This window comes from Sardina pilchardus, chromosome 18, assembly GCF_963854185.1.
Source record: "Sardina pilchardus chromosome 18, fSarPil1.1, whole genome shotgun sequence".
NCBI classification, from domain to species: Eukaryota; Metazoa; Chordata; class Actinopteri; order Clupeiformes; family Clupeidae; genus Sardina; species Sardina pilchardus.
Genome location: NC_085011.1, coordinates 26,024,975 through 26,093,045, shown reverse-complemented (window position 1 = coordinate 26,093,045; position 68,071 = coordinate 26,024,975). Strand labels below are relative to the sequence as shown.

Here is a 68,071-nt window from a genome sequence, read left to right as displayed (position 1 = left end):
TTCGCTGCTTGGCCCCCAATAATAGTTTATAATAATAATAAGAAAACTAACAAACACAATGGGGTCCTCGCAGCTTCGCTGCTTGGCCCCCAATAATAAGAAAAGATAGAAACACAATGGGTGCCTTCGCAGCTTCGCTGCTTGGCCCCCAATAATAATAAGAAAACTAACAAACACAATGGGGTCCTCGCAGCTTCGCTGCTTGGCCCCCAATAATAATAATAAGAAGAAGAACAAATAGAAAAACAATGGGTGCCTTCGCAGCTTGGCTGCTTGGCCCCCAATAATAGTTTATTATAATAATAATAAGAAGAAAACTAACAAACACAATGGGGTCCTCGCAGCTTCGCTGCTTGGCCCCCAATGAAAACACTGTCCATATCACCGCCAACTTTTAATTTTTTGCTGCTGACCCAGCTGTGCCTGTCGCTCAGTGTCAAGTGTCTGAAGCAAAATCCGAGACGTGGGTTGACACCCTGCTTCTGAAGTCTACAGCTCTTGTCCAATCGCACAACCCAGCAGATTAATCCAGGTAGGACACTTTCATACTAATTCATAAAGTCACGATAGTCCGTTTGTTTATTTGCATATGAATCAGCATGTTGTGGCCATAGACGACGGTGTTTATCTTACTTTTGATCCAATTTGATTGATTTGAGCGTGGCTATTTTAAGTAAGTAGCCTAGTCTAGTGGGTTACTGTATTCCGGAATGGTTATCACAACGGTTTCGTTTGCTACAGACTTTTCATAGATACTTGGATCATTCAATCAAATTACACATATTAGCCTACTAGACCAGGAGCCCAGAGGGGTCAGCCTAGTTGGGAAGGTTACCAATTTTTATTGATACTACGATGTCTGGCATGGTCCCCAGATAGAGGACCGGCACGTCTGCCAGGTTCCCTCTGGTGGGTGTGGCCAGGGGGGGTGTAAAACTAGCACCCCGAAAATGGGCTAGATTAGTTGGTGAGGTTACCACTTGAAACCTGTTGCAAATTGTTTGCCATGGTCCCCTGACTGAGGAATGGCCACTGCCAGATGTTTTTAGTGGTGGGCGGGGCTTGCCAGACATCATTAAGTGAGGGGTGGAAAATGGGCTAGATCAGTTGGTGAGGTTACCACTTGAAACCTGTTACAAATTGTTCATCATAGTCCCCTGATAGAGAAATGACCACTGCCAGACATTTTTAGTGGTGGGTTACCCCCGGCAGACGCCCCCGAATGATGACACCCCCAAAAATGGGCTAGATCAGTTGGTGAGGTTACCACTTGAAACCTGTTACAAATTGTTCATCATAGTCCCCTGATAGAGAAATGACCACTGCCAGACATTTTTAGTGGTGGGTTACCCCCGGCAGACGCCCCCGAATGATGACACCCCCAAAAATGGGCTAGATCAGTTGGTGAGGTTACCACTTGAAACCTGTTGTAAATTGTTCATCATAGTCCCCTGATAGAGAAATGACCATTGCCAGACATTTTTTGTGGTGGGTTACCCCCGGCAGACACCCCAATATGATGACACCCCCAAAAATGGGCTGGATCAGTTGGTGAGGTTACCTATTCAAACCTGTTTAAAAAAATGTCAATGGTCCTCTGACAGAAAAATTACCACAGCCAGACATTTTTGTTGGTGGGTTACACCAGCAGATGCCCCTGTATGATGGCACCTCAAAAATGGACTAGATCAGCTGGTGAGGCTACCAATTGTTAAACGCCTGCAACTGCCAGAGTTAGGCCTATTTCAGACCAGAATGGGGAATTGGGACGAGATGAAAGCGATTTTTACCGGCGGTGGCGAAAATGGAAACAGAACTTTGCTTTTATTTTTATTTTATTTCAAGTTATTTTATTTTACATCATGTTTATCTTACTTTACTGTACAGCACATTGAATTGCATTTATGTATGAAATGCACTATACAAATAAAATTGCCTTGCCTTGCCTTCCACACCAACACGATGGTAGACAGGCGGCAGCGGCGCGGGAGCTGCTCTGCATTTGGAAAATAGAGCTTGAGCAGAATTTTGACGGCAGTGGCAGGTAGTGTCCTGTTGAAATGAATGGCAAAGTAGCAAACTAGCATTGTATATGGGGAGATTTTGAACAGGACTGGCTGTGCTCGCCAACACTGTCGGTGCGAAAGGCCGAGTAGAACACACCGCCTGATACCCGGCTGTCTTCTTGCTGCTGACACGCCACGCTCTTGTGTGTATCTGGCCCTATATCCCAAAAACGGGCCACAAAGCTTGCCCAAAAACTTTGGCTTGCCACACAAAGCGACTTCATGTATTATAGAGTACAAACTCACAAGATTTATAGCAAAAAAGGTTGACCATCTAGACAGTGAAGGTCTCAAGGACTGGTGAAAATTCGAGCACTTCTTTAAATTTAATGAGCAAAACATAAAGTCGCCTGTATTAAAAGTCGGTCATTGTAGAAGCCTTGGCCTCCGAAATCAAATCTTTTTATGTACCAATTATAGACCATTAGCACACAAAATTTGGTGCAAATCTGTCCACTCTTTCAAAAGGTAAAGCATTTACACAAAATACCTTTCTGAGTGGCCAGCAAAAAATAATAATTTCAATCAAAAAGATCCATGTCACTTTTTTTCTAACACACTGTACGGGATAAAGGAGCTGATCCTTGCCACGTGTACAGTAATATCCCATCATCTGAAGGCCTCAGATCACCACTTCAGATTTTTTTTTTTTCAAATCTAAAGAGGTCAATTGATGGGATTGGACTGTCATTTGGATCGAGCAGTAGACTGCTGAAGGTTGGTTCAAACATTTTCTATTATCATTTAATATAATTTTATATCATTATATATAGTTTTTATTCATAAAGTTTATAATGTTGGCAAATGTGAAATAGTGTGGTGTATCGAACTGTAGCTCATGAATAGTGATTCAAACCGAATCGTGAGTTGAGTGTATCGTTACACTTCTAGTGTGTACATATCTCTGTATATCAGAAGGTTACAAAATCACTGCCTGAAAACCCATTCTTGATGATGATGATAAGATAATGATCAAATGACCAACAGAATTCATTGTAGGAGGCTATAGACTTACATAATTCTTAGGCCTATCAATTAAATATTCAGGCCTATCAATTCAAATACTTAGTCTCTTAGATCCTAAGCCATCTGGAAGAATGGGTTTTCAGGCAGTGATTTTGTAACCTTCTGATATACAGAGATATGTACACACTAGAAGTGTAACGATACACTCAACTCACGATTCGGTTTGAATCACTATTCATGAGCTACAGTTCGATACACCACACTATTTCACATTTGCCAACATTATAAACTTTATGAATAAAAACTATGATAGTTTATAGGTAGAACAGGTTACAAGAGGCTACTGTTACTTTTTAAAAGTTTCTATATAATAATGATTGTTTGGAAGCACTATCACTTCATATCATGTAGTTTTCTGGCCTGATCGGTATCAAAACGTTAAAAGGGCGTATCATGATACTGCCTCCTTGTATCGCGATACAGTATTGTGAATCTGTGTATCACAATTTCTCGGTTCGATACAATATCATTACGGCCCTAGTACACACGTACATACATACATGTATACATACATACATACATACATACATACATAAATGTAGAGCTCAACAATAAGGGGCAAAGCAAGATAGGACTATATAATGATATAAAATTATATTAAATGATAATAGAAAATGTTTGAACCAACCTTCAGCAGTCTTCTGCTCGATCCAAATGACAGTCCAATCCCATCTATTGACCTCTTTAGATTTGAAAAAAAAAAATCTGGAGTGGTGATCTGAGGCCTTCAGATGATGGGATATTACTGTACACGTGGCAAGGATCAGCTCCTTTATCCCGTACAGTGTGTTAGAAAAAAAGTGACATGGATCTTTTTGATTGAAATTATTATTTTTTGCTGGCCACTCAGAAAGGTATTTTGTGTAAATGCTTTACCTTTTGAAAGAGTGGACAGATTTGCACCAAATTTTGTGTGCTAATGGTCTATAATTGGTACATAAAAAGATTTGATTTCGGAGGCCAAGGCTTCTACAATGACCGACTTTTAATACAGGCGACTTTATGTTTTGCTCATTAAATTTAAAGAAGTGCTCGAATTTTCACCAGTCCTTGAGACCTTCACTGTCTAGATGGTCAACCTTTTTTGCTATAAATCTTGTGAGTTTGTACTCTATAATACATGAAGTCGCTTTGTGTGGCAAGCCAAAGTTTTTGGGCAAGCTTTGTGGCCCGTTTTTGGGATATAGGGCCAGATACACACAAGAGCGTGGCGTGTCAGCAGCGAGAAGACAGCCGGGTATCAGGCGGTGTGTTCTACTCGGCCTTTCGCACCGACAGTGTTGGCGAGCACAGCCAGTCCTGTTCAAAATCTCCCCATATACAATGCTAGTTTGCTACTTTGCCATTCATTTCAACAGGACACTACCTGCCACTGCCGTCAAAATTCTGCTCAAGCTCTATTTTCCAAATGCAGAGCAGCTCCCGCGCCGCTGCCGCCTGTCTACCATCGTGTTGGTGTGGAAGGCAAGGCAAGGCAATTTTATTTGTATAGTGCATTTCATACATAAATGCAATTCAATGTGCTGTACAGTAAAGTAAGATAAACATGATGTAAAATAAAATAACTTGAAATAAAATAAAAATAAAAGCAAAGTTCTGTTTCCATTTTCGCCACCGCCGGTAAAAATCGCTTTCATCTCGTCCCAATTCCCCATTCTGGTCTGAAATAGGCCTAACTCTGGCAGTTGCAGGCGTTTAACAATTGGTAGCCTCACCAGCTGATCTAGTCCATTTTTGAGGTGCCATCATACAGGGGCATCTGCTGGTGTAACCCACCAACAAAAATGTCTGGCTGTGGTAATTTTTCTGTCAGAGGACCATTGACATTTTTTTAAACAGGTTTGAATAGGTAACCTCACCAACTGATCCAGCCCATTTTTGGGGGTGTCATCATATTGGGGTGTCTGCCGGGGGTAACCCACCACAAAAAATGTCTGGCAATGGTCATTTCTCTATCAGGGGACTATGATGAACAATTTACAACAGGTTTCAAGTGGTAACCTCACCAACTGATCTAGCCCATTTTTGGGGGTGTCATCATTCGGGGGCGTCTGCCGGGGGTAACCCACCACTAAAAATGTCTGGCAGTGGTCATTTCTCTATCAGGGGACTATGATGAACAATTTGTAACAGGTTTCAAGTGGTAACCTCACCAACTGATCTAGCCCATTTTTGGGGGTGTCATCATTCGGGGGCGTCTGCCGGGGGTAACCCACCACTAAAAATGTCTGGCAGTGGTCATTTCTCTATCAGGGGACTATGATGAACAATTTGTAACAGGTTTCAAGTGGTAACCTCACCAACTGATCTAGCCCATTTTCCACCCCTCACTTAATGATGTCTGGCAAGCCCCGCCCACCACTAAAAACATCTGGCAGTGGCCATTCCTCAGTCAGGGGACCATGGCAAACAATTTGCAACAGGTTTCAAGTGGTAACCTCACCAACTAATCTAGCCCATTTTTGGGGTGCTAGTTTTACACCCCCCCTGGCCACACCCACCAGAGGGAACCCGGCAGACGTGCCGGTCCTCTATCTGGGGACCATGCCAGACATCGTAGTATCAATAAAAATTGGTAACCTTCCCAACTAGGCTGACCCCTCTGGGCTCCTGGTCTATACCATTTGTTGAAATATCACAATTTCACGTTTAAGGTTAATTCTGGTGCATTATTGCTAGCCTACTTGAAGCTTATGTTTTCTTGGAAACTAGGTCTTGCTAATGGTTTCCTGTTTTATTTTCAGGTTCCTTGAATGCTCTAAAGAAAACCTGCCCTCAAGTTTGTTGCTTACCTTCATTTGACAGTATCTAATCTAAGTTAAATAGTTTGTTAAACAACAGCCTATACAGTGTTTTTAAGGAAAAAAAAAAAATGGGGGGACTTGCATGCCTGCATGCAAGCAAAAACATGTCAAATGTAAATGATAGGGGCCCATGTAGTCCACTCAAACATTTTTCCAATTGGCTCACTCCCACTTGGAAGGGCATAGGCTACTTATTAAACAAGGGTAACATTTTGATTTAGATATAGCCTGACAGGATGTGATACAGTTAGAGTTTGCTAAGTGGATGTATAGGACTATGAGCATTGGTATGACATAGATCATGATTCATGAGGCCAGAAGGTGCCTGTTTACATGCCGTTGTAATGTTACGGTAGTGCCCTATCGCCGGAAACTTCCTGTTGAATCGTTGAGTGAGGTGGAGAATCCATGGAAAGGCATCACACTAAACCGATGTATTGCCCTGGCCATGATAATTGTGGTGGTCAGCTCAGGTGTTGAGCAAATGCAAGGTAATAACTGTTTTTACTGTTGTTTGGCATGAATTTTGCATTTCCACTGGCCCATGCAATAGATATGTTATTTTTCAGTCTACAGTTTACAGTATTAGTGCACTCCTTACCTCTGTATTATCATCACAATCAGATTAGGATTCAGATTATATTCACCTTTGTTTTCCTATGTATACTGAGGTTTTCCATGTGTGACTGATGATTTGTATTGTTGAGCACATGGTTCTAATGTATCCAGCATCCTGCATTATTTCAGAGGCCATGGATACCTTCCTGGAGGAGGAGGATGGTCTGAGCCTGACTGACAGAATTATTCAGGTACTTAAAGCCACGGACCTTCCTTGGTTCGAGGTCTCTTTGCCTGGGGAGAGTTTGCTTTGGGAGAAATGTACAGACGCTCAGTGGGAGGTGCTGCTTTGATCACATGACTTGCTCCCTCTGTGTCGGTACCAGCCTGGCAGCATGCTGTGGGACACCGTGGCATTCTGGAACTGGGGCCGGGAAGATGACACGCAAAAGAGACGATCGATACGCAAAAAGATCCATAAACGAGACCCGACCGTCAGACTTCTGAGGGAGAAATCTATGTTGGAAGCACTGGATGGAGATGACTGAGGGGATGGGGGCTGAAGAGAGAGGCTCATAGAGAATGTGATAAAAAAAAGAGGGAAGGAAAGAGGAGGGACATGTTGGAAGAGGAGACAATGGTGATAGTGCTGATGAATGAATCATCAGACAGTCGCATCGCTCAATAAGCTCAAAAACTAAGCCAATGACAGGATGTTACTATGACTCATGCCATTAGGGCAGATTTACCTACACCAAGATTTCACACTTTGTTCAGCACTAGCATAACTTAGAGATATTGGAAAAGAGAGAAAGAGAAGCAATATATGCTTTTATAAATCAGTGTTTGTAATACTAGTTTTGTCGCTGTTAATAAATGACATTTCTTGGTTCAAATATTTTGTCCATCTATGTAAATGTCATGTTACTGCTCCCTAAAGCATTTTATTCAGAGGTTGCTTGAGCTAAGTCAATCAATACTTGTATGCACTGTGCAGTCATGATCATGACTCATCAATTTGTATGCAAACTTACAGATCACCCAGACAGCCTTTCACCTTTACATAACTGAAGTGGTTTTAATGATTTCTTCTGAAAAGGCATCTGATCTGTGTATCCCTACGTACATCAAAAAATATATAAGGAATTAAGGAATGTGTCAGTTAAAGCACAGTTGTGGTAATATGTAGATAGGGAAATAAATACAGTTGTGATGTATCTACAGCGTAATAATATAATTACATGATGGTAGTGAGAATGGTAGTGAGAAGAAAAAAAAGCATGCACAAGTCTGTATATTTGTGCACTGTCATGTTAGTGGTCTGTGGTCGGAAACACAAACATCAGTTTGAATGAGTTCAGCGGCAGCCACATTCCTTGGCCACCATATTTGTCTTGGCAGAGACGGTGGTGCCATCCTTGTCCAGCTCTATGACCAGCAGGTCTCCATACTCTATGGGCACGCAGCAGGGGGTGCGGCCAGTCCAACCCCCCTTTTGCACCATGCTGCTAATCAGGATGGCATGATTGTTGCCCTTGGGCAAAGGGAAGCCACACTCGCCCTGACAGTTGTTGATGGTGGCCACAGAAGGCTCCAGAAGGAAGGCCTCGAGGGAGATGGTCAAGCTCTGCAGGCGACAGGGGTTGTGCTTCCCTGGATTCTCCTCACCCCCTCCGCGAGTTGACCTCTGTGATCGCTCAGCCTCCCAGGCCCGCAGGACAGTCTGCAAGGCCTTGAGCAACAGCAGGGCACAGTACTGGACCTCACCGGACTCCCCATCACCTGCAGACACATGCTAATGTCAGGACAATTCTGCCATTGCTGTCAATAGCAATTCCATCCTAATTAATGAAGAGTTGTGAGTTTATGTGTGAGCATGTGTTAAGGTATATTAAGTTGACCAGTAGATTAAGTTGTGGTATGTTTGGATTAAACAGAGACAATAACTGGGATAGACGTCACACATTGATTAGTCTAGTCCCGAACACAATGAGAAACTTCTCTCATCACCTGATTGATCCACCCCTTCAGCTGCCAAGGCGCTAAGATCACTTAGCCTCTGTAGTCTGTCAGTCAAATGCCCAGCTCCCAGCTCATCGCGCCGAAACTGGGCCCACGCGTCATCCAGCCCCTCCCGAAGCATGGACAGCAGCGGTGCCTGGAGAGAGAGCCCCACGCGGTGGCCGAGCAGACCGGAGCTCCACTGGGGGAAGGAGAAGAGGGTAGGCATTGAGGAGTTCAGTAACCCCAGCAGGAGGCCCTCACTGGAGGACTCGCCCAGGGTCAGGGGTGGCATAGAGCTCAGCAAGGCCAGCGGGAGAGTCACGGCACGTCCGTCAGGTGAGGACAGCGCCTGCTTCTTGGGGAGAACGTCACTGAGGAACCTCTGGAGCTCACACAAGAACTGGTATGTTCTGGAAGGTGGCGGCACTGGAGATGGGGCTCTGTTTAAACAAAAAGGAAACAAAATTCAAACATCCATTACTCCAGTCACACCTCAGTGACCATCGATCAAGTCAGTTTCGTTTCCATTGCACACAAATTGATGATCCTCGAAAACATTGCCAAACAACTCACAGATAGAATTACAAGGGAGCGTGAAGATTCTCTATGGAGTCTAAGTCCAGATACATATTCAGAGAGACAAAAAAAATTGATAGACAAAACAAACAAGTCCCACATGAGACATAAAGTTTCACTTAACACATATGACCGTACCTGTGATCAATGGAGGTAATGCCCCCAGGCTTATCCTCATGTGGTGACTTGTTTGGAAGAAAGACCAGCAGAGGTCTCTTCAGGGCATCTTCTTCTTTACCACGTCTCATTAGCACGTTTTGGACTTCAGACAAAGACAGATTTGGCCCTAAAATCATTTCAACCACATAGAGAGAATAAATACCCATTTTCATATTGATCAAACTCCAGAAAATAAGAGATAGGTACTTACCGCTGTTTGGCTGCTTCAACTCAACAGTGATTCGTATGGTCTGCAGTCTAGGACTCACTGTTTCAGGGACTCTTCTGGTCAGCACGATGAATTGAGTTTCCACCGAAAGGCATGCAGTCTGGGAGAAGGGCCAGGTCACTTGGTCAGGCATGGCATGTGGGACAGTATACAGATTCTGCAGCAGGTACTGACATATTCTTTATTCCATGAGACTTTTCACTTGATCATGTTTTTTGCTTGTTTGGGTTGGAGTGGCTGTCATTTAGTTTGAGAATGGAGGACATCTGGGTGGCGTTTGCATCTCTAATGCTGATAGGGGAGATACAGGCCTAGGAATGCAGCGGTGCAGATGCACTCTATTTCTGAGGTGTCTTTTGCAAGTTTTATGCAATTTGCAGACCCGGAAATCAAGAAGTCAATGCTATTTTTTGAAACAGTGTGTTTTTGATGGTAACTAATTGCTATGTTTTAGTTCCTAGAAGTCTAGTGTCATCGACATTTAGTAATTTAATCAACTTTGATTTCTGGTTCAGTGGAAATTTCTCCCTGCATCAGATGCTGAATTCGGTCTTGCTTGGGTAAAACTCAATTGTAAATGTCAGAATGTGATTCAAAAACAGAGCACATATACAAAGTTGCTACACCATGACCAAGAAAACAAACAAACAAGAAGTTCTGAAAGGTTAACCTGTTTGTTGGGAAAGAGCATATCGCTCCTGAAAGTAACTTCAAGGATCTCTGTTCTTTTGGAGGCAACAAAGAACAACAGCATCGTGGGAGCCACTGTGCTGAGGTGTGTCCTCTCTTCAAAGGCCGGAGGAACTTCAAAGGTCAAAGAAACGCTTCCTGTTTCCTCTCCAGGAACCCAGAGTTCTGACATAACACAAACCAAAGTAAGCAATATCAATACTCTTACAGCATTGCAGCTATTCATACCACACAGCTGTTTTGAAAATGCCCTTTCAAAACAGAATGAACAAAGACTGTGTTTAAGGTTTAGAGTTCAACTCTAAAAGCATTCTCCAAAGGTGCACATTGACTTTTTTTTTTCGTGAGATAGCTTTGATAGGACAATTCATTTGATTGACAACTCATTTCTTTTCAACATCCAAGACTAAATCTGAAATAATTCATTTAAAATATATACTGTATAGGCCTATATATTTATTTTTTCAAAGTAGCACGATAACAAATGTACCTTTATCCAGATGTGTTGCCCAAGGGCCCACACTGTCACCATCTCTGTCTGCAAGCAGTGTGGCCAGAGACGAGAGCCCTGCCTCAGCTGAGCCATCACTCCCAGTGCAAATCCCAAACCGAGTCAAGGTGTCTCTACCCAACTCACTCTCCCTGCTCCAGACATCTTGCAGGGCAGACAGGGCTTCTTTCAGTCCATTACCTAAACCTCCAGCAATGGCAGCAAAACATGGAGCTTTCCCAGATTCCCCACTGTGCAGGGAGGGGACGGGCCTTCTGTTGATCACTGGAGGCTGCGTGAACAAGTCCTGTCCCTTTTGAGCATCATCTTGGCTGAGGCTTGATTTCAGGACATCCACCTGACTTCCTTGAAGGCAAAATAATGACCATAATGCATTGAATAAAATGCCAATTAAATGGAAAAAAAAGGACAATATGGAGCTGTTGTGAATCTAGGCCATAACATAAAAAATATGCAAACAATACAAAAAATGTAACCACAAAAATACTTATATGAACATACAGAAATACAATCTTATCTAATCTAGAAATCACAATACATCTACCATACATGGGAAATACAACAACAACAAAATGCAGACACACCTCTACTTCCTCCCTGACCACGGGCATCATCAGCATCTGTTCTCAACATCCCAGCTCCCAAAAGCCCCACATGCTCGCCGAGAGCAGCAGGCATAGCAGACGACTGATCTGGCACGGGGTGCTCCGACCTGGGCTTCTGACCCACTTCCTGTCTGGGAGGCTTTAAGGTGCCGTCTTCGCTTTCTTCCAGGGGAGTGGTGCTAATGGGGGCAAGACCCAGTGGCAGAAGCAGGAGCAGGGACAGCCACATGTCAAAGGTGTTTTGACCTGCTTTCGTAAGTTCCTGTTGTCTGGATGGACCCCGAGAGAAAGACTGGCTTTATATCAGCCGAAGGCTTCTTCGGGTTCCCCAGAGCGGGAGCTGTCAGAGGAGAGGAGCAGCACAGGACAGGACTATGGCCTTGAATGGGTTATGGGAGGTGGAGTTTGGGTGCTGTCTCATGGAGAGGTATGAAACTTGCTGTCCACACGTAGAGATATTGTTTACTACACTGCTCCAGTGTGTGTGTGGTGAGGGCGAGACCTGGAGGCCACACACACACACACACACACACACACCCTCCTGTCTGGCCAATTCTGTTCATATCAGCGGTGATGAGATATGGGAATCACATTTTTGGAGCTTCAAAATGCTCCTTTTGTTAATAGCGTTCATATTCCTCTCCCTCGACATGTGGAGTATTTGAATTAGAGAGGAAGCATGTAATTGTAGAATATGAAGCTCCAGTTGTCAAGAAGACCTACACTTTTGTCCTACACAATAACATCTCTTACCACTACTCAAGTATACTTCACTTTCTCTACACATTTTCCCTTAGCACTAACCGAAGGAGCTTCGCTATGAATACAATTTTAATACGACGGCACATATTTATATATAACTCCGTGAGGGCGTTCAAGAAGTTCTAGATAGGCAACTGTTATGTAATAAATGTGATTGCTGCTCTCAGCTCTCTCCACTCTTTTCCCTCTGTGGACTGAAGTGCATGAGTGGGTATGTGAGGATCGGCTAGAATACAATCTTCAGGGGAAAATGTGTCTCACCTCTGTGTTCCTGACCAGAGGGAAGACAGCTGCTTTTCTGTTGTGCAGAATCTCAAGGTCTCTCCTCTGTTTCCAGTGGGTGCCGGGTGACAACAGATGTCAAGGTCCTTGCTAAAAAAAAAAAATAAACCCCAGGATCCAATGAAATAATAAAAGAGAAATACTACAAAAAATGATGTCCTATTTTGGGGAGGGAGTGTTTTTCTAACTTTGTCTCACACAGTCTTCACAGCATGAACTGGAGGACAATTCATCTTTTCATGAACTAGCCATGATGTTGAAATTGGGTTTCTGATAAAGCCCTCTTATCTTGGAGACTTGAACCCCCTTTGACCAAGATGTTAGCCTACAACTGCCTTCAGATGTACTTAAGTATCTACTCAGATAGGCCTACACATGGAAAAACGGATGCCAATTATCTGGGAAACATTCTCTAAAAGCTTCTCTAAAAGTTTTCATTGTTTGTGTCAAACAAATTGTGAATTCTTTGTAACACTGAAACAGGAGTTGAATTAGGCTATAGGCCTACTCTGTGCTGAAAGTGATGCTCAGAGCTCCACTGGTTTCCTCTGTGCAAACAAAACATTCAGAAAGACGTAGCAGAATTATGTGAACAATTTTAGGGTATGTTTTTCCCCCATTGGTTGTTGCATTAAATCTTACCTAGATAGGCTGGGCAAACCCTGTCTGATCTGCCGGAGATTTGGATTTCGCCCAGCAGCTCAGGCTGAAAACATCTGCACATCTATCTTGCTTCCTGTCCACATCATCTGGGTCCAGTCACAAACTAGCTTATCCAAAAGGTGCACCCATATCGTTGGTCTGATTGGTTGAAGGACTATCCAAAAGCGTAGTCATATGAAATTATGCCCATGCCTCTTATGCAGGGCCGGATTAACAAATCATAGACCCTTGGGCACGAATATCTGATGGAAGTCGATCAGTCTGTGGCACTGAAGGTGTTATGAGAGCCCAGGTTGCTGTATTCATTTGCTTGGACACAGAGCTCTGCGGGAGCCAGGGGGGAGGGGGAAGAGCTGGGGTTGGGGAGCACCAAGGGACACCCAGGAGCAACAGTGGCGAGGAAAAGCTCCCTTGTCCAGGAAGTGTGCATTTCGTAAGACCCCTAATTGTCGGCCGTTTCGTTCGAAAATTCTAAAACAACAATGTTTTTTAATACCTTAAAATAACATTTGCTAAATGAACCTCACATATTTCGGTAGCCATAGGTGTGTATATTAGCACAATATCTGGCTTGGTTCTTACCGGGGCTTTTATCGCCTGAAATATCCAATTTAGTTTACCATGCTCGGGAGTTTAGCGCTGGCCGGGGGGGTTCATTGTCGGCCTTTTCACATTCTACATCAAAGATTCTACAACAGATGTCTTTGATCGGTAGCATGGATCCCTATGACAGACCGTCTGGAGAGTGGACGTGAGACCCTGAAAGTGATACAAAGACACTCCGTTGTTGATTTTTTTTACCTGACGATCGTAGGCACGGACGTTACATCCAACAACACAACAGGTTCGTCCCATGATGTGTGAAAAACAGTGTTAGAAACAGCGAGTTAGCAATGTTTTACGATGTTTACAATGATACAGCATTGGCAGCAGCGTACAAGTGGCCTCACTCTTTATGCATCCCATACGCTACCGCGGCGCAACCGCGAAATGTTCGCCACGTCACATTCCCATTCTGCCGCTCCGATAGGTCCTTTACAACAGTATAAATGCAGCTAAACGGTAAATACTCGACACGCTAAACACATGAAGTAGGCTATTACGATTTCAGAGAACACTTACAACACATTACTTCATGGAAATCATGTTAAAGCAAGTTTAGCTATATTAGCAAACCTACGGCATACCAGTATGAATCAACTATGTAAACTTACTTCTCGTCAATGACTCACAGCTTTCAATATCAAAGACTGGATTAAGACTGAAAGACTGAATATTATTAAAGGCAGGAAAACTATAACTTTCTCGGAGCACACTGCACAGCGAACTTGCACGTCTGCTCGTTACTTGACTATAATACCAACCCGGTCTCCTGGTGGAATTGTAACCCCTCTACAAAATATCGCGGCCGAGAATGTAAGCCTCTTGCATTATTTCAGCCAATCAGGGCCAGCGATGTGAAATATCGTATGTCGTCATGATTTGCCACCACCAGGAGAGAGGTAGGTGTTTTGCTAGTAATTGTTTTACATATTTAAATTACATATGTATTTTTGTTGAAATATCATACGATCCACATAATGTTTTTGCAACTGATCAGGGCATGTAGAAAATTTGACAACCACGTTGCAAAATATTTTCTGAGCTAGTTTATGTCAAGTTAGCAAGCTAATACAGCAATAGATTTGGTTAGAATGGGCAGCTAGGCAAACGTATAAGTCCTTTGCTCTGTTTACAATAGACATTTGGTTTGCTTATAATCAGAAAAGTGCTTCATAAGTCAATAGCAGAAGACTGTTTTAGGAAAGAAGTTATATAAACTAGTAGCCTAATGTTTACTTTATTTTGAAACCTTGCATTGGTGAACCATGAGCTACTTGATTGCTAGCACTCGACAAAGTTATACTGCTAGCATGATTGAAGTAGCCTAATAAGTAAATTAATTATTATCTTTATTACCACAAGTTTGTATGTGGCTTGTAGAAATTGCTGCCTTCAGTTAGCCTAATTAAGGCTTTTTCCAAGTATGAACAGTAGCCTAATAGTCTGGGCTCTGTTTTCTTCTCCCTTACACAAATAGCTGCTACATTTTAAAAATCGAATTATTCAAAAATACAATAGGCTGACATAATACAGTGTCATATACTTTATTCACAATAATCTCCCCCAGACTAATGTTCAATCTTAAAAGATTGAGCTTAGTAGTATGGTGATCAGAGGTGGGCGAAGTACTCAATTTCAGTACTTAATTCAAAGTAGGCCTACAGATACTACTGGTCAAATGTTACTCCGATACAAGTAAAAGTTGCATGTTCAGAATTGTACTTACGTGAAAGTACTGAAGTACTTGCTTTTAAAAATACTTAAGTATTAAAGTACAATTTGAAATGGCATTTATAGGGTTTCCAACTCTTGCATGCCTCTCACAGACAGACAGGGGACAGACTTTCAATATAGGCCTAGAGTAAGGATGGGCATCGTTAAGATATTATCGATATCGATGCCATTATCGAGTCTGCTTATCGATGCGATTCCTTATCGATTCCCATATCGATTCCTGTACCATCTACAGAACATTTACAGTATGGCTTTGAGAGTTGTTGGCTTTGAATGTATTGAATGCTTTTATATTTCTAAAAAGTAAACATTTCTAACACCAAGCTTCGTATTGTAACCTAATCACACTTAGTCGTGTGTTCTAAAAGAGTAGCTTAAACACGTCATGGTTTACATTTTAGGTCAAATTGAGTAAAATTGTACTCATCAAAAACGCTAAAAAATTGGTGGGCTGCAATGCCAGGGCCATTTCTGATCTCAATGATTCAACAGGTGTTTTTAATTAGTCTCTCCATGGGATCATGAAAAGCGTTCATTTGTTGTGTGTAGCCGAATAAGCATTAAGTTGAACCTATGAAAAATACTGATTTTGAAAACAACAAAACCGCAATTGAGTTCCGTGCTGCAGAAAGTTATACCGATTTAATTTAATATGCCGTATAGCCGACGTGGTGCGCCTTATGTCAAATCTTGCATTAGATAAGGCGATTGCAGCAGCAATTTCATCATAGGCTACGGCTACCACAATTTTGTCAATTTTGTCAACTGTAATGTCAATATACAGTGAAACAAAGCCTGTCAAACAATGTGCGTAAAAGTATTATGCCTAATGAATCTTTGAAGTCCAAATGAAAGAAAATGTTGCTGCTGTTGCTAAGATCTGTTACAATAAATCGTGACTTAAAGGGATATTCCGCCATTTTTGGAAATACGCTCATTTTCCACCTCCCCTCGAGCAAAACAATCGATATTTACCTTGCTCCCGTTCATCCAGCCATTCTGTGAGTCTGGCGATACAACTTTTAGCTTCAGCCTAGCATAGATCATTGAATCGGATTAGACCATTAGCTTCTCGCCTGCTAGCTTCATGTTTAAAAGTGACTAAGATTTCTGGTAATTTTCCCATTTAAAACGTGTCTCCTCTCAAGTTAGAAAGTGCAATAAGACCAACTGAAAATGAACCTGGCGTTTTTCTAGGCTGATTTGACATGGAACTACACTCTCATCTGGCGTAATAATCGAGGCAACTTGCAAACGTACCATAGGCGCAGTGATATCGTACGCAGTATATGATCAGGTCATGAGTCAATGTACTAAGTTTGATAATAGGCTCACTTGACATGTCAAGTCGGATGCAGTCAGATGCAGTCGACTGCAAACAAAAACATAATTTGCGTAATATGCAGTGCATGCTGTTTAGACGTGGTGTTTGACTTCAAGAAATGTTGTGATCATGTCACAAAAATGCTATTTTATGCTGTTGGTTAAATAAATGCACACGGAAAACACTTGATATTGAATTAATGTGCTACAATGCAGGGCTGTTAACTGTATGACAACAGTGGTTTATTTAAACTACATCATATCAATTTATTTTGTCAGTCATCAAGCTCATTTTAATGAGTAAGAATGAAAGTTATACTGTATTTAATGCACACAAAATTCCGCAATATCTCCCTCTAGGTCTCACGTGAGTCACGTCAGGCAAACTGCAGACTTGTTCGGGACCAGCTGTGTCTAACTTTCTCTCCTCCCAGTAAGACTCTCAAGCTCACGTTGACATGTGAAGCCAGCCGAAGTCAGCCGCAGCCCATCTCGAATACGCCTATTGATACATGCAAGGATTGCTGACAAATGAGCTCACTTCCTCGCACTCCAGAGGTGAAAAGTCACCAACTTTCTTGGGCATCCTCTCGATGGGGTTATGAGTCCATGTACTAAGTTTGGTTTTGATACGTGCGAGGGTTGATGAGATATGAGCTCACTTCCTGTCTGGCGGCTTCACACCCCAGAGGTCAAAGGTCACCAAATGTATTGGCCGTCCTCCCAATGGGGTCATGAGTCCATATACCAAGTTTGGTTTTAATAGATACAAAGGTTGTTTAAATATGAGCTCACTTCCTGTTTGGCGGCTTCACGCCCCAGAGGTCAAAGGTCACCAAATTTCTTGGGAGTCCTCAGGATCGGGTCACGAGTCCATATACTAAGTTTGGTTTTGATAGATGCAAAGGCTGCTAAGATATAGGCTCACTTCCTGTTTGGCGGCTTCGCTGCCAATTTTGATTGGCTGCGACGAGCAAACGCTTCCGTCAATTTTTACAGAAATCGACACACTAACAAGGCATGGTCTGAAGATGGCCTGTGCCAATTTTGGTGAGGATCGGTTGAAATTTGTGACATAGGGAAATTTCTTAGTGTTTTTGATTAAATCCAATATGGCGGCCGAATCAATTGACCCTTCCAGAAGTCCCGCCCTCCATAGTTACTGTTGCTACGCCTGTCAAACTTTCGCACCTTGCCCGTCTATTACAATGGAGGAGACACAGGGTTTTTTAAACAAATGTAATTTACAAAGACATCGCACCACACTGAAAGCTCATATTTGGTCACTAGCGAGCTACATCTGTCCTCTGTCAACTACAGTTGCATTTTCAGCTCTGAACAAAACCGTTCATGAGTTATTTAAGCAAAAGTCGAAGGTACGCGTTGTTTTCGATGGTTCCTCCAGGCTAGTACGAAATGAAACGGGCGGGGGACAAAACTAGCATAACGTTTTAAGCTATACTTCCATAACGTCAATATTTGACAACATAACATGATTGGTACTTAAAATAGGTATTATTTTAGACAGAATTGCTGACGGGCTATACATACGTCTCGTTGAATGTCTGTTAAGAACTTTTTGCCGCCATCGTGAAACATATCTCGCGGTTATGGAAATATCACGCAATATGCAAAATTTAAAGTTAGAAAAATACGTATTTCAAACTATATCATGTCTTTATAGTTCAACATGTTATTTCACCGTGATTTCACGTGTTTGGGGGCACCACACATCCAAATAAATGCCCGTAATGGCCCACAGGCTATGCAGTCTCCATAGGTTAACATGGCAAAAACTCGAAAGCTTGCCAGGCCTTGCTTGCCTAGTTACGGGTTGCTAAGCCACGATTGGCCTGTGGCGGTTTTAGGGCGTGGCTCTGGAAGGGTCAATTACATTGATGTCATAAGTTGCCATCTGTCCACATGAGGATCTTCCACAGTATTACTAGACATCACTAGTATATTGTAATTCTAAACACAACAGCAGCTATAGGCCAAAAGGCATGTTTCTGAATTACAGCGCCCCCTAGAGGTCAAAGGTCACCAAATTTCTTGAGCGTCCTTCCGATGGGGTCACGAGTCCATGTACTAAGTTTGGTTTTGATGCGTGTAAGGGTTGCTGAAATATGAGCCAACTTCCTGTTTGGCGGCTTCGCCGTGAATTTTGATTCGCTGTTGTGGGCGAACGGTAATACTTCCGGAGACAAAAAGCAATGCATTGGCAAAACACATTCTGTGGATGCTCCGTGTCAAGTTTGGTGTCGGTCGGACAAAATTTGTGAGAGGAGTTAGCTTTCAAGTGTTTTTGATGAAATCCAAAATGGCGGAAAATCCATCATGGCGGAAAATGACATCATAGGGTGCGTTGAACTCGGGCAGGTCCAAGGATTCCAATGATACCTGACTTTTTAAAATCGGATCAACGGGTCAAAAGTTACGTGCATGAAGGCACCTCTAACTTTGACCTGTTGGTGGCGCTAGAGGGTTCGAGGTGCCGACATGAAATTTGGTGACATGAATAATGGGACTGTCCCTAATCAGTGTGCCAAATTTTACAACTTTTCATCAGTCGGTTCTATGGGCTGCCATTGACTCCCATGGCGGATTCATAATAATAACTAGAAAATGTAATTCCATGGAAGGAATTACCATTGCATGTAAATGCAAAAAGGTTGTTAGCTGTGTAAAACATATTAGGCCTATAGTTAAAAAGAAAACTAGGCTAAACTGAAGAATAGATAAATAACAATTAGGCCTACCCAATTACAATTTCAACTTGGAAAGTCACATTTAAAAAGTGATTGATGAAAATGCATCAAAATTGTGGATATATGCTATTTTGGAAAATAACTCTTCATTTATTAGAATGTAAAAGACTGAATGAAGTTGCCAACTTCAAACGAGTTGCAAGAGCTGACTTTACTAGCCTACAGTGAAACGACTGGTAGGATAGCTTACATAGCCTTCATATCTACACTAATGCAGGTTAAAAGTAGGCTATAGACACCATTGGAATACGGAATACAATCTCAAACAACGCCAATCAACGATAATGCAGCAGGTAGGATAGCCTATCTAGCAAATGTAACGTTAGCTTACAGTAGGATATTTTATGTAGGCTACACATATTACAGGATGAGCTGTTCTTCGAAACCGTTTCCAAATGTGTGAGTGTGATTGTCCTAATAGGAATATACAATAAGCGACTGAGAAGAAGGCTTGAACCATGGTGCAACTCGTAGGCCTGTCTATCAGGTTGGACTTCACCTAAAACGCTGGACTGTCGAGATGGCTAAAAGCCCTGTTCGCCTTGCAGCCTACCCCGACGTTAAACGCCTGGAGCAAGTTTGGTTGTCGTTAGCTACAGTGTTTACGTTGACGTTAGGTTAGATTGTCTTTAGCTGTTGATAACGTTACCGAGAGCAAACCGGTTAGGCTACTGTACTGTCACGATAAACAAATCAAGTAAGGAGTAGCCTAACAGGAGACAAGACGATAACGTCCTGGTTTACAGCAGCTGCAGCTGTTACAGCTTAATGAGTAGACGTAACGTAACATTCACGTTTCTATTTCAGTCATTCCAGACCGCCAGAGGCAGTCGAAGACTAGTGGAATTCCCCATGCGCCTGCGCATTGGTCGAGAACGTATAATAATTTTGTCATCACGTGACCATGCCACCGCGAAATACAGTATAAATAGTAAAGACGCGGGCATGACGGTCTTTTTTTCCCATTCTCGCCTGGTCTTGAGATTTCTTGGATTACTGAACTGGATTACTGAGACTTGTGCAGCTATACGGAGTAGCAGTTTTTTGCCCTCATTGGCTGTGTCTCGATTGGATTATATCTCCGGATTGGATTCAAACTCCAACGTGAGTGCTGAGTTGAGTGTCCGTGTTTGATCGGCTCCACTCACTCATTTGTTTATTTTTTGTTACGTTAACTAGCTCCAGTTACGAGGTAACTTGGTATTTTTCTTTGAGTGTCCGTTACCGGCTCCACTCTTGTTATTTTTAGGCACTAGCCTTGTTAGTTAATTAGCTCGGTTACGAGGTAACCTGACATTTGTACCGTATCCACTCTTGTTGCTTTCTAAGAGCTTGTTGTGCGGCTGCTAATTCCACTCTTGTGTGTGAATTTAGCCAACTGTATCGTGAGTGTCCGTGTGCTGACCGGCTCCACTCACAGTTGCCTGAGCACTGAGCAACCGTGATACTACCGGTTCGCTCGTGATTGCTTGTGGCTAGACACCTCTCCCGACAGCGTTGTGTTTGCTCTGCGGGAGCTTGTCTGGATCGCCTGTGTTAGGTTGGCTTCCTTGGATCACGTTTTCCTGCGTTAATTGTTACGGTAAGTAGCCTGCTGGTAACGTTACTACCAAGCTCGCTGAGCGCCCGTGTCTGACCGGCTCCACTCAGTTGGACGAGCATATTGAGCTGCTGCTCGTACTTCAGTGGTGCTATACCTGATAGCTGCTCACTGACTGATCTAATTACCACACCATGGAGTCTGTCTGGTGTGTCCAATGTCATGCCGCCATGAATGTGTTGGATGGCCACGACTGTTGCCCATCGTGTTTGGGTATCGACCACTTGCGTGAGGCACTGGCTAACCCCTGCCCAGCCTGTAGCATGATGCCTTTGGAAGTGCGGCGCCTGCGGCTGGCCGGACTGACTGCAGATTCTGATGCGACTCTCCCCCCCTCGGGGGTGAGTGCTGATGATAGGAAGAGAAAGGCTGCTGAGCCACGCGGTGGCAAAGCTAGGAAGAAAAGCTCATCCCCTGACATGGCTCGCAAATTAGCTGAGCTGTCTTCTACTGTTGAGCAGTTGCAGGCCTTGCTGACTGCCTGTCCGGCTCCTGCTGAAAGGTTGCAGGCCAGTGGGGTGATTGTTTCACCTTCTGCCCTGCCACAACGCAGTGTGGCCTCATTCATTGAGCGTGATGCAGATGCCTTATCGGTTGCTGCTTCTGAGTCCTTGTTCGCTGCTGACTCAGCTAGTGTTTATGGTGAGGAGGAGCTGGCAGCTGGTGGTGAGGAGAGGCGTCCCCCTTCTACTCACTCTCTCAGTGGGAGTGGCTCAGAATCTCAGAGCACTGCTTCAGCGTCAAACGCTTCAGCATTACCCATTCAAAACACGCTTAAGGTTGCCCTGGCCCGCCTTGAGTTGGATATCCCACAAGCTGCACCAGGAAGTTCTAATCTTTTGCGTCGTCCTGCAGGGGCCTCTGATGAGCTCCGCATGCCACATTGTCCTGACTTCACTGGAGTCCTCACTGAGGCATTCGGCACGGCTATGGCTTCCAGGCCTGACCGTACGATTCGTGCATTAGCAGCGATGGTGGAGCCTGACAGTATTGGGCTTGGGCGGATGCCCACTGTAGAGCCCTGCGTTGCTTCTTTGATCATCTCACCAGATGAAGCCCTGCGACAGGTCATCCGCTGCCCAAACCCAGAATGCCGCCGCACAGACGACCTCCTGGGTAGAACTTACAGTGCTACAGCGTCTCTGGGCAGAGTTGGTAACTCTCTAGCTCATCTGTTACTTGCCTTGCATACTTCTCTCGCATCCACTGCTGATACCACAGTGATTGAATTGATGAACGCCTCTCTTCAGGCTCTTGGTGCCATCGCCACTGACTGTGGGCGAGCCTTGGGTCTTTTAGTACAGGCAAGAAGGCAGGTGTGGTTGGCACAATCCCCACTTCCAGAGCCCTGTCGCAACAGCTTGAGGGCTTTGCCCTTACTTCCAGGGCAGATCTTTGGACCTGCGGCTCAAGAAGCCCTTGAGCGCCGTATGCTTGTTTCTGAGACCCGAAATCGTCTCATTGGCCCCCAGCCTGTCTTTAGGCGCCCCACACAGGCTCCTCAACCACGGCGTCGGGACTTCACCACTCGCCAGCAGGCTGCACCTTATCGTGCCCCGCCTCCACGCCCTGCTCAGCCTCGTCCCCCTGCTCCCCGGGGACATGCTCCGGATCTTGGGCAGCCATTCAGTCGACAGGGGCCACAACACTTCAGGCCCCCTGGGGTTCCGTTTCGTCAGCGCCCCCCCAAAGGTGCCAAAACCACTGCCCCACGACGCTGACTCTCCCGGGTCGACGGCGGGACGTTTTGCAGTGGCCCAACTCAGCCGCTGGAGAGACATCACCTCCAATCGCTGGCTCCTGCAAACACTTTCGGAGGGATATCGCCTCCAGTTCCGCCGTCGACCCCCTCTTCATTCCACTGTGAGGCCCACAGTGGTCCGCAACCCCGGTCAGACACATGCTCTTCAACTAGAGATTCTCGAGCTTTTGCGCAAGGGCGCAATAGAACATGTAGATCCTCAGGATTGCCAATCCGGGCTCTACTCAACCTACTTCCTTGTGAAGAAGAAGGATGGCGGGTTCAGGCCCATTCTGGACTTGAGGGCACTGAACCGTCATCTCAAACATCTACCTTTTCGCATGCTGCGCATCAAGGATGTCATCCAGGCAGTTACACCTCACGCATGGTTCACTTCAGTGGACCTCAAGGACGCGTATTTTCATGTGCCCATCGCCCGGGATCACCGGCGCTTCCTCAGGTTCGCCTTTCAAGGGAGGGTGTACCAATATTGCGTCCTTCCATTTGGCCTCTCTCTCGCTCCCCGTGTCTTCACACGGTGTGTGCAGATCGCCCTGGACCCCTTGCAGCGCCAAGGGCTGCTGGTGTTGCCGTATCTCGACGACTGGCTGCTGATTGCACGCTCTCCAATGCAGGTGGCAACCAATACTCGTCAGCTGTTGAGTCATGTGACAGCCTTGGGCTTTACCGTCAATTGGACGAAGAGCTCTCTCACTCCCTCTCAGTCGATCGAGTTTATCGGTATGAACCTAGACTCCAGACGAATGTTAGCCTCTCTCACTTCAACCAGACAGCGCGCCATCAGAGGCACCCTTGCATTGGTCCGCAGGGGCCAGCACTTGCCTCATCTGACACTGCTTCGTCTTGCAGGGCTTCTGGCTGCCGCAACATCAGTCGTGCGGCTTGGTCTCCTGCATCTGCGTCCTTTTCAGCGCTGGCTGCAGTCCAAGCGCCTCTGCCCAGTCCGCCACAGGTACAGCCTTGTGCGCATTTCGTTGGTTTGTGCGAGGGCACTACTACCATGGCAGCAAGGGCATCTGCTGTCAGGCGGTGTGCCTCTAGGGCCCCCGCCAGCACGGCGGGAAGTGGTGACGACAGACGCTTCCTTGACGGGATGGGGGGGCCTCTGGAATCACCAGGGTGTACAGGGCAGCTGGGAACCGGAGCTCCGCTCTCGGCACATAAATCTGTTGGAGCTGCTGGCTGTGTGGCTGACACTACGTCATTTCAAGGACAGCCTGGAGGGGAGGCATGTGTTAATTCGGACCGACAACACTTCGGTGGTGTTCTTTATCAACCATCAGGGGGGAACACGGTCTGGACAGTGCCTAGCCCTGACACAGAAGCTTCTCATCTGGGCGGACAAGCATCTGCTGTCCCTCAGAGCAGCGCACATCCCAGGGATTACAAACTGCACGGCAGACGCCCTCTCTCGGAGAATTCTGCGTGCGGGGGATTGGTGTCTCAACACAGAAGTAGCTCAGATGTTGTGGAGGACGTACGGAACTGCAGAGGTAGACCTGTTCGCTACCCAGCAGTCGTCACAGTGCCCATCTTGGTACTCGGAGATGACCGAGCCAGGGTCCCTGGGCCAAGATGCTCTGGCCCACGATTGGCCCAATTGCCTGCTTTATGCATTCCCCCCTCTGTCCCTCATCTGGATGACTCTGAGCCGCATCCAGGAGACAGACTGTCGGGTCTTGTTGATTGCCCCTCACCAGCCATCCAAACCGTGGTTCCCTCTGCTGCTGTCGCTTCTGGCAGCCCAGCCCTGTCCCCTGCCGGGCAGACGGGATCTCCTGTCCCAAATACAGGGGACGCTCTGGCATCCCCACCCAGAGAGGTTGAATCTGTGGGTATGGCCGCTGGGGCGGGCCGACAGCTTGTGGACTGTTCGCAAGGGGTTCGGAACACTATTATGAATGCCCGTGCTCCGTCAACGCGCAGCTTGTACAGTAACCGGTGGAAACTTTTTTCTGCGTGGTGTTCAGAGAGATCTTTGGTCCCGCAATCATGTCCAGTGCCTCGATTGCTTGACTATCTTCAGAGCTTACTGGACTCTGGTAGGTCCCCGGCCACACTTAAGGTTTATGTAGCTGCTATTGCGGCTCATCATGATCTGATTGGAGGTGTATCTGTGGGTGCGCACAGGCTCGTTACGGCCTTTCTTAAAGGTGCTTTTCGTCTTCGTCCGCCTAGCCGTTTGAAATGTCCACAATGGGATCTGCCCCTTGTCTTGAATGCCCTGTGCGAAGCTCCGTTTGAGCCGCTGGAAACATGTGACGTTAAATGGCTGTCGTATAAAACTGCCTTTTTGTTGGCCATAACGTCTGCGAGACGGGTCTGTGAAATTCATGCCCTGTCTGTTAGCCCTCAGTGCATGCGCTGGGGCCCTGAGGACCGTTCTGTGACCTTGTGGCCTAATCCTGCCTTCCTTCCTAAGGTTATGTTGCCTCAGTTTGTGAATAGGCCTTTTTCTTTAGCTGTTTTCAATCCAGCATCTGAAAGCGCTGGGGCTTTGTGTCCCGTTCGTGCCTTGAAGCGCTATATGTCTGTTACGTCGCCCTGGCGGACGTCTGATCAGCTGTTTGTTTGCTTTGGTGGAAAAAACCGTGGTGCGGCTATTTCCAAGCAAAGGCTTTCTCATTGGGTCACAGAGACCATTTCTGTTTCGTATCAGCGTCAGGGACAGGCTGCTCCTGCGCCCCTTAGAGGGCACTCTACTCGTGCTGTGGCTACATCCTGGGCCGCATTGGGTGGTGCTCCCTTGTCTGACATCTGTTCAGCTGCTACATGGTCTTCTCCTAGTACGTTTACTAGGTTCTATCGTCTGAATGTGGCGTCTCCCCCACTGACGAATGTGGCTGTGCTTCGTGCTGTTTTTCCTCTTTGTGAGGGGTCTCCCTCGTGACAGGTGCGTATACGTCTTCCACTAGTCTTCGACTGCCTCTGGCGGTCTGGAATGACTGAAATAGAACGCTGGTTACGTATGTAACCGTGGTTCTATGAAGGAATGGAAGACCGCCAGAGTCTCTGGTCACTCGGGTAGGCGAGAATGTCCATTGAGACCGTCATGCCCGCGTCTTTACTATTTATACTGTATTTCGCGGTGGCATGGTCACGTGATGACAAAATTATTATACGTTCTCGACCAATGCGCAGGCGCATGGGGAATTCCACTAGTCTTCGACTGCCTCTGGCGGTCTTCCATTCCTTCATAGAACCACGGTTACATACGTAACCAGCGTTATCCTGGTTCAGCGCAGCGGCGGTGGCATGGCTTCGGATCAGAGCTCCTTGATTACTGACAGCTGCGCACTGACGTAACAATTAATCTTTGCCGCCAAAGGGTCTCAATGTAAACTCTATGGGAATTTTAATTTCTTTTATCGTAGATATCTCATAAAGTATAAAGTTCACACATTTAAAAAATACATAGAACAAATCTCCGTTACAAGACCTGTGTAGGAGTATTTGAATGACGTCAAACGGTTCAGTGGTTCTAGAGCCTTTGATCGTTGATTTTGGTCGGAAGACAATAATAAAAAGAAGAAGAACAGTGATAACAGTACATTGCATTGACATGCAATGTAATAAGAAAACAGAGTAACACAATGGGGTCCTCGCAGCTTCGCTGCTTGGCCCCCAATAATAATAATAAGAAGAAGAATACGTACAATCACTATGGGTTGCCTCGCAGCTTCGCTGCTTGGCCCCCAATAATAATAAGAATACGTACAATCACTATGGGTTGCCTCGCAGCTTCGCTGCTTGGCCCCCAATAATTATCTCTCCATTGACTCCCATTCATTTTTTTTCGCGAGTTAGGTCCAATAGCCCGGAAGTAGAGGCGTCACTTAGGTTCAGGGTGGGTCATATTAATCTAGAACAGTTGAGATATTCTCCGCTAAATGAAGCGCATACAAATCTTATACAGGACCTCTACTATAAGGGAATAACGTAGTTTAATATGAAAAAACGGTGAAGTGTTCCTAACATTGGAGCTGCTCTTCAATAGGAATGCAACCGCTTGGGGCGCTGGTTTTCGGAAATGTCGAGAAGTCCCATGGACCGGAAGTAGAATGGTGTGACGTCGGCTCTAGAAGAAGAAGAAGAAAACAAATCTGTCGCGGGAAGCGAAAAGAGAGATGGTTCTGTTGTTCGGTGGATTTGGAAGACAAAATGTTGACATAATTTCAGTAGGCCTAAGATTAAATAATAAGACACTACGACTACGGGCGAATTAGTTTAAGTTACAATGGAAGGTAAGTTATGGTCCGGAGAGAGACCAAGCAAAAAGGCTAATCATTTCGTTAGCTATCATTGATTGGCATTGCATGCATGCTGCATTTCATGCAATGTCCTTACAAAAGACGCTTCGCATCACTGAGTGAGCTAATCGACGATTTGTCCACAGAGGAAAAGGCCTTACCTTTGGAAGATGTGACCTCTACTGTTGTAAACATCAACATCATTGCCAAAGAAGGAAGTATCGTTTCAGCACCCTGTATCAACGGAAATACTATTGGAGGTGGTGTTTCTAATTCGATTGATGGTAGGTTACCTTACCTTCTTTCACACAAACTTACGTCACAGACCACTTGGAGGTGCAAACGGTGCGGATTTTTGCTTGAGTTGATCATCGGTTACTACTACTAATAATAATAATAAGAAGAAGAATTATTATTAATAATAATTCATCTTATTTAAAGCGCCATTCGGGGGTATTGTTATGTAGGGACTTGAATGCCAGGAGCAGGACTATGGAGGTAAATCAGGTGCAAAAGTCTTGTGTATCGTGAAAATTTGTTGTGCACTTGTGTCATAGAATTTGAAGACGCATATTTGTTTTATTTATTTTTTGCCTTGCAAATACAACACAGAGGTTACAAGTTCACAGAGCTCTAATTACAGGTCACAAATACCATGCAACATTTCATAGATTAAAAATGCCCTACTCCCATGGTTCTGCTACCTTCACCACAGTAAATCAGGTGCAAAAGTCTTGTGTACTTGTGAAAATGAGTTGTGCACTTGTGCACAAAAGTCACAAATGTGTGTCAGAATTTGAAGTCAGATTTTTATTTTATTTTTCTGCCTTGCAAATACTAGTGTTCACTTTCATTTTGAGAATTAGGCGCCAGCAATGCTGATTGGCCACAAGGAATGCTTCCCGCATGCTAAATGTTGATTGGCCAGAATTCCTACAGATCCCGCCCAAAGACCTGAGGTGATTCGCTCAACCACACAAATCACTTTTGAAAAAAGAGAATAGTCTACAGTTTCCCCCTTTTTTACGTACAGAAACTTTTCATTTGTGAAGTGTAGCATGGTATTTGTGTACCTGTAATTAGAAATCTGTGAACTTGTAACCTCTGTGTTGTATTTGTAAGGCAGAAAAAAAAAAATCAAATTTTTTCAAATTCAAATTCTATGACACAAGTGCATAACTCATTTCCATGAGTACACAAGACTTTTGCATGTCCCCGGTTTTGGTTGTCCCCGGAAAAATACAGAAAAACTACCCCTGTCCCCGTTTTTTGAAGATAAATCTTGAATGTATTTCAATCAGATTGATAGTTAAACTGAAAATGTCCCTATTTTTTCCTCATTGTTGGGATTATGTCCCCGGTTTCGGTCTCGGACATCTGGTCATCTTAAAGGAGTCCTAGAATTCAAAACCACATTCACCTTGTTCCTGTTGAATTTAGGCTGCGAGCAGTGTCCAAAGGACAACACCAAAGACTTTACCGCGTCCCCCGCCTGCTTTCGTATGCAAATTGGGAAATAGAAACAGCCGTGTTGAAATGCTCCAATCTGAACAGAGCTCAGATAACACGTAATAGGCGCCCATCCCCCTTTAGATACACCCCTCGGCCCCTCTCATTTGCATACCTTCGATTAATAATTCTTGTTAAACTGCTCTTACGATGCTAATATCTAGATATGTGGTCTATGGCAGAGATGTTGTAATGCTAGCGTTATTACAGCTAACTTTGGAGAGTTACTATACTAAGAAATGTACTGATAAAACTTACCAATCTAACACATTCATTCTGTTGGGGAATCTGCTGCACTTCATCTTCGTCAGAACCTTCTTCTGACTCGGTTTATACATGTACGGCTGTATTCCTTATTTAAATCCATTGTTGATAGCTTTATCAAAGACTTTGGCTTTATTTACCAGCAGTAAACGTAGTTTCACTTTGCTCTAGCTTCAGACCGGTGGATTGAGCCAATCAACTTTCAGGACATATCGGCCAATAGACCAATCAGTGCGCATCTCATTTGAATATTCATGAACTTGCTGAGTGGGCGGGAAAAACAAACTGTTTCATTGCAAGGCTTATTTATGACCTTGTATTAGGCGATCTAGAAGTGCTCCTGGGGCATTTTCAGCCCCACAAATTCACATATGACATTATTTAGGCTCAAAGATCAATTTGTAATGGTCAAAAAATGCGTTCTATGACTCCTTTAATTGTGCTTCTTTTCTGTTCAGGTGGAACTTGAGAGGGGTGTCCTCATGAGCAAATACATTCTGTTCAGGCTCTCCAAGGAGCCAAAGAAAAGAATTTTGGAGCTCATGAATGCTCTTTTCACCCGGAGAGAGATGGCCATGTCCTCTCTTACCGGGAGGACGACCAATGCCTTCAGGGACCATGAGGCAAAACCCCAACTTTGCCCAAAGAAGGTGTCGGCAATCTGTTGTAAGTAACCCGTATTGCAATGCTGTTGTTTCACTTGAAATGCTAACATGAATAACTACAAGCCTAATCCTGTAGATCAAATTCATACCAAAGGTGTTTTGTTGGGTTGAGGTCGGGACTCTTTGCTGGCCAGTGAGGTTCATCCACACCAAACTCTGTCATCCATGTCTTTATGGACCTTGCTTTGTGCACTGGTGCAGTCATATTGGAACAGGGATGGGCCATCCTCAAATTGGGCTTGGCCCGTTAGTTCCAGTGAAAGGAACTCTGAATGCTTCAGCATTAAACAAAATATTTTGGACAATTCCATGCTCCCAACTTTGTGGGAACAGTTTGCGGAAAGCCACTTCCTGTTCCAACATGACTGTGCTTGAAGGTCCACAAAGACATGGATGACAGAGTGTGGTGTGGATGAACTTGACTGGCCTACGCAGAGTCCTGACCTTAACCCAATAGAACACCTTTGGGATGAATGACAGCCAGTCTCCTTGTTCAACATCAGTGTGTAACCTGACAAATACGCTTCTGGAAGAATAGTCAAAATCACATAAACACACTCCTAAACCTTGTTGAAAGCCTTCCCAGAAAACTTGAAGCTGTTATAGCTGCAAAGCGTGTATTGACGTCATATTAAACCCTATGAATTAAGAATGGGATGTGCTTGTCAAGCAGGTGGCCCAATACTTTTGGCAATTTTGTGCACATAGCCAAATTCTGTTGCACTTCATACTATTCATCCTGCACATACACTTATTCTTACTACTCTTATGTTACTGTTTTTCTGCACTGAAATGGCACTGTTATCACACTGCATATAGCTGTACATTCTGTACTGCCAATATATCATACCAAATAACTGTATTTTTACTGTTTTGTTATATGATGCACTGCATATCTATAATATTCTTACTACTATAATTATAATATTACTGCTACTGCATTGAACATATCTGTACATGTTGTTCATACATTGTTCATGTTTTATAGCCATATTTATATTCTGATCTCATAGTTCCTCAAAGTTCCTGATAATACACTGCACATATTTATTTTTTATTTTATATACTCTAAACCACCTTCTGTAAATCAACTGCACTACTGTCCACATACACTATATATTTCTTGAACTGTCTATGCATCCCCTGTCTATACTTTGTATATCACATTGCTTTTTTTGCACTTCTGGTTAGACACAAACTGTATTTCATTGTCTTCGCACTTGTGCTCACAATGACAATACAGTTTAATCTAATCTAATCTAACACAAAATAGGAGGAAGATTTACTCTTCGCTAGCACTCTCTCTAATTTCATATTCTCCTCTGTTCTCTTGCAGCCTACATAATAAAAGACACGCCGATGGAAATTAAAGACATCATGTCCATCATGAGATCAAAACTCAACAACGAATCCAAGCTGTTCAAAAAACTTTAATATAACAATAAATGTCCTCTGCATTTCAAACTAACCATTGCTTTTCTTGTACTTTTCTAATTGATGTAAAATAGTAAATATCATTGTTCATGGTAAGATAGAAAACTGTTTTGACACCTTGGTCCTCTAAGTATTTTCACTGTTTTAAATGAGTCTACTGTACATAACTATAGAAAACTTTAGACAACTTTAGAATAGGATTGCACCAAAATACTATAGGATTAAATCCTATAAAAAGATTACTACAGAACTACAGAATACTATAGGAGTCCTATAAGAATACTATAATATTTATCTATAATATTTCTGTAGTTGGCCTATAGTAAAATGTCCCAAATTACTATAATATTCCTATAGGACAACTGTAGGATTTCTATAAGATTACTACATAAAAGTATCATAGGAATCCTATAATAATGTTATAGTATTACTACTGTATAGGATTTTTCCGTAAGGGAGGTAGCTAGTCGGTTACTTGTAGGCCTACTGTACATCAAAACACATTAGTCTTGTTTTGCAATGTGTGGACTATGTTTATTAAGTGTCTGTTTTGCTGTATATTTTAAGGAAATACTACCAGGCCTCAATCTCCTTCAGGCAACCATCTGGTCACTCAAAATGGTGAGACATCTTAATTGTATATTTTCAATGATATGGGTTGAAAAACTCAGTGTCTCAATTCACTTTTAAACTTAGAAATGTTTTCTTTACTTCATAATTCAATATACAGACCAGGCCAACTGGAAACGGTGGAGGTCCTGTTGCCTGGCAAGATGTTGACATAAAGTGTAAGTATTGTATTTGTGCACGTATGCATGATTTTATTAGTATCTCAGCTATCTTTATTAATATGTCTTGTAAGAGTTGTAAGGCAAACATTATTATTTCAAATCTAAAGCTACTAAAACATGTGTGACTAATGATAGCCATGGTCAATCTTTTTGTATATCTTCATAACAGTGAATTGGCCTGGAGACTACCTGACAACTGTGAAAGCGCTGCTGGCTGATGAGATGTGGTCATAGACTCTTTTCAGTGTAAGAGAGATTAGACAGTGATAATTTGACATAGAATATCCAGTGTTTCAACCATTTCTACTTAAGAATTATATGCATCTACTGTTTTGACCACGATGCATTTGCACCTAAGGGAAGCGTTAGAAAGGTTTTGTGTGCATTTTAGGTTGCTAGTTGGTTACTTGTAGGCCTACTGTACATCAAAACTCATTAGTCTTGTTTTGCAATGTGTGGACTATGTTTATTAAGTGTCTGTTTTGCTGTATACTTTAAGGAAATACTACCAGGCCTCAATCTCCTTCAGGCAACCATCTGGTCACTCAAAATGGTGAGACATCTTAATTGTATATTTTCAATGATATGGGTTGAAAAACTCAGTGTCTCAATTCACTTTTAAACTTAGAAATGTTTTCTTTACTTCATAATTCAATATACAGACCAGGCCAACTGGAAACGGTGGAGGTCCTGTTGCCTGGCAAGATGTTGACATAAAGTGTAAGTATTGTATTTGTGCACGTATGCATGATTTTATTAGTATCTCAGCTATCTTTATTAATATGTCTTGTAAGAGTTGTAAGGCAAACATTATTATTTCAAATCTAAAGCTACTAAAACATGTGTGACTAATGATAGACATGGTCAATCTTTTTGTCTATCTTCATAACAGTGAATTGGCCTGGAGACTACCTGACAACTGTGAAAGCGCTGCTGGCTGATGAGTGGTCATAGACTCTTTTCAGTGTAAGAGAGATTAGACAGTGATAATTTGACATAGAATATCCAGTGTTTCAACCATTTCTACTTAAGAAAAAAAATGTGTGACCAACATATATGCATGTATTTCAACCCGCAGTACCATATCCAGACCAGACCATTGGACAGACCATCATCAGGGGCACACTTTCAGTGAACGTAAGTGTATTTTAGATATTCTATGCATTTAGCCTTTTAAAGTAGGTTATGCAAGAATGTTAAGTTAATTTGCCTGCGTCATACTCACTGGGCTCTTCTCAACCCTCTATTTGCATACGGCCTCCCTCATCAAGCCCTCAGTTTGCGCCCCGAAAAGTTCAAAGCCCGACGTCATCGAGGACATCTCATGTGGAGGGTGGAGGGAAGTGGAAGGCCCGATACGCGAGGAAACACGAGAGTATCCTACACGATCATTGCTGCAAGCTGCAAGCTGCCAAGGTAAAAAGTTCCCTCGATCCACGTCTGAACTTTTGGTTTTAAGTTCGTAGGGAATACTTTGCATCAATAAAGTACCAGATAGAAAAAAAGGACCTTTATATTCTGACATTACCATGAACTACCATGCAAACTCTTTTTAAAGTTCATGCCTGTTTTGTTAATGCATTGTATAAGTATTCATTCATGTCTCGAGAACTATCAAACATTACCTCATTATCAGGGTCAATAAGTGGGAAGAGTCCATGCTCATATGACATTTTTAGCATGTCTGTTTATTTTAGTCTAGGTGATGCACTGCATCACCAGTAATTCACGTCTCTTAAGTGATATGTGAATGAGCAGAACATCTCTTACAATATCAGTCAACACAATTCTTATTCTTAAAAATGTCATCATCACTGGTTCCTATCATTTGGCTTGAGAACATGTCCATATGTTGGTGGGAAGATCCCAAATTTGCAGTTTGATAGGTTGAGTATTAGACTATGTGACAATGTAAACATAAGCAAACTAAAGAGTAAACATGCAGTTCGTTGGTATTTAACTAGCTTAAATGCCCTTGACACAATGATAGCCTAACTCTAAACGTGAAACGGCGCACAGCCTAGTGTCACTGTCCGCTATAGCTGTATCTGAGGAAGAACTACAGCTGTGCGCGCTCTCTCTCTCGTGTTGGACAATGCAGCAGTTCTGTAAACTTGAAAAATGTCATTTGTTGCCGTGAGTTTGAAAACGCAAAAGAGTAAATCCGTATGCACCAGCCGAAGTTTCCTATTTAGGGAAAACGCAGGTCCCACGTAGGCTACATGAATGTTTTGGCCAGAGTTAGCTATCGCTATCAAATACTCAAAGCTCGTCTGTGCCATAGGTTTGTGCTTGACTGAATTATCAGATGGATTGATAACGCGAATGGGGTTGAAATCTCCGAGCTCGGTCTGTTATGATCTATACACGTTTGATCCCGTGACCCGTCGTGAGGGAAATTCGGCATGCATTTATCCCATTCGTGAAAATTCAGTAACAACAATCACGTTCGTAAGCTAGACAATAAAAGTGTTGAATTAAGCAGTGTATTAATTTGTTGTTTTTGTCTCTTGCAGGAGAAGAGCTGGTTTTCGGGAACTGTTCAGCCTTTTTAATGTTAACATTCAATAAAATGAAACGAAAATGCCTTTCTTGCTTCTTTCTTGTCTCTTACTAGCCTAGATGTAATTCATTTTTAGTCTATATTGTAAAATGTGACCTTCCACGGCGAAATCAGTCACAATGTCCAAATTTTCAAAATCAAAGTTTACGTTTTCAGGAAGGGGCATAATCAACCTTCAAAACGATACCTATATCTAATGAATTGAACGTCACATTACTGAAATATAAACATTCAAAGGAGTTGAGTTCATCCTGTCATGCCAATAGAAAAACGGAGAAATCTGCCTTTGAAGTTAACCGTCGGCTCAACACTCACGAACGCTTTGTAAGGTCGCCGCTATTACAAGATTTACGGTACTTGTATCAACGACACAGCACGCGGATGGCTTGGTGGTTGTCGATGAGTGCATTTGCCGTAAAGCGGCAAAAAACGAGACGCCTCTAACTTCCTGCTTCCTCTAACTTTCTCACCTCAACAAACTCACGTTTTTAGACTACAAAAGGTCAGTTTTTCGGCGAAATGTATTCACGGCCGTACAGTGTAGACCTCCCACTGTTTCAAAACACTTACAAAAAAAAATCCACGATTTTAGCACAAGTGACATAAATGGCCATTTTTCTCAGAAACGCCTGTTGACAAGCGACTGGTTTTGCCGTGGAACGTCACAAATGTGCTATCTAGGTCCGACCTCGATATATAAAGGTCGCATAAGCCCCCGGGGGTGGAGGTGGGGGGATAGCTTTGCCGAGTCGTTGAAACATCGGCTAATTGTCGTGGGGCATTTTGATGAGTCGTTGAAACATCGGCTCATTGTCGTTCTCGATGAACTGCCGACATCTCGAAGATGTCTTGCCAATGAGCAAACGCTCCGTGTGCGATGTCTGACAGATTATAACGGCATGCGTCGGCCCGATATTGTTAAGATTCATGCGTGCTGTCTGGGTATATGCAATGCGATATGCAATTCTGCAACACTACTATCCTCTTGCTGCATCTATGATCAGTCAGTCCTAAGTGTGTAGAATTAGCTTGATCAGTTCATTTTCTCTAAATAAGATTTATTTATGAGTAGTATGTTGTTCATGTTGCAATAATTACTTGGAGCAATTCAATATGAACCATAAAATGTGTGTTTAGACTGGGTATGTGCAGCAAACAAGTGACTCTCTTACTCTTCCATTGACTTCCATTGTATTAAAAGAGCACCTCATATGGTGCAAAGTGGTACTGCAGATCCAATGCAAGTTCAGTGGATTTATAGAGAATACTTTCCAAAAATCATATCTCAAATAAAGAAACTCAGCAACAAGCCCACATTTTGGACAGATGATCCTCATACAGAATGATATAGGGTGATATCAGGTAAAATGGGCCATCAGGTAAAATGGGCCATTTAAGGTTTGGGGGTCCCAGCCCCTCTGGAATTTAGAGCCAATGACTGCAAAGGGTGTTAAACTGTTGTCATAACTGTGCTTGACAAGTAACAGGTGATTTGATTGGTTTATGGTTGCTATGGTGGGCAGGGCAATATTGCTAATCAAGACTGCACCAGAAAACTGTATGGTAAGTAGCCTGGCATAGCGAATCTGACTAAACTATTATAAGGATGATAAATCTATAAAAAAACAAACATGCCCATAAAAAAACTATGCATTATATCTGTCTTGATGGCATCCATCAGAATTAATGTTGTTAGCTTGGTATATGAACATATTTTTTGGAAAAATCATGTTTTTCTTGGCGGCCCAATTTACCTTAACCCATTCAGGTAAAATGGGCCATATGGTTTCAGCTAAAATGGGCCATCCTATGGGCCCATTCTAATGGGCCACATACACATGTGTGTGAGTGTGTGTGTGTGTGTGTGTGTGTGTGTGTGTGTCACGGTGTATCTCTCTCTCTCTGTGTGTGTAGCCTATGTAGGTGTGTACACACACACACCCACACATGCACCCACACACCGACTGACACACACACACGTGCATGCACACAGTCTCACACACACACACACACACACACACACACACACACACACACACACACACACACACACACACACACACACACACACACACACACACACACACACCATGACCCCCTCGCCCCACCACCAGTATGGCAAACTAGAAGGAAAAATGTTTTTATCACACACACACACACACACACACACACGTACTAGTAATATTAGTTTACCATTTTGAATATATCAATTATCAATTTTGAATGTGATTTTTTGTAATTTACACATTTGTTCTAAACACACACACACCCACACACACACACACACACACACACACACACACACACACACACCCACATACCACTGGCATCAGTCAGGTTCCAAAATTGACTTTTTTAAGTGCTCATGGGTTTGCACCCACGATGTGTTTTTATTAATGCCACATATGAATATGTTTGTTAAATGCAGTCTAAATGTTATGTGGCTGTATTAGCAATTGTATTTTAAAAATTAAAATGGATAATTAACTATAATTTCCCTTTAAAATTAGACTGGCCCATTTTACCTGAAGCTGCTGGCCCATTTTACCTGAAACTGCTCATGCGAAAAAAGTTGGCACAGCTGATGTTTCAAGAACCGTAGGGCCTAAATAATTATATTTTTGTACATACTTTCAACACAAAAGTATGAAAAACAGTCATTATTAATTATAAAAACACTTGGAAAAGGCATAGATGATATTGTATTACTGTCCCAAGCTATTTACCAAAAAGTGGCCCAATTTAGCTGATATCACCCTATGGTAAAATGTAAAAAAAATCCTGTTACTGTCCACGTGATGAAATGAGAAGACGAAAATGGGCTTTTTGAAAATCAAGCCCAATTAAAACAAAATGCTCTGACAATATGATAATGATTACAACCAATGTTAATGCATGAACATGACCTTATAGTCCATATATGAGTGGGGGGAAAAACCTGATGAATTTGTGGCACATATGAGAAGCCTTCAAAAGTGATGATGTCTTTTTACATAATGAATTTATAGCCATTATGTATAGCCATTATTATTCAGAGCTTTGCAGAGGGGAAATTACACAAAATACATCTAATCTGATTGCATTTTTCAATTCAACAGAAAAATGTGCTTCCATTCACATAGTTTCACTGATGTGTGTGAAATTCCAAAAGAGCCAATGTTGCAAGTTGACCAAAAAGGATTGTTCACCATAATACTTAAAATGACTTGAAGCTTCAAAGGGCTGTAGTTTTAAAACCATTAGTGATCCAGGTATATTTAAGATTTATGCATAGGTTTCTACAAACACATGTGATTTTCTTCAGATTTTTTCGAAGAGGGTCACTTTCCGGCACTGGATGATTTGACACGGAATGACCCTTTATGCAGAGCTGTTCCATTGAAGTCTATGGACATGATACGCATGACACACCCCCTTTATGCAGAGGAAGTAATGCCCGTTTGGCGCCAATATACATGAACTACGACGACGTATCTTGCTCCGCCTTAAGGATCTTTGTCCTGACCCCCTGGATCTGGCGAGAGTCAGGTTAGCACCAGGTGTCTTCAATATTGAACCTTTTCACAATATTCAAATTGTCTGAGATAGGCCTACTGAATTTGGGGTTTTCATTAGTTGTCAGAAATAATCATCAAAATCTATAATCATAAAAGCAATAAACACTTGGAATATATCAGTCTGTGTGGAATGAATGTAGGCTACTACATGATACAAGTTTCACTTTTTGAACGAAATAACTGAATTAAATAAACTTTTTCATGATGTTCTAATTTCATGACCAGTACCAGTATTTACAATATCACACTGTGGGGGCGGTTTATTATTGAAAAGAAACCACAAGCACACAAAGGTAAATGCTTCTGAAATTCTTTATTTCTTCACACACAGGAGAACAGTGTTTTGATCATTTCACAGAATCTCATCTGAATGTGTGCAAAATTCTCTGTTGGCTCACTGGTGTATCAGTGGTCAAGTGTTCAAAGACCATGGACAACTTTTTTCACAATGTTAACAAGTGTGCCAAATATGAAACGCTTGTCACGCACCAGTGCGTTGCCATCTTGCATTTCATCTGTAAAATAAAGGAAAGGTGATATTATGTATCACATACTCGTTATGTTCTCCATTTCAATACATTTTCTGTCTGTCATGGAAGCCTCATGCAAATGTTTTCTAAGTAACATTAACACTTTACTTTAAGGTATCTATATCAGAGTTAGATGACACTGTCATGACACATGAACCCTAACCCTAACTTGACATGATAAAAAACAAATAAAGACAGTAGCGCTATGATAAACATGTATGACTTGTTTATAATGTTTATGTCACATTCATGACAGTGCCATGTCACTCTTATGTAGATACCCTCAAGTAAAGTGTAATCAAACAAACATTTTAAAAATCAAGCTTTAAAAAGACCCCACTGACTTCTTTCAATTATATAAAACATGAATTCAGAGCATGGAACAGAAATGTTTTGTTGTGACATTGAATGGATTCGATCCTGACAACATTTACATGAAACAAAACTAAGTGAGTGATGCACACAATTCATCTCACCTGCGACTTTATCAAGCTCGGCCATTATGATCTGGTCTTCATCGTCATCTGACATCTGCCCATACAATTGTCCCACCAGAACAAAGAGCTGTGAGAATGGAATAATCTGGATTTAGGTTACACATGGCTAGTGAAGTTTATTATTTGTATCTGTAAAACAATAAAATGTGAAGTTATTCAGTGAAAGATATACTGTTAGCTGTTTGCTTTAAGCCACCGCACAACATTTCCATGGAGGTTATTAGTTCATCAAGTTAACCCAAAACAAATCCCGACCTGTTGTATCATATGGTGTAGGGCGATGTCATATCAATCAGTTCTAAATATAGAATTACATCCTGAAATTGTTATTGATGAAGTTGAGATGACAACTTTATGAAGTTAGTTAATCATCATGAACATAAAGCAGTGACTCACCACAATGACTAACAGCTTGCGTGCCATGCCTTGCTTTGGGATTGTATCTCTAGAAAGAAAGAACTTCACTAAAAACACAATGGGTCTTAGCAGTGTCTTTCAAATTTCAAACTTTCCTCAAGTTTTACCCTTACTGGAAATTTAACTTGACTTTGTCACTGGAATAATAGTAGGCTAACCGATGCCAACATAAAGCTTTTTTTGTATGATTATTTTCTGAACCACCCTCCCTCATCACTGTCTCAGTTCTATTTCTGTCTATTTTCTTACTCACTGCTGGTCACCCTTGAGGACGAGATGCTGCGGAGAATGAGTCAAACCTCGCCTATCACACGACCCACATGGGAGGGGGAGATAAACAAAAGAGGTCAGTGTGAGAGTATAAATCACTGTACAAAGCAAAAAGGCAGTAACTGCATTATTGGTGGAAAATGTGTTATAATTTTCATGACATTCACATTGTTATGAAGATCGATATGTACCAAAAGCTATAAGTAACAAAACCTCCACATGTCCAATAATCCACCTACAACTACTTTGGCTAGACAACAGGATAACTTTAAGGTCATTTTTTTTCTGTTTGCACTCTGCGTACTGCCTTTTTGCTTTGTAGGCTACAGAACACTGGCAAAATGAGCTGATCTACAAGTATTTCTCCTTCTGTAACAAACAAACAAACAAAAAAAATATTTGTATTGCTGGGCTTTACTATCAACACTGAATTAACATGAACTGTGTACAAACAATATACAAACAACAGTCATCATTGATACAGATTCAAATATTCACCTGTGCAGCAGCCAGAAACAAGCTTGTGTGTTGGAGTGAGGAGCTGGTTTGCTGGCGTCTTTTTAAGCTCATGTTATGCGGTTAGAGGGTGATGCGTCTTCCTTACAGAAATACTAGAAACATTTTGATTGGATGGCTGGGCTGGGGCAGACTCAAAGAAGGGTGGCACACAAATATACAGTGTGAAAAGTAAAATACAAACAGCATTAAAGCCTTAGATTTAATACTAAATTATGCATTATTAATAAACAAACAATTCCATGTAAAGAACCTGGTTGATGCAATGCAACAAGAAAGACAATATTTTCAAGACGTTTTCCACCAAATACAGTATATACTGTAGATGTGCATGGATAGAATATTACTACTAGAATAATATTTTAATAATATGGAAGAAATTGGTTCTTGAACCCTGACATAGGACTAGCATGGTGATAAATAGACTAGATATTTTTGGGCATCGGTGGCGCTACACCTTTTGAACAGTCTACCATGACCTCAAATCAGCATCATCTGTGACTGTTTTTAAATCTATGGTAAAAATCCATCTCTTCCGACTTGCATTCAACAGCCATTGAGTCTGTGAAAACTGTGAATGGAGATCCTGTCTCCATTAGTTATCTGTCTGTCTGGAGGTTTTAAGCTGTCTCTTCTTTTATAGTCAAGCACATGGGACAGAAGTGTGCTATATGCTTACGATTTACTCACTTAGATTCAAAATAGTCAGTCAGCTTTTACAATCATTATTGATTAATGATTACTATTTGCCTTCTGCCTTTATCAGTAGCCTAAACCAACACGGACGCCATGTACCATTATGGTAAATGGAAGTCTATCAATAAATGACCTTGAGTGTCTTCTTCTTATACAGTACATGCAAAACCTACAACTAGGTGCAACTCATCAACACACTGTATGGACCTCAGGGTTGCCAACAGTTTGTCAGAGGCCCCTCTGCCTCTCCTCTCCAAAACTCTATTGGTTGTCAATAGCACACATACAGGAGGCCTTTTTGTATTTGAAAACTCAATTAATGTTTTATTAGTATTTCAACTGAAAATCTGAAAAACATACATTTAAATCAAGAGCATAACCCACTTACTATCCCTACAGTGTGTGTGGGCGGATTTAGCTATTTGGGGGCCCTATAGGCGAACACAGCCATGGGGGCCCTCCACATACGTTCTTCATATACAAAAATGTAGGAAAAGTGGAGGAAAAGAGAGTGTTGGAGAGGGGTAGAGATTACTGTATATGTTTAGAGTCATTCAAGACATCTGTGTGCGTGTGTGAAAGTGAAGTGAAGATCTTATTTTCGCCATCATCTAGGTTATCGTTGTTGTCAACCTCCACTGGTTGTGTGTCCGTAAAGTAGGCTAAATGGTCATTCGGCAGTCTGGCGATGTATTTTTTTATTTCCACTCGCATTTTTCTGTTATTGCAACTGCTAGGACAACTTCGTCTTCGCTTCATTTTTAGCACAACGTCCGTCTTTTTTACATTATCAGCTGCGTATTTCGTCTTTCCCGGTCAATGGAATAATCCATTGTAGCACGAAAAAGAGAGGGAGGGTGCCGAGACATATACTGAATTAGGCATTCTGATGTTTTTTGTTGGATTAGAAGTACGATTAAAACATGCTGTGATTATGTAAGCGTAACCATGTTTCAACATATTTAGCCTATTCATTTTTGTATTTGTTGTATATTTTTTGAAGGTGGAGTGATTTATTGGGGGCCCCTTATAGTTGGGGGCCCCAGGCGGTTGCCTAGGTTTGCCTAATGGTAAAACCGCCCCTGTGTGTGTGTGTGTGTGTGTGTGTGTGTGTGTGTGTGTGTTGCATCCAGAAATACCTAATTTTCTTATAAACATTTTGACATGTCTGCCCTGCGCTGTGCAACTTGTTTGCCGGACCAGTGTGAGGTTAGTGTAAAGACAGTTTAGGCCCGTGAGCCAAATTGGACCCACAAGACAGCGTCTTGCAGCCCTTTGGTTGAATTATATTGTACAAGAGTTGTCCTGCATATCAAGTTTGCGCTTTGTTTTTTTTTTTTGCTTCTCAAGAATAGGCCTCAAGATCCCACTGCGGATGGAAACTTTTTATAGCCTTTTTATATAGTTAATAAAGTGTATTTTTGGAGCCTACCCAGTGTGCGGACCAATCCATTCCATTGCTTCTCAAGAATACTCAACATTTTACTGTGTAGCCTGCCAGTCTACTCATCTAATGTTAGTGTTGGGCCTGCAGTTGCAGAGATAAATGTCAATTGCATCAGTTAGCACTGCTGTGGGTCAGCCAACTAAAACAATCAAAAGATCTTACCACAAGGGAACCAACACAGCTATTCCTTGCAAATATTGTGGTAGTACATGTCTAGACAAGTAGACAATGCGACTCATTCTTCGTCAGTCAATAATGTGGCAACTACCTGTGTGTTTCGCGCAAGGATAAAGCAAATATTGAAAGCCCCATTCTGCCAAAGACTCAAATGTGCAGACTTTGAGAGGCAGGGATGCTGGGACATATTCTGTTTGGGGGTATGATGTATTTTTGTACGTATGTAGGCTACAGTATGTTATTGATTACATTTTATGGATAGGGCCATTTCTAGGCTTTTCCCCTGAAATCACACTGTTCCCACCCAGTTTGGCCTACCATCAAATGCCTGACCTCTTTGGAAAGGTGAGACCTTGTAGGTTCATAGGAAATAATCAGAATAATTGTGGGATGTACTGGCACAGCGTTATAGAGGCTAAAATATTGTTTTTTTTCTTTCTGGTGGATAACGAGCATCTCTGACCTGACCACATATCAGCCCTCAGGTGTAGGTATAGACTTAAAAACATTATTTGTCAATAATTTGTCATGCGTTTTTAAAATTCCCTATGTTAATTCCCCAAAGAACTTTTGGCTATCCAAAATGCATCTGAGGTTTCTTGTAAACTTTTTGGATTGCATGTACAAGGTGTTCTGATATAGAATGACAACACAAATTATGGAATAATTACACAAGAGTCTCTCATTTTGCATTTACTTTGTTGATTCAATGGTTCAACAGCATGAAGATTCAATGTCCCATATGTCAGGGTATAGCACCAAGGAGGAGGGCATTTTTATATACAATAATTGAGACTTACTAAAATCTGCAAAGCACTATACAGATTGTACATGAAAATTGCTTGCTTGCTTAATTACAGTGCATGAAAATGCACTGTACTGTTATTCCAAGTCTTCTTATTATTATAGTGCATGAAAATGCACTATACTGTTATTCCAAGTCTTCTTATTATTATAGTGCATGAAAATGCACTATACTGTTATTCCAAGTTTTCTTATTCTTATTATTCTTCTTCTAACGTGTTTAATGCAGCTTCAACCGTTTAACGTAGAAACTTCATTCAAACGTTGTTGCGTAGGTCTTATTTAGGACATGTGTGCTTTATATGTTTTAACTTTGTAACTTTTATACTTTTTAAACTGTAAATTAAAAACTATTAAACATTTCCCCATAGACTTAACATTGCTCATTATGACATCACGGCAGCAATTAGAATGTTACGCCAGGTGGCCAGTCCAGGTGCAGCAGCTCTCTCTCTCTCTCAGGCTACATACACTGGCTCTCTTAAGACTAGCCAGTTAAATTGATTACACCTGTATCTGTATCCACTACTCTCAGTAGAGAGCTGTGTCTCTCCAGTCTACAAGAATATAAGGCACATTCCATCCAACTTTCTATCCATTCATCTTCTTCAGACCATTCACTCATCCACCCATTAAACTGTCTATCAACATCTATTAAACAATCTGCCTATCAACATCCATTAAACTCTCTGTCTATCAACATTAATTAGACTATCTAAATTCAACTTTTAAATGATTTACTCTGTCTCAGGCTTTAAGCACACTCTCTCTAAAGACTAGCCAGTTAAATTGATTACACCTGTATCAACTACTCTCAGAGAGCTGTATCAGTGTCTCTCTTAACAAGAATATAAGGCACATTCCATCCAACCTTCTATCCATTCATCTTCTTCAGACCATTCACTCATCCACCCATTAAACTGTCAATCAATATCTATTAAACAATCTGCCTATCAACATCCATTAAACATTCTGTCTATCAACATTAATTAGACTATCTACATACAACTTTCAAAGTATTTACTGTGGGTGCCTCTCAAGCAGCGTTTATATGTCCTCCCTCGCTCCTCGATCCTCAATGATCTACATAAAGAAAGATAGAAGAAGGGCTAGACTATCCCATTGTTGCCGCTCCATCATTCTTTATGTAGATCAGTGAGGATCGAGGAGCGAGAGAGGACGCGTAAACGCTATATGAGAGGCACCTTCTGTCTCAGGCTTTAAGCATACAATCTCATTTAGACTACAGATTCTGTTTCACTACTTCCTCTGTCCACAACTGTTTCAAAATAAAGGTCCTCACTGCAATAATACACTATTAAATCATTTAACCATTGTAACTACTCAACTATTTAACTGTTCAACCATTCCAACTGTCAGTTATCAACTATGCCTCCAGTCAATACACGAAACCTCCATGTACCTAGCAATCAACATACCAACCATTAAAATTAAGCGTTTATGACCGTTTCCATAGCAACCAACATGATTATGCTGCAGTAACTTCTTGCTTCCTGATAGTGGTCACCATGGATACCCTAGCAACAAATGTTTCAAAATAAAAGTCTTCACTAGCAAGTTAGCTAGTTAGCATGGTTAGCATAGTTAACATTGTTAGCATAGTTAGCATTTTTAGCATAACTGCAAAAAACATCTAACTAAGTTAGCTAATCAACCTGGTTAGCATTGTTAGCAATTTTAGCATAGTTAGCATTTTTAGCATTATTGCTAGAAATCATCAGTTAAGTTAGCTAATCAACCTGGTTAGCATTGTTAGTTTAAGTTAGCATTGTTACCATAGTTAGCATTGCTAGCATAGTTAGCATTTTTAGCATAACTGCTAGAAATCATTAGCTAAGTTAGCTAATCAACCTGGTTAACACTGTGAGCATAGTTAGCATAGTTAACATTTTTACCATTACTGCATGAAATCAGTAGCTAAGTTAACCAATCAACCTGGTTATCATTGTTACCATAGTTAACATTTTAACATGAATAGAAATCAGCAAATCAAAATGTTTCAGCTTTAAACTGTCTACCTTCACACTATCAACTCTCTGTAAACTATGCAACCACCATATTTACCCTAGCTACACCTTAGTAACCATATCTACATTATCTATCTATTTTTGCATTTCATGCACTGGTAATTCCTTGGAATTGCATTTCTAGTTAAACTTCTTCTTCTAACGCAGCCAATTCAGCTTCAACCGTTTAACGTAGAAACTTCATTCAAACGTTGTTGCGTAGGTCTTGCTTATGCCATGCCTGCTTTGTATTTTTCAACTTTGTAACTTTTATACTTTTTAAACTATTAGTTAAAAACTATTACAATTTCCCCCATAGACTTAACATTGCTCATTGTGACATCACGGCAGCAATTAGAATCTTAGGCCAGGTGGCCGGCCACCTGGGCACCAACTGTCAGTTTCTCTGGCTTTAAAAATACAATCTCTCTGAAGACTACATATTCTGTTCCCCTGTATCCTCTGCGCACAACAGTATCAAAATAAGTTCTCCTAATTCCATCCAACTTTATATCCATTCATCTTCTTCAAACCATTCACTCATCCACCCATTCTAAACAGTCTGCCTATCAACATCAATAAGACGCTCTACATTCAACTTTTAAACAATCTACTCTGTCTCAGGCTGGCTCTCTTAAGACTAGCCAGTTAAATTGATTACACCTGTATCTGTATCCACTACTCTCAGTAGAGAGCTGTGTCTCTCCATTCTACAAGAATATAAGGCACATTCCATCCAACATTCTATCCATTCATCTTCTTCAGACCATTCACTCATCCACCCATTAAACTGTCTATCAACATCTATTAAACAATCTGTCTATCAACATCCATTAAACTCTCTGTCTATCAACATTAATTAGACTATCTACATTCAACTTTTAAATTATTTACTCTGTCTCAGACTAGCCAGTTAAATTGATTACACCTGTATCAACTACTCTCAGAGAGCTGTATCAGTGTCTCTCTTAACAAGAATATAAGGCACATTCCATCCAACCTTCTATCCATTCATCTTCTTCAGACCATTCACTCCTCCACCCATTAAACTGTCAATCAATATCTATTAAACAATCTGCCTATCAACATCCATTAAACATTCTGTCTATCAACATTAATTAGACTATCTACATACAACTTTTTAAGTATTTACTGTGGGTCCCTCTCAAGCAGCGTTTATATGTCCTCCCTCGCTCCTCGATCCTCAATGATCTACATAAAGAAAGATAGAAGAAGGGCTAGACTATCCCATTGTTGCCGCTCCATCATTCTTTATGTAGATCAGTGAGGAGCGAGAGAGGACGCGTAAACGCTATATGAGAGGCACCTTCTGTCTCAGGCTTTAAGCATACAATCTCATTAAGACTACAGATCCTGTTTCACTACTTCCTCTGTCCACAACTGTTTCAAAATAAAGGTCCTCACTGCAATAATACATTATTAAATCATTTAACCACTGAAACTACTCAACTATTGAACTGTTCAACCATTCCAACTGTCAGTTATCATCCACTATGCCTCCAGTCAACTACATGAAACCTCCATGTACCTAGCAACCAACATAGCAACCATTAAAATTAAGTGTTTATGACCGTTTCCATAGCAACCAACATGATTATACTGCAGTAACTTCTTGTTTCCTGATAGTGGCCACCATGGATACCCTAGCAACAAATGTTTCAAAATAAAAGTCCTCACTAGCAAGTTAGCTAGTTAGCATTGTTAGCATAGTTAGCATTTTTAGTATAACTGCAAAAAATCATCAACTAAGTTAGCTAATCAACCTGGTTAGCATTGTTAGCAAATTTAGCATTGTTAGCATAGTTAGCATTTTTAACATTACTGCTAGAAATCATCGGTTAAGTTAGCTAATCAACCTGGTTAGCATTGTTAGTAAAGTTAGCATTGCTAGCATAATAAGCATTTTTAGCGTAACTGCTAGAAATCATTAGCTAAGTTAGCTAATCAACATTTTAACATGAATAGAAATCATTAGTTAAGTTAGAACTGGAACGTTTCATCTTTAAAACGTCTACCTTCACACTATCAACTCTCTGTAAACTATGCAACCACCATGTTTACCCTAGCTACACCTTAGTAACCATATCTACATTATCTATCTATTTTTGCATTTTCATGCACTGGTAATTCCTTGGAATTGCATTTCTAGTTATTATTATTATTAAACTTCTTCTTCTAACGCAGCCAATTCAGCTTCAACCGTTTAACGTAGAAACTTAATTCAAACGTTGTTGCGTAGGTCTTGCTTATGCCATGCCTGCTTTATATTTTTCAACTTTGTAACTTTTATACTTTTTAAACTATTAGTTAAAAACTATTACAATTTCCCCCATAGACTTAACATTGCTCATTATGACATCACGGCAGCAATTAGAATCTTAGGCCAGGTGGCCGGCCACCTGGGCACCAACTGTCAGTTTCTCTCAGGCTCCTCTCTGAAGACTACATATTCTGTTCCCCTGTATCCTCTGTGCACAACAGTATCAAAATAAGTCCTCCTAATTCCATCCAACTTTATATCCATTCATCTTCTTCAAACCATTCACTCATCCACCCATTCTAAACAGTCTGCCTATCAACATCAATTAGACGTTCTACATTCAACTTTTAAACAATCTACTCTGTCTCAGGCTGGCTCTCTTAAGACTAGCCAGTTAAATTGATTACACCTGTATCTGTATCCACTACTCTCAGTAGAGAGCTGTGTCTCTCCATTCTACAAGAATATAAGGCACATTCCATCCAACATTCTATCCATTCATCTTCTTCAGACCATTCACTCATCCACCCATTAAACTGTCTATCAACATCTATTAAACAATCTGTCTATCAACATCCATTAAACTCTCTGTCTATCAACATTAATTAGACTATCTACATTCAACTTTTTAATTATTTACTCTGTCTCAGGCTTTAAGAGTACACTCTGGCTCTCTTAAGACTAGCCAGTTAAATTGATTACACCTGTGTCAACTACTCTCAGAGAGCTGTATCAGTGTCTCTCTTAACAAGAATATAAGGCACATTCCATCCAACCTTCTATCCATTCATCTTCTTCAGACCATTCACTCATCCACCATTAAACTGTCAATCAATATCTATTAAACAATCTGCCTATCAACATCCACTAAACATTCTGTCTATCAACATTAATTAGACTATCTACATACAACTTTTAAAGTATTTACTGTGGGTCCCTCTCAAGCAGCGTTTATATGTCCTCCCTCGCTCCTCGATCCTCAATGATCTACATAAAGAAAGATAGAAAAAGGGCTAGACTATCCCATTGTTGCCGCTCCATCATTCTTTATGTAGATCAGTGAGGAGCGAGAGAGGACGCGTAAACGCTATATGAGAGGCACCTTCTGTCTCAGGCTTTAAGCATACAATCTCATTAAGACTACAGATCCTGTTAACTGTTTCCTCTGTCCACAACTGTTTCAAAATAAAAGTCCTCACTGCAATAATACACTATTAAATCATTTGACCATTGAAACTACTCAACTATTTAACTGTTCAACCATTCCAACTGTCAGTTATCATCAACTATGCCTCCAGTCAACTACATGAAACCTCCATGTACCTAGCAACCAACATAGCAACCATTAAAATTAAGCGTTTATGACCGTTTCCATAGCAACCAACATGATTATACTGCAGTAACTTCTTGTTTCCTGATAGTGGCCACCATGGATACCCTAGCAACAAATGTTTCAAAATAAAAGTCCTCACTAGCAAGTTATCTAGTTAGCATGGTTAGCTTTGTTAGCATAGCTAGCATTTTTAGCATAACTGCAAAAAATCATCAACTAAGTTAGCTAATCAACCTGGTTAGCATTGTTAACAAATCTAGCATTGTTAGCAGAGTTAGCATTTTTAGCATTACTGCTAGAAATCATCGGTTAAGTTAGCTAATCAACCTGGTTAGCATTGTTAGTAAAGTTAGCATTGCTAACATAATTAGCATTTTTAGCACAACTGCTAGAAATCATTAGCTAAGTTAGCTAATCAACATTTTAACATGAATAGAAATCATTAGTTAAGTTAGAACTGGAATGTTTCAGCTTTAAACTGTCTACCTTCACACTATCAACTCTCTGTAAACGATGCAACCACCATGTTTACCCTAGCTACACCTTAGTAACCATATCTACCTTTTTTTGCATTTTCATGCACTGGTAATTCCTTGGAATTGCATTTCTAGTTGCTTTTATTCCTTTAGCTGTTTGAACCAATAGGGACGTTAAATACTATTATGATAAATGAGGGTCTATCAATAAATGGAATTGAGTGGCAGTTCATCTTTTTAAGACTAGCAAACATCAACTAACGGGCCGGCAGTTGACCAATGTCAATTGGGGTTATGCAGAACGTCAGAGGGCAGAAAACAGGTCTAATCACATCCAATTATGAGTGATAACGTTGATTCTGACAGCAATTAAGCTGTCGTCAATAATGCGGTTAACTTGCATTTAAAATCCGTTTTTTTTTTTTTTTTTTTTTTTTAAATCATCTCATCTGTATGTTAGGCTATTGTTTTGTACAAAAGCATGCAAAGATAACAAAAATCAGCAACCAACTGATTTGGTCCACTCATAAAATAATGGTCCATTTTTGAAAACATTAAAAGTAACGTTAGCCTATATAATTGTGCATTTTAGGAAATATCAATAGGCTACAAGAGCAGTAGCATTGTTTTGATTGGGTAAACATAATCAACTAACAATAGCCCAGTTCCAATCAAAGATAGAGCGCTCCGCTCTAGAATCTTTGGTTCCAATGAAAGTAGGCTACGTAATAAAAGATAAAATAAAATAAAAATCTATATTTATGAAAAAGCATTACAATGGTGGATATAGCGTTTTGGAAAAGAACACTAAATACATTTATTCATTGATCGTTATTTTTGTTATCAACGTTATAGCTCGACAAACGGATATTAGACCTGTTTTCTGCTCTAGCTTTCTCACGTAGGCTACGTTCCATAACCCCTGTTGCATCAGTTAGTACTGATGTGAATCAGCCAACCAAAACCATCAAAAGATCTTGCCACAAGGGAACCAACAAAGGTATTCCTTGCAAATACACGGTAGTTGTGGTAGCAAATGTCTAGACAAGTAGACTGTGCGACTCATTCTTCATCATTCTGTATTGAGGCAACAACCGGTCTGTTTCGCACGAGGACAAAAAAAAGTTTGTAGTTCCATTGCCACCATTGCCAGTAGTCAAGTCAAGTCAAGTCAAGTTTATTTATAGCGCATTTCATACACAGAGGTCATTCAATGTGCTTTACATAAACAAAAAACAAACAGTAATAGCAGATAAAAGCATAGAGCAAAGAGTAATAATAGTAATAATAATAAAATAAAAAATAAAAAGAAAGCAATAAAGAATAGGCCTAATTAACATAAAAGACTTCAGGTGGAATAACTAGAAGACAGGTCTGTTTTTAACAGATAGACTTTGCCAGAGTCTAATTTAGCAAACCATGAGTGATCCTTCTCAAACACCCAGAGCTGTTGCCACTCTTTGGAGATTCGTTGACGTAGGCCCATCTGTGTGCGCACACAATATTTCCTTTCTTACTGGGGAGACCTTAATGTCCAGGGCCGATAGCTCAGCCGTCCCTGACGCTGACTACCACCCAACAAAAACTATCCCCAAACAGGGGCCCTACTCACCTGAATCTCCCTTTGCCCAACCAGGGCACAAACCAGTTCTACTCACCACGAGTGCAATTCTCACATCAGGTTTCAATTCCCAAAACAAAATAAAACTTATAAGGAAAGCATAACATCATTTAAAAATAAAGATTTATACAGAAAGCACTCAAAATATTCTTAACTAATCACTTGCAACTCCTGAATTAATCATGAATTATAGTATTAGGAAGTGGCTTATAAAACATTTATCCTGTCCCTAACATTAGTGCATATTCCATAACTGCCATGAAATAGGGTTCACTGAGTAAGACATACTTGACGTGTTAATGTCTGGTTACATGGCTTCTGTTACATGTCTGGTGTATCAGTAGCTCAGCCCTGACACTAGGCCTAGGCTACTTTACTTTAGTGGAGATGCTGACATGCATGCTATTCTTGCCATGCTAGAGAATGTCTTTTCAGCAAACTCTTTGTGCACAAACAATGCTCGAGTTTGTGTATAAGGACCCTTATAATAATGCAATTGTGTCAAGCCTTTGTAGTATTTTTATCTTTAGTAGATGCTAGTTCTAACTGCAAGTAGGGAACCCGTTAAAAAACTGACCCTAAAAAAAAAGCAGTTTTTGTCTTCAATATCATCATCATCATCATCATCATCATCATCAAAAACAAAGTTTGACTCGAATACATTTATAAAAAGATCGTATTATTTTTTGCCACGAGTTTGCTTTATGTAGGCTAAGCATATTTTCTTTTGTCCACTTTGGAGGTGGGACATTTTCAAGCCCCACCTGACCCCATCAACTCGGCAAAATGGTAATGGTAATGGTAATGAAAATGGTAAAAAAAAAAAAAAAAACTGGTTCTACATTGCATTGGTCTGCATCTATTTTAGTTCATACAGTATGTCAGTTAGTTTAGTTTAGTTTATTCAAACAATACCACTTCAAACAAATAATACAGTAGGGGTACAAAATTAAACGGGTAGTGAATGGGTCCCCCAAGGAAGCTAGGAAAGCTTAGGCGGGGGCCCAAAGATCATGAAAAAGGTAGTGGTACAGTCAATGAATAATAACACCATCTTTAAGGAGATGGTGATGGATAGAAGCATAGTACACCAAAACACTTAACATACATTCTTAACATTACGTACACATACAATCATACACATACATCCCAGCAGTCCATGAAGTAACAATATACAGTATATATTAGATATGGGTTAGTAAGAGATATTTTTTTTAGTTGTTTTTTGAAGTTGGAGATAGAGGGCAACACCTGCCATCATCAATCCTGTTCCAAATCTGCGGCCCCCTACAGACAATACTCATAGCGCGCACATGTCGGCTACATTTTCCTGCTATTTGTGATTTAGTTCTAGTTGGGTATGTGTGCTGAGGACTGGAGATTGGAACAAGACTACTAAATCTAGGGTTGAGACTGTTGACAATTTGAAACATAAGACAGGCATTATTGTAATCATTTAGCTAGTCTTAGTAACTCAAAACGATGAAATAGGGGATGGGTGGGGGAATTTATCTCTGACCAGGACAGGGCCCGTATGACTTTCTTTTGCAAAGATACTAGTTTGGTAAGATGGCTGGTAAAGGTGTTGCACCATATCACATTGCAGTTTAGTATTAAAACTCTGTGCAAGATCAGCTTTAGCATCCACAAGATCAGGCAAAACAGTGGGTTTATGTCTCCAGTTGAGGACTTCATTCAACACATTCCATGACCTCCTGCAGTCTCCCTGTGAAGCTTGTAAGAGTTCTGTGTAATGACTTATTTCGCTCTTTCTAGTTAGTTAGTTAGTTTTTTTTTTTTTTATAAGAAGTGTATTTCTCTCTATTTAAGATAGAAGGATTTTTCATGTAGGATTTGTAAAGCCTACTTTATGTTTAATAGACTTTAAAATTCCCTTTGTGATCCAAGGGTTCTGGAGAGTGGTGCTGCATCTGACAGTCTTGTCAGGATTGTGTCCTTAATAGAGTCTTGGATTATCTAGTCAGACTGTCATAGCATCGGGAGTCCCACTATAGACAGAGTCCCACGGGCCATGACTTAACAATTAAGTTCTGTAAGGTTCTCTCGTTAAGGATTTTAGTTTTAATTTTTGAGAGTGGAGGAGAGAACAATTTGCCAGAGCCAAAAAATATTGCAATGGGAGAATGGTCTTTAATGTCAGACTGCACGACTCCCGTCTGCCGTCTCCAACTTGGTATTTTGATATTATTAGTGATGATATTATCAGTAATGGTTTTGGATGTCTGTGTAACTCAAATATATCTATAGTGGGGAAGAAGGAGGAGGAATGCAATGTGTTCATAAAGTCATGTTTTGCCCCATCTTCCTTAAAAATATCAATTAATAGTCATCAAGAAGTTTGCAGTTTTTAGTTTATTCAGTTTGTGTAATAGATCTTCCAGATTACAGCAAAATGTGTCAAGAGGACATCTGGTGGGCAATAGAGTACTCCAACAATAAATGATTTGTCATTATTATACATTTCAATGAATAACAACTCACAGTGGTCATCCTCTAAATAAAAATCACAAGTTTTTACATGGAGACTGCTCTTAACAAACACAGAGGCAGACCCTTCAACCTGTCTGTTCTTAATGTGTAAATTGTACCCACCAATGCTGCTTGCAAAAACATTTAAAAAAAGGTTTTGGTGACACTGACTTTGGGAAAACCTTCGGAATAAGGAAGACTAGGTCTGAAGGACTGAGGGCTCTCATTTAAATGGCAGGCAAAGTGCAAAATCTATGAGCAAGCACATTTCTCATGCAGGAATTATCGGGTGGCTGTGATTTCTTCAATAAATCTGACAAAGTCAGCTAAGTCAAAAATCTAAAGTGCAATAAACATGCACTTTACATTTTTGACTTACTGTAGCTGACTTGGTCACATTTCTAATGGGGAGACACAGCACTCAAAGAATCTCCCATAGAAATGTATGGGGTTAGTTTGTAACGCAAACAGTTTCCTACACATATTCCAAAAGTTGACATGTAAATACATTGTGTCAATCGCGGTATGTTGTTGTGAATACAACATGCCTATGTGCTGTGATCTCGCAGCTGGCGTGAAGTTGGTGTTGCGAAGCCTGCCGCACACGCCATTCTGCCCAATATAGATGCTTCTTAGCCTGACAGCAAGCATTAGCACAGATGGAACAAAGTCAGCAAAGTCAAAAATCTAAGGTGCATATGTTTAATGAGAGATAGTTTGCTCAACAATCTTAACAATTGTTGTGATAATTATGTATGCAACTAGATATGACTGCTGCTCATTCTACACATTCTCTCCACAAAAATAAATGACATTTGTCTGTATCTCCTATTTGTATAAGTATACTTTTTTGATCCTGTGAGGGAAATTCAGTCTCTGCATTTAACCCAATTTAACCGAATTAGTGGACACACACAGCACACAGTGAACACACAGTGAGGTGAATCACACACTAACCCAGAGCAGTGAGCTGCCTGCCCAACCAGCGGCGTTTGGGGAACAGTGAGGGGTTGGTGCCTTGCTCAAGGGCACTTCAGCCGTGGACTGGTCGGGGATCGAACCGGCAACCCTCCGGTTACAAGCTCGAAGCCCTAACCAGTAGGTCACGGCAATTTATATGCATACATCTCCTACTCTTGCAGCTCAAGTGTATATAAAGTGTGTGTGTGTGCATTTTTTGGGTTTTGGTGGAACGGCCCCTGGGGACCAAACAACATTTTTCCATGAAAGTCTAGGGTTAGTCTGGCTAAGCTAAGCTCAATCTTTTAAGATTGAACAGTCTGGGGAGTCTGCGCTTTATTTATACTGCGCAAGAGGTGTGAATAAAGGACATAGTTCAAATGACTGTACGCTTTTGGATACTCCCTCAACCAATCAGACCAACGATCCGGGTGAGAGCAGGAGAGATAGATGTGCAAGTTTCCAGCCTGACTGCAGGGCAAAATCCAAATCGCCAGCAGATCAGGCAGGGTTTACCAAGGCTATACTGGGGCTACATGCCCATCAAGATTCATGTGCCCCTGTATTATGGGAGGAATACAAACACACACATCGTCTCATCCGCTTTTATTCATCCTCCCTTCCTTGGTCATCGAGGATCGAGGAGAGAAGTTGAGAGGCACCCACTGTCTCTTTCTTCAGTCTTGGCAGCCATCTTCAGAGACTTTTTTTAATTTCGACTGGTATGTTATTGCGAAACACCACCTCCACCATCTTCATCTGCAACAGCTGATCCTCAGCATGCTGCCATTCACAGAAGCCCTCTCTCTGCAGGCCCAGCAGGGTTTTCATACTAGATCGAGGGATATTAAAGTCGGTAGTTCCTTGAAGTGTTTCCACAGTGATCCTTCCTTTCGTCATGTACCTAATGTAATCTGCTGAGACTCTATTCTCGCAGGAAGGACATGGCACAGAAATCTGATCTTGACTTATCAAAGGCAGCTCTGCATTGCAGATCGGGCACAAATGGCAGTTCCGCACCCTAGTGCCCAACACCTTGAACTTATGGTGAGAATAGACCTCTGCCGTAGTGGCTGGGGATGGTGCCTCAGTTAGTGTTGTGTATCGTGTGAATGTCAGCTCGTTTCGGCCACGAAACCAATTCACTTCGACATGGGAGATGGTGTACCAGCCACCTGCGCTGATGTTCAACTTGTCCCCCCATACAGTGAGAGTGATGGAATCGTTGCCATCACCCAGAAGGTGTCTTATCGGCTGCTTTCCCTTCTGGCTTTGTTGTTCTCTGATTTCCCCTGTGATGGTTATCTGAAAAGGTAGGGGAATTTATATATATATTTTCAAATAATAATAAATACATCTTTAAAAAATAACCGCCATGATAATTTATTGAACCTTATGAATTGTAATATAGTTTGTGTGTGTGTGTGAAAATGTGTGCCCATGTGCCTGGGCAATAAAATGCAACTACCAACCTGAACCTATGCGTGTGAGGAAAGTATGAGATTTAGGATGATATTGTAACAACACCAATTATCGCCCCTTTCGTTCGAAAATTCTAAAACAACAATGTTTTTTAATACCTCAAAATAACATTTGACAAATGAACCTTACATTTTTCAGTAGCCATATAGGTGTGTAGATTTAAACAAAATTTGGTTTGGTTCTTACTGGGCTTTTACCTCCTGAAATATCCGATTTTGTTCACCACGCTTAGTGCTGGCCTGGTGGTTCGCCTATTTTCGCCCTTTCACATTGTAGGTTAAACCAAGAATTCTCGTCACTAATCGAAATTCCACTGGAAAAATTTATATTTTTGGTACATATCTAATTTAGATACACTTATGGTGTGGGGTGCTTGCGTTTCTTTACGAGTGCTCCATCTTAATCGGTATAAAAATGAGTGTAAGTGACATACACGTAAGAGGGCGGACAGGACATGGGGGATGGTTTAGTTTTGGCACTTGCCCCGAGTCACAAGCTTTGAGTATACAGGGAACAAATTAGGCTATCGCAATGCGATGCAAGGTTCTAACATTGTTCTATCAACACAGACATGTGCATCGATAGTCTGACGTTATAATTTATTTGTTTCGGGTGTTCTGTGGAGTGGATTAAGACTGTTTTCAGTGGCAGGCTGGATGTTACCGTTGACTTGTGTTATCTCGGCACCAGATTAGCAACAAATGAATGCTGCAATTTAAGGAAGGGCAGAAATTCACTGAAAATGGTCTCCACCGACCTATATCACCCCGACTAAGTTGGAAATGAGGTCCTATGTCCAAAATTCCGAACTATTCCTTTAAGGGTCACGCGCACGGGCGGGGGGTTAGTCAACCGTTTGTTCCACAGATGATTGGTGTGTTTAATTTCCATTTCATTGCTTCTAACTCAGCGACTGTAAATGGACTAGGAATAGGATTAAGTGATTTTGCAAAAATAGCCAAAAAATTTGTTAAGTGACACATACACGCAAGAGGGCGATAATAGATGTCGTTCCGAAATCTGCATTGTTATTACACAATGGTTATAAATAAGTAAGGGATATTATACATCTCAAGATCACCAAGATTAAATTATTTCCTTATTTTTCAATATGTACATGTGTTAAAGGATACAGTCTTGAGCAAAATCAAAGGAAAAAAGGGTTTAAGTAATCTTCAAAGCTCACCAACTCTCCAGTAAGACAATGCCTTGCCTCTGAAACAGAGGATACAATCTTGGGCTCACAACTTTTGGGGTCATATTCAAAATCAAGTTGTGGCATTACAGACAGCTGTGAAGTCTGGTTGAAGATCACCTGTTGCTGGGACTCCTTAAAACACACCTTGCTCAGGCTCACTGGTAATCTATACAGAGAAATAGATAATTCACTGGTAATTTATACAGAGAAATAGATCAGTCAAGATAGCATCTTCTAGAAGTCATGTTTTTTTTGTTTTTTTTTTATGCTGCATAAATGATACAGTTTTTTACAATCACTTTGCTACTATTTTCAGAACCTTGATGTCATTTTTCACAACTCTAGACACAAAACTCACAACCAATGATCAAAATGCACATTTTTCAAAACTCTAACCCTTTTCTCAATTGCTTGGATACAATACACATACAACTTAGATCATTTGTTCATTCAACAAAACGCACCTGTTCAATATGATACAACTTAACATCAAAGTCCTACTATTTCAAAAGGCAATTCACACATTACATTTCAAATGAGCGTCTATTCATTTCCTTACAATGATTTAACTATCAATTGATACAACTGCTCAAAATGATAAGTAACTGTTGCATTACTCTTATGCAGTTGTATGGAAACACGAAACAGACACACAATCTTCCATGTTCACTGCAAATCATGAAAGTTTCAATATACTGTAACGAGATTCACTGTCACCAATTAGCGTGGAGCATGAACCAATTAGGCTACAATATCCATGGATGTAGCCTAATATTTTATATCTTTATATAAAAAAATATATATTTTTTATATTTTATATTTTCATCAGGCTGAATTTTCTTTTCTATTTCATAGCTAATTATTTTTACTTTAATTCAAATAAACCTATGTTGTGATTGTACTGTAGTGTTTTGCATCAATATATTACAAACTTTGATCAATGATTCCACTGTGTCTGTAGTATTCTCTCTACTACTGCAGTACTTTTACAGAGATATGTTTACTGTACTGTTCCTGTAGTACCATAATGAAACCTGTATCACCTATTTTGTTCTACAATATCTAATGATTGTACGAACAATGACACAATGAAACTATCGGTTGCTTGTGTGCGGGTGATCTATAGTTATGTTTCAGTGGTATTTCACAGTAAATTTGTTTTTTGAACCAATGATTGTGCAATTGCAAGATTTCTTTGAAGATGTGAATGTACAGTCCAATGTTTTGAACATTAGAGGGCCTGTGTTACAAGTGATAACCGTTTTGAGTTTTGTGTCTAGAGTTTTGAAAAATGACATCAAGGTTCTGAAAATAGTAGCAAAGTGATTGTAAAAAACTGTAAGACATGATGACAAAAAACAAATGAACAAGACTACGGGCTTGGGTTGGTAATGAATAATTGATAATTGATTCTTGTCATAAGAATTCATTCCAATAAAAATTCTAGCCTAATGAATCTAACTCTAGGGCAGGGATTCCCAAACCACCGGTGGTACGCAAGTTTCCACTAGGGAGTACGCGAGATGATAAGGGCAATGTCGGAAGGTGTAAAAGATTTTTTTTTCTTTTAATCTTAAGCCTATGTTCTCTTTGATCTTTGTGTCTCATAATGCTGTTCTCCACATGTTTTTTTTTAGTGTGATAGCTCAGTGACCAGTTGCACATTTCCATTTTGTTATTTGTTACCATGGTGGTGGTACGCAGGGAAAAAGTTTGGGAACTGTTGCTCTAGGGGATACAGTGAATAAAAAAATAAAAAATAAATAAAAAGTGGTGCCATGTTCTTTTAAATATCATCTACACATGCAGTGGGTAACTTCTAAGGTTGTAAAGTCTCAACTCACTTTTTTGTATGAGCATCACAGAACCTCTGGTACGACTTCTGGTTGAATACAACCACGTTCACGTGGCCAGTACTCCTCTGCAGTCTGGCAGTAAAGAATTTATCGTCCTTCGGGGCGCGACGGGACCTGGGCTTCAGCTGGCTGAGAAAATGCACATATCCACACATGTCCTCCACACGCATCCTTTTACTGGGCGGCCCTGCGGAGTCTACGTGGACAAGAGCAGCACACAGTCATAAGAATTAAGAGGCTGTCAGTGAAAACTAATGCAAAAACATCTGATCAATTATTTTCAAAGGCAGCTTCAGTAGAATTTTCAGTGGACCACACACTACCACATAGATAAGTGCCTGAAAAGTATAGGCCTGATTGAAAAGTCTAAATGACATTCTCACCTGGCTCCGCTCTGCGACGTAAAGCTGTCTTTGTCACTGTGGGGAGACAAACAGCTGAAGCCAAATATTTTTGCAGAACAATGCCTCTGTTTGTAAGAATGGTCTATTTTGTAAGAACGACAAAATTTCACACAAACATAGCCTATGGGCATTTGAGGGCATTTTTGGGAGGTAACCAGGTTAAGGTCCAAGACCGAAACCGGGGACATAATCCCAACAATGAGGAAAAAACAGGGACATTTTCAGTTTCACTATCAATCTGATTGAAATACATACAAGTTTTATCTTCAAAAAACGGCGACATGGGTAGTTTTTCTGTATTTTTCCGGGGACAGGGGGGATGTCTGGTCACCGTAAACCAGGTACAACATGCTGTTGGAGGTGCAAACAAACGCTGCATCGCCATTGAGATCAAAGAGTAAGGAACTGGCTCAAGGCTTCTAAAAGTATTTTATCGCGTCTAATTGTATAAAGAAAGCACCGTTTTTCACTCCTATGATGTATTTCTATCGTCAATCCAAAGTAAAGTACCTGTTTCGAAGTTAACGAAGTTACAGTGTGTAACATCTAAGGAACATTGTACGGTTTCGCCCACCCAGCAGAGTGCAGAAGTCCTAGTCAATGCGTATGTGACATCCCGCCTTGACTGCTGTAATTCCATCTTGTCTGGAATCCCAAACAAGCTACTCCACTGACTCCCTCATCCAGAATTCTGCAGCGAGGATTATAACATGCTCCAAATCCACTAACCATGTCACACCATTGCTTATGCAACACTTTTTTTTCTGCCAAGGTTGCAAATACAACACAGAGGTTACAAGTTCACTGATTTCTAATTACAGGTAGGTCCTACACAAATACCATGCTACACTTCACAGATTAAAAGTTCCCTACTCCCATGTAATGGTTCTGCTACTTTCACCACAGTAAATCAGGTGCAAAAGTCTTGTGTACTGGTGAAAATGAGATGTGCATTTGTGCACAAAAGTCTCAAATGTGTGTCAAAGAATTTGAAGTCACAGAATTTTTTTCTCTGCCTTGCAAATACAACACAGAGGTTACAAGTTCACAGATTTATACTTACAGGTACACAAATACCAATACTTCACAAATGAAGAGTTGCTGTACGTCAAAAAGGGGGAAACTGTGGACTATTCTCTTTTTTTACATGCACACAACTCACTTAAGACAACTGCTTGAAGTCCCTACATAACCCGAAAGGCGCTTTAAATAAATTATTAATATTAATAAATATTATAATAATAGCAATAACAATTGTATTATTATTAGTAGTAACCGATGATCAACTCAACCAAAAATCCGCACCGTTTCACTTTGCACCTCCAAGTGGTCTGTAACGTAAGTTTGTGTGAAAGAATGTAAGGTAACCTACCATCAATCGAATTAGAAACACCACCTCCAATAGTATTTCCGTTGATACAGGGTGCTGAAACGTTACTTCCATCTTGGGCAATGATGTTGATGTTTACAACCGTAGAGGTCACATCTTCCAAAGGTAAGGCCTTTTCCTCTGTGGACAAATCGTCGATTAGGTCACTGCGTGATGCGAAGCTTCTTTTGTAAGGACATTGCATGGAATGCAGCTATGCCAAGCAACAACATTAATGATAGCTAAAGAAATTATTAGCCTTTTTGCTTGGTCTCTCCGGACCATAACTTACCTTCCATTGTAACTAAAAACTAATTCGTCCGTAGTCGTAGTGTCTTATTATTTAATCTTAGGCCTACTGAAATTATGTCAACATTTTATCTTGCACCGAACCACAGACCTAAAAGAAACCATATCTCTCTCTTCCCGTTCCCGCGACAGATTTGTTTTCTTCTTCTTCTTCTAGAGCTGACGTCACGCCATTCTACTTCCGGTCCATGGGACTTCTTCTTCTTCTTCTTCTTCTTCTTATTTACTTGGCGGTTGACAACTACTTGGTGTATTACCGCCACCGCTGGACTGGAGTGTGGAACAGGAGCTGTAGTTGACCTAAAAATTTAATTATTTTTAAAATCCCTGTGTCCCTTAAAAAGGAAAACAAAAATTTAAAAATCTATCCTGAATTTCTTTGTAGTATATTTCTTAAATTAAAAAAAAACATCTTTTATTAGACTCTACCTGAGCAATAAATATTTGCGTCTCTGTATGGTATTTATGACATTGAATCAGCACATGCTCTACTGTTTCTAAACTATTCCTTGTGCACTGCTCACAGTTACCATTGACATGCTTGTTTAAAATAAACAATGTATTATTTAGGAAGGAGTGACCCAGCCTTAGCCTAGTCAGCACCACTTCCTCATGTCTACAGTAGATTTGAGCTTATGCCTATGTCTTTTCTCACACAGGGTTGGAAGTAATAGAGATGCCTCCCAGAGGTTCCATTTTCCCAAAAGTGTTGCCACTTCTCATAGGACTTAGCCTTGATTATGCTTTTAACCTCTGCCTTGCTGTGTTTAATCCCCACCTCCACAATGTCCTTGTCTGCAGCTTTCTTGGCATACTTGTCAGCCAACTCATTCCCCTCCACTCCTTTGTGTGCTGGGACCCACAAGAAAGAAAACTTAAAACCCGCTTTTTGCATACCAGACGCCAGCTGTAAAATTTCTAATAAAATATATTTTCTAGAAGCTGAGTATGCATACTGCAAGCTTAAAAGAGCAGAGCTGGAGTCTGATGCTATAACTGCTTGTTTGTTGCACCCACAGCTGTAGCAAGGCAAACCAAATATATTAATTCCCCTGTATATACCGCTAAGTGATCTGATAGCCTTTTAGCTCCGGCCAAACCCAGTTCCGCACATGTGCCAACCCCACCCTACTGTCTTTTTTTTTGTTGATGCATCTGTGTATACAATCACGCTCTGATATTATTCTGAGATATACCTGTCCACTTGTCTATCTCCTCTTCCAGGTTTTCCTCTGCAACCCTAAATCCACCTTGATTTCTTCAAATGTCCAGGGGGGGACTGCAGGTAGCGCCACTGTGGAGGAGATGTTAAAATAACTTAATCCCATGTTCACTACTTTGTGATTAATTGTCCACCCAAAGCTTCTCCCTCCTTCATACAGTCGCTCTTGGCAGTTCCTAAAGACTGGATGAGCAATATGGTCCTCACTATGACCCTTAAGGTTAGCCCATACACCAGGGCAAGCTGATCCCTTCTCAAATGCAAAGGCATCTCTCCCAACTCCACTTGTAAGGCTGCTATAGGTGAAGTTTTGAATGCCCCACTACAGATCCTTAAGGCTTGGTTATGCATAATATCCAGAGGTGTGGACTCGAGTCATGTGACTTGGACTCGAGTCAGACTCGAGTCATGAATTTGATGACTTTAGACTCGACTTGACAAAATATAAAAAGACTTGCAACTCGACTTGGACTTTAACATCAATGACTCGGACTTTCACTTGGACTTGCGCCTATTGACTTGTAAAGACTTGCTACTTCCCATAAAAAAAACGAAAGACAAAAAGATAAAATGTAGACACGGACTGATCTATCTATATTTATGTGTGCGCCTGTGCGTGAGACAATGCGCGTATTCGGCACAAAATCCAATCAAATGACTTATTGTAGCCTAGACAACGGACGTGAATGCGCCAGCAAAATAATACCTAAGATCATTTCGTTAATTCGTTTGCCTACGAAAATTACGTGGAGACCAACAAGAAACGAATGACTGTGTAGAACTTGTTAAATTCCTCCCAGCTTCATCCTAGCCTGCTTTTGACATATGCCTGGTAGGCTACTATGAAACCAAACTGGTAGCCTACCCTACTGATTGTGTTGTCTCTAATTGATGGATTTAACCACGATTAGGATAGGCTTTTAAAAGGTGGAACATTTTCACCTCAAACGTGCGCTGTATCATATAGCTACGTGCGTCTTTTTGTGTACATTCACATTAAATCCATTCCACTAACATAATCAGGAGGAGAATAGGCTACCATAACGTTTTATTTTGAGCACTGGTTGTTACTCATTGGATACATATCAAACTCCATGTCATGGTAGAGTAAGTTAAGCACCCACCCAATTAAACATGACAAAGTGAACGGGACAACAATGCCATGCCACGGTAACCTACCTAAATCATAGAAGTTAACATTGCAAGATATTTTCTATGACATCAGAAATATTTTCTTTACCTTGTCAGTTTTTTTAACATTCATTTTATTTAATGAAAACATATATCCTTGAACTATGCGTGACTATTTTTCTAACCGAATTAAACCTAATTACGTTCACGTACTCCTTAAAGTGACAGGCACTGAATTAGACCTAGGCCTACACACCACCCTGTAATATAATTAAAGACAAGTGTAATCAATATGAAGTATTCAAATTACTGAGCAATAGTAGCTATAAGTAATTATGCAGATCCTAAAATACTATAAATTGTTAACAAAATATGTCAAGTTTATGAATTCAAAATATGAAATAGACACAAGACACAATTTTCTGTGTGTGTGGACTGGAGGTTTGAGCAGAGACTAGGATTGCCACTGCTGTGAGTTATCTGTATCCCCCTTATGGCAATACGGTTTTGCCTACATTTTTGTAATGTAATAAACATGGTCACACGTTATAAAACTATTTCAGATTGTGTAGGCCTATCAGTGGTTTCTTAACAAATTGAACACATATTTTAACACATAGGGCCTATATTTCATTGAGATTGTGCTAGAGATACCATTTGACATTTCTGCTAGACAGATTTGCATCTCAATCTCTCCAGCACACACAAATTCAATTGACAAAATACCTGTTTCACTCGATTTTTAAAAAGACTCGAAAGGACTCGAAAGTCAGACCGTAGGACTTGGGACTTGACTTGAGACTTGTTGGCCTTTGACTTGGACTTGACTCGGGACTTGCCTGTCTTGACTCGGGACTTGACTCGGGACTTGAGGGCAATGAATTGAGACTAACTTGTGACTTGCCAAACAATGACTTTGTCCCACCTCTGATAATATCCAGTTTCTTTAGCACAGTTTTACATGCAGACACATATAGTCAAATACTGACCTCATCAGACCAGTGTAAATTGTCCTTAAAGCTGAACCAGATGCACCCCACACAACTCCATAGGCACCTCATTACATTTAAAATTCTCTTACACTTCTCCACCATCTTCTGTATGTGGAATGTCCAAGTCAACCCCTTATCAAACCACACCCCCAAATATTTAAAAACCTGAGGTGAATGGAGCATGGAGGTATTACTGTAATAGCGAGTGGACCGGCTCTCCATAAATGGGCTCTGCTTTTACTGTCTATGGACATTTCTCTCGAAATGATTTGGTCCTGTTCGAATTGGACCGTGAATTTCACATAGGCCTATGATGTGTCAGAATTTAAAAGATCATTTGTGCACATTAACCCGTTTAATCCTATTTTTTCCAAAACGTGAAAATATCAAAATCATGTGTCCTGAGTAACCCTTTCATCAGTGACTAATTTTCCCCAAAATTTGTGGCGTAATAATCAAGGCAACTTGCAAACGTACCATAGGCACAGTGATATCGTACGCAGCATCTGAAAATAGTCCCCATAGACAACAAGCAGTAGTAGTGCCAGTAGTTTGCAAGTTGCCTTGATTATTACACCAGATGAGAGTAGTTCCATGTCAAATCAGCCTAGAAAAACGCCAGGTTTCATTTTCAGTTGGACTTATTGCACTTTCTAACTTGAGAGGAGACAAGTTTTAAATGGGAAAATTACCAGAAATCTTAGTCACTTTTAAACATGAAGCTAGCAGGCGAGAAGCTAATGGTCTAATCCGATTCAATGATCTATGCTAGGCTGAAGCTAAAAGTTGCATCGCCAGACTCACAGAATGGCTGGATGAACGAGAACAAGGTAAATATCGATTGTTTTGCTCGAGGGGAGGTGGAAAATGAGCGTATTTCCAAAAATGGCGGAATATCCCTTTAACTCAAAATAGCTGTTAGGCATATGCCATTTTCAACCGTGAGACCGGGTTGGCCATTTTAATCTGTGCAAGTGTATGACATGATATGCAACCATTTTGCTTCCTACACATTAATTATAAGCTTCTATATCATAATATAATATTCAGTATTCATTATTGAATGCTTAGCTGGAATAATATTTCCAACCGGTCATCCTCTTCTTGCAGGCCTACATGTGGTTATTGGGCTACGGGTTTTCTACAGGAATATGTCTGAACGGGCACTGCACTAGTATGATAGAATGGCATGGCTCCCATCTTGATTTAAATATATGCAAAAGTTCTATTGCCTATTTCCATGCAAACCAGTAAAGGGTTAAAAAATTCTTTTTTAAAAAAAAAAACAAAAAAACATTGCACTAGCAAAATCTGTCCAGTAGAGGTCAGGCTTTGTCTAAATTGTAATGGCTGATCGATGTTGATAAGATGGAGACGTGCAGAGATGTCCTAAAGGGCAACAGAGCCCTGTTCAGAATCATTGTCGTTTGCATTGCAATAAGTCTGGAATTCTATGTAGCTTAAAATCTCAGTGCATTTTCATAATAGTATGTTTGCTTTTTCTGTTATGTAAATATGGATGATTGATTTTGTTGTTGCCATTCCAGTCTTGTTTTGTTCTTGTGAACTGCTGTGCACCTAATATTCTCACACTATCTATCTCCTAATTAGGTGCCAATAATTCTGGAGGGTACTGTACATTATCTTTGACAGAATATGTCCTAAGTGATTGCTATGCATTTGTTGCACCTGTGCCCATGTAATGCTTTCACAGTTGAACATTGTTTATGTTTCTATTCCAAATGAATAAAATATAATGTATGAATGTGTGTGTTTAACCCATGTAGCATCTTCAATGTTACATTACATTACATTTAGCAGACACTTTTTGTCCAATGTAACCCACACTTGAGGACAGTGTCGAGGAGGAGACCCTGGAAGGACAGGCTGTGTTTACACACAGGCAAGGGTGTTGGGGTGTTGTGTGTATATTTGGGTGAAAAAGTGTTAAAAGTGTTAATGGCGCATCATGAGACCGAGAGGACATGGGGAATGAATATTCCCCATGAGGTTGTGTGGGTGTTTGTGTGTGCAAGTGCCAGTGTAGGGTTAACTGTGTTTTCACAACAAATCAGAGTGTGAAGTCAGGGTGTGTGTGTGTGTGTGTGTGTGTGTGTGTGTGTGTGTGTGTGTGTGTGTGTGTGTGTGTGTGTGTGTGTGTGTGTGTGTGTGTGTGTGTGTGTTGTGTGTGTGTGTGTGTGTGTGTTTGTGTGTGTGTGAAGCTGAGGTGTGAGGTGATGGCAGGTCATCCTGACGTACAGAGGGACGAAACAGGCCTGGCAGGGACAAAGGCCGCTGAGTGGAAGACGCCTGCCAAATGTCAAAGGTAGCTGAGGACTCCGAGCATAGGCACAGAGGCTTTTCCCACCTCCCTCTCTCCACTGAGTGAACATGAGCACCCAGGGTGACTCGACTGTAAGCACAGATGACCTCACAACTACTGTCAAGGCCAGAGAGGAACCCCCAACCCCAACCCCATTTTAGAGAATGTGTTTTTACAGAGTGTCACCATACATTCAGTATGGATTCAGTCTCTTTCAGACATTTTGGCTTGAAATACAGTATCTGTATGTAGAAAGTCGATAGTCACAATTAGTAGTAATTTCAAAAAAGGATTGTTCACACATATTCCACCTCCTTAAAACTATTATGAGTTTATGAATGCAAAAGTAAAAACAGAAATAGTTTTTGTAGGTTTTTTTTAATTGATTATATTTTTAATATGTTTTGTATGTATTTGATGTAGATATTTTGTTTTATAGTTTCTGTGAGTGTGTGAATGCTTGTTGTTTATTTGTTATGTCAAATGGGGTTTCCTTGGTGTCAAGGATGCCCACCACTTTTTCTCTGTCCAGGTGGACATCTCTCCATCTCTGGTCTCTTCACACATTCTCTTCTCCTGATGTCTCACTGTTCTTCTGTCTGCAGACTCATATCATTTTGCCCCATGGCAATGTAAGCTCCTGTTTCTTCATCTGCTCTGCTCCAACACCCTAATAACCTTTGTTTCTACTTCTCTCTTCTCTTGGTGACGAGGGCCCTGCCTCTCACCCGTTCTCTCTCCTCCTGCTGTGTTTGTCCTTCTCTGTTCTTGTGTTCTGCCCAAACTGGCCCTCTCCTCACCACAACCAAGCCTCCTTTATTCCGGAAATGTCGCTGTTGCAGCTGGCAACGCTTTAACAACATTTTAATAACATTTCCGGAAAGGTACGGACTCGATTAAATTCATTCTGGACTCTCTATCCGACCACATAAAGACGTGGGGATACTTCGGTTTGGCTTTAGGGACCCTCTACTCACTACCACGTAAGTGTAGTGTTGTTTGGAACAGTAGAAGAGGTATAAAAACAGCGTTTTGTAGCGGCGAAAGGACATGCCCGGGTCACTTCCAGGCTAACGAGTTTTGGCTAAAAACGGTGACCTCGAACTTTCTCAAAATACATCCGAATGACATGATTTTGGTGTCAACTCAACGTATGTACTCCCAATAGTCCGAAAAATTGATCTAAAGTGCATTTCACTCCGGATTATCCCTTTAACATTGTGTTTCCGCCACACCCAATCAGTTATCTCTCCTGTCACAGTATGATTACACAAAAGCTAAGCCACATGCTCTTCTGTACTGTAGGGGAAAAAAAACAAGTATGACTTTAAGTATGAAGGGCACCTTACGCAGACACCACCACCCACACAACAGACAGGTTGTGGGCAACAGGGGTCCCTAATGGGGCTATAGCTCATCTACCCCCACTGGCTCTCGGCTGGAGGCCCTAGAGAGCTGGAGGTGGAGAGGAGGTTGGACTGTAAC

At 41.2% G+C, this 68,071-nt stretch overlaps 2 protein-coding genes and 1 long non-coding RNA gene across 9 annotated transcripts; 1 reads left to right on the top strand and 2 right to left on the bottom strand.

Moving 5' to 3' along the window:
- Nucleotides 1-7,353: 7,353 nt before the first annotated feature.
- LOC134063623 (muellerian-inhibiting factor-like) lies at nucleotides 7,354-14,375 on the bottom strand. Of its 7 annotated transcripts, XM_062519226.1 has the most exons (10): nucleotides 13,518-13,647; nucleotides 12,915-13,406; nucleotides 12,252-12,362; nucleotides 11,208-11,568; nucleotides 10,603-10,968; nucleotides 10,093-10,277; nucleotides 9,405-9,522; nucleotides 9,173-9,320; nucleotides 8,465-8,898; nucleotides 7,354-8,236 (listed from the first exon to the last, which is right to left on the bottom strand). In XM_062519226.1, exons 4-10 carry the CDS (start codon nucleotides 11,455-11,457, stop codon nucleotides 7,812-7,814), a joined length of 1,926 nt encoding a protein of 641 aa, XP_062375210.1. In that variant the 5' UTR covers nucleotides 11,458-11,568; nucleotides 12,252-12,362; nucleotides 12,915-13,406; nucleotides 13,518-13,647; the 3' UTR covers nucleotides 7,354-7,811. The 7 variants fall into 7 exon arrangements, with proteins under 7 accessions (XP_062375210.1, XP_062375214.1, XP_062375211.1 ...); XM_062519230.1 differs by lacking the exons at nucleotides 12,915-13,406; nucleotides 13,518-13,647 and adding an exon at nucleotides 14,150-14,375 and having other exon boundaries at nucleotides 11,208-11,497; XM_062519227.1 differs by lacking the exons at nucleotides 12,915-13,406; nucleotides 13,518-13,647 and adding an exon at nucleotides 14,150-14,374.
- On the top strand, nucleotides 13,640-34,226 carry LOC134063625 (uncharacterized). Its single transcript, XR_009936187.1, has 12 exons — nucleotides 13,640-13,779; nucleotides 27,122-27,259; nucleotides 29,207-29,414; nucleotides 30,750-31,468; nucleotides 31,578-31,635; nucleotides 31,808-31,884; nucleotides 32,138-32,191; nucleotides 32,301-32,358; nucleotides 32,531-32,604; nucleotides 32,717-32,775; nucleotides 32,910-33,054; nucleotides 34,155-34,226. It is a non-coding gene; the product is annotated as an uncharacterized LOC134063625 (long non-coding RNA).
- A 19,028-nt stretch (nucleotides 34,227-53,254) lies between these two features.
- Nucleotides 53,255-61,030, bottom strand: si:dkey-249d8.1 (uncharacterized). The gene is made up of 6 exons (XM_062519672.1): nucleotides 60,902-61,030; nucleotides 60,613-60,750; nucleotides 59,220-59,255; nucleotides 58,825-59,032; nucleotides 56,969-57,146; nucleotides 53,255-55,605 (listed from the first exon to the last, which is right to left on the bottom strand). Exons 1-6 carry the CDS (start codon nucleotides 60,906-60,908, stop codon nucleotides 54,997-54,999), a joined length of 1,176 nt encoding a protein of 391 aa, XP_062375656.1. The 5' UTR covers nucleotides 60,909-61,030; the 3' UTR covers nucleotides 53,255-54,996.
- Between the last annotated feature and the right edge of the window lie 7,041 nt (nucleotides 61,031-68,071).

Bases quoted from the DNA above. Each gene is read 5' to 3' on its own strand.
- LOC134063623 (XM_062519230.1), bottom strand. From the start codon at position 11,457: ATGTGGCTGTCCCTGCTCCTGCTTCTGCCACTGGGTCTTGCCCCCATT. The intron at 9,321-9,404 runs GTAAGTACCTAT...AAATGATTTTAG, and splicing joins GTTGAAGCAGCCAAACAGCG to GGCCAAATCTGTCTTTGTCT. The intron at 8,899-9,172 runs GTACGGTCATAT...TTGTTTAAACAG, and splicing joins ATTACCTCCATTGATCACAG to AGCCCCATCTCCAGTGCCGC.
- si:dkey-249d8.1 (XM_062519672.1), bottom strand. The intron at 59,256-60,612 runs GTAGGTTACCTT...GTCTCCCCACAG, and splicing joins TGTTTCTAATTCGATTGATG to TGACAAAGACAGCTTTACGT. The intron at 57,147-58,824 runs GTGAGTTGAGAC...TTCTCTGTATAG, and splicing joins TGTGATGCTCATACAAAAAA to ATTACCAGTGAGCCTGAGCA.